Below are 72,089 nucleotides of genomic sequence, written 5' to 3'. Positions count from 1 at the left end.
TGCAAACCAGAAGACTAAATAATCTACACTGCTATAGTCAGAAAAAAGGTCTGTGAATTTGTCAAAAGTTAAAATGTTGTTCTTAATGACATCTAATCCTGGTAACCTCTTTGTAAAATAGGCTTAGGATATAAGTTCCTGTTTAGGTAGGATCAACACCCCGAGTCAGCTTGAAGAAGTGACAGAAGATGAATCTTTGCTCACCATCGCCTTTTAAGAACAAGGGACCACAGTCACTTTTTTTAAAAAATGTGGCAAAATAGACAGAAGGAAAAGACATGGGAAAGAATAGTACAAGACTGAGGCTTCTATATCTGCCTAGAAAATCCTAGCCTTATTAAAAGAACTATCTCGTTTAAAAAAAATTGTTATCTTGGTTAATTGTCTTGGTCTACTGTCTAAATAGTCTTAAAAACTAGTGGGGTCATAGCCTGCCAAGCCTATGCAATGTATCCTTAACCGGTCTGTGTGGGAATTTGCAGCCTAGCATGAGGTGTGACAGTCCCTTTGAGCCACTGAGAGACCCTGGTACTGCTGCTGCTGCTGCGCACCCTAATGAGTAAAGTTCAATGACAGCTTGACAGTCACCTGGAGGAAATCTATATCATCACCCAGACCACTCCCACACTGGTAAAAGTACACTCAACTCCTGCCTGATTCCATCACCTGAAAATGCTTCCTGGTTGAACGCTGCTAATACTAAGATCTTGTGGGACATTCTTTTGGTGATATCCAGTAACCTCTCTATTCCCACAGTGGATATTGTGGTCAAGTATATCACTGGCTTGCCTTACATACATCAGGGTCACAGCCTAGTTTGGCTCTGGTATGGTAATAACCTGCTTCCTCCTGGGTGTGTTTTAAAGATAAAGGAGAGATTTTTTTTAAAAACAATGGAAGTAGAGGGAGGAATGAGAACCAGCCCTAATCTTAGCCTTAAAATCTAGAAAGCTTTTCATCCCACTGGTGCCTTAAGGCTTTCTGAGATAACTTGGTTCCACAAGTCGAAGGAAAAATGGGCAGTTTTAAATTCTAGCCACAAAGGAGCTCAAGGAATTGTAAAGAAGAGGAGTGTAGTAAAGAAAGACTTAAGAAAGGAATTTGGGAAAAATTGGAATCCTCTAGATAAGAAATGATTTAAAAAGTAAGGATTGTCTTAAAATGTCTTAAAGAAGAAAAACATCAGAAAGTTTAAGTATGTAGCAAATTGGAGCTTACGAGTACAGCTGGTATAAAGGTAAGTTAGGTGTGGTATACCGACTCAGGATTGCTGGAAGAAAATGTAAGGGCCTTTGTTACTGTTAATTTTGTTACTCACAATCGGACCTTGTAGACTGGTGTCCTTTGTAAAAAGAGAATCAGCACAGTCCATCTATTAGTTCTGAGATCCCAATACCAAACTGTAAATATAGAAGACTGTGCCAATTAGGAGAGCATGATTGGTCCCCGATGTTCTAGAAGAAGAGAAAATGAAGAGCCAAAGTAACTCCAATTTGAGATTAACCACACCATGTTGTGCTAAGCTGCCCTCAGAGTAACCCCAAGATAGATAAAAAAAATACAGGATGCCACCAACCCTGTCCACCCTTAAGAAAGAAGAACAGTTGCCCAAGTGTTCCAGGAACAGGATAAACCAATAGTTCAGTAAAAGGGCAGAGCAGTTAGGGTGGACTCAAACCAATCATTTAACTGCTTGTGTGGAAATTCCCTAAACTTGTTTGTTCAGTACTATGAAAGCTGTGCTGATTTTGTGCTCTGGGACTCTTAACGTCACTGGTTACCTGATGTGCGGAGGACCAAGCTTGAGCTTGCAAATAAATGTCTCTTTTGCTGTTTGCATTGGTTGTGGTCTCTGGTGGTCTTTCGTGGGTCCCAAGTCCATACAACAGGGCTTGATACAAAATGTCTCTTCCCAGGGAATTAAATGATGGCATTTATAACTAAAAGTATTTAGGGTCATTATTAACATCTAACACCTGCTGAGATTTTTATTTATACTTCTCTTTCTTCCTTTCTTTCTTCCTCCCATTCTTTCTCCCGCCCTTTCTTTCTTTTCTATTTTTTTTCCTTTCTTTCTTTCTTTCTTCCTTCCTTCCTTCCTTTCTTTCTTCTTTTCCTTCCTTCCTTCCTTCCTTCCTTCCTTCCTTCCTTCTTTCCTTCCTTCCTTCCTTCCTTCCTTCCTTCCTTCCTTCCTTCCTTCCTTCCTTCCTTCCTTCCTTCCTTCCTTCCTTCTTTCCTTTCCTTCTCTCCTCCTCCTATTCTATATTTCTTTCTTTCTCTTTTTTTTCTCTTTCTTTCTTTGCTTTTTTTTCTCTTTTAGGAAATGAGTATAAATTTAGATATTTTGTTGGCTGAACAAGTATTCTACCATTAGAACAATATTTTTTTCAATGTAGTTACTTTGCTCATAGATTATCAATTTTGCTGAGGGCTGAACAGAGGCTAAGTTCTTCACTTCTGTCTGCCAAGTAACTAGTATCACAAATGCATTCCAACGTCCCAGGCTTTAAGATGTTATGAGAATCTTATTACTTTCCTTGCACACTGGTTCTGAACAGTGTTCTTCTCAATTTCTACCCCTTTAGTTAGTGATGTGAGCTCCAATACCCTGCCCTGAGTACAGATTGTCTACATGAATGATTGAAAGCAATTTCACTTTAATCTCTTTTTTTCCCAGTCCAGGGGCTGTTATAATTTTATTTCTAGACAATTTTTTTGTATATGTGTACATTAGCTTTAAAATGTTGCTTTTCGCCCTTTTTTTTCCTTTTTTATATTTTTTGGTCATGGGGCTTGAATTCCAGGCCTGGGCAATCTCCCTAAGCTTTTTAGATAAATGCTCGCACTTTAACACTTGAACCACGGTGCCACTTCCGGTTTTCTGGTGAATAATTGAAGGTAAGAGTGTCACTGATTTCCTGCCAGGGCTAGCTTTGAACTACCACCCTCAGATCTCAGTTCCTGAGTTGCTAGGATTACAGGCATAAGCCACTGGCTCCCAGGTAAAATGTTACTTATTTTAAATTCTCTGATTTAGTTGAGGGACTAACATGAGTGTGTAGAAAGGTAAATTTCAAGTCATCTCTCTAAATAATTTCAGAGATTTATTTTCATAATATTTATTCCAGTGATTAATAGCAGAAGCACCCACAGTAACAGAATGATCCTTCATTTTCTCCTTCCCATAGGTATTATTTGAAGAAAATGAGAGAGATCTAAGTTGAAGTCAATATGTACTTGAAATTATGAAAGTTGATTTTGAAGACACATAAATAGCCAGATTACACGATGTGCTTTTCATTTTCTAAAGAAAGGAATATCATACAAGTATATTTATTGACAGGCTTTTTCATCTGAAAAACAAAAAAAAACCAATATTATGAAAAAGCTGAAGGGGATCAGCAGACATTTAAGTGTGATATAGAATTGGAGACTATAAGACATGAATTTATTCAGGTAAAATAATTTTTTTTTGGTCGGTCATGGGGCTTGAACTCTGGGCCTTGGCGCTGTCCCTCAGCTCTTCAGCTCAAGGCGAGCGCTCTACCACTTGAGCTACAGCGCCACTTCCGGTTTTCTAGTGGTTTATTGGAGATAGGAGTCTCACGGTCTTTCCTGCGCGGGCTGGCTTTGAACCGCGATTCTCAGATCTCAGCCTCCTGAGTAGCTTGGATTACAGGCATGAGCCACCAGCGCCCGGCCTCAGGTAAAATAATTTTTTGGGAAAGGTTATCTGTTCACAAAATTTATTCATTATAAATTTTTTATTTTTATTTATGTGCCACTTAATATATAAATACATATATATGTGTATATATATATGTGTGTGTGTATATATATATATACACATATGTATATATATACATATGTGTATGTATATATATATATATATATATATATATATATATAAAAACAGCAGTATCTGTCCAGTGAACTGTATGGTTAGGTAATTTCATCATGTCAAGTTCATCAAAAGGATGGATTTAACAACCCTGCAACACCACTGCACATGCAAACTTAAGTGTTCCCATTGTAAGCCAACCTTGTGTTTTATCAAAGCTTTGTATATACTGTGTTATATTTTCATTTAGGCTTGACACAAAATGTGTTTGCCCCTAGAAATAAATGATGGCATTATAACTACAATAATTTAGTGTAAATCTTTACATTTTAAACATGCTCAGTATGATTTACTTTTAAAAGTTATTGGTTTCCATAGAGTTAAACTGTTTTTGGTTTTAGTGTGAGAAAGTACTAAATTTATTCTTTTTTCAAAATATTGGCAAGTTTATTGTGAAAATATTGTCTAATTGGATAACATTCAAGTTGATGACGCTCTGATAAAAAAGGAGTAATTGTTTCGAATTAGATGCCAAATAGTATTGATTTTTAAAAAAATTACTACATAAAATAAAGAATAATATTTACTGTAAAAATAGAGTGCAATTATATTTCATGCAGCTTATTTTAAAATTTAATTTTATTATCAAATTGCTGTGCAATGGGGTTACAGTAATTGTAAGGTAATGAATACATAACTTTTCAAACTTGTTAGCCCCTCCTTCATTTTTCTCACAGTTTTCCTTCACCTCAGTACTCCTCAGAGTTGTAATGTACATTTCCAACCTATTGTCATGTGAGTATTGCTATTGCATTGGTTTTCCTTTTGTCCTTTGTCTCACCATTTTGTTGTTGAACTTCCCTTCCCTAATTAAGGTAAATGTATACACAATTCACAGGGCACCAAAATCAAATACAGCAGGGAACAACCATAAGGGAAAAAAACCAAAGAAAAAAGAAATCACATAATACGTTACAAACAACAACTACAAACAAAATCTCTGTTCCCTATCTTGAAGTTCATTTTGCTCAGCATCAGCTTATATGGTCATATATACACATAAACCCACTGGAAAATAATAGTTGTGTGGACAGTATATCATGAAAACAGCATGTTAACTGTTTTTGATGGTAAAGGTTGAATTAGGATTAGTGAATATGTGATTCTGATAAAGGAATTTCAAAAGAGTTTGAAAATTATGACAGGTATATTTTGATTGTTCAAACTTTTTAATAATTTAGCTTATTAAGAAAATTGCCTGGGAAAATAGGCTTTCATGCAAAGAAATCTATGGAGACTTAGTTAAGAGAGAGCAATGTGGGTGACGATAGCTCATTTTCACACTAAACAAACTTTAGAAATCTTACTGTAAATCCTGTAGGTTCCTTTGAGAATTGTCCTTACCCAGGAAATATACTCTCACTGTGTGAAATTCAAAGTTCTTAAAAAACTAAGATATCTAAATTTGTGAATTGACCTTTAACTACCAAAATAATTCTTTGAAAAAGATAATTTTGGTCAAAATATTTAGGGCGAAAGTGCCCTCCAATATGAAACAAGGTATTGGGTTCACACTTTTCTGTTTGTAACACTTTCTACAATGTCTTTGAACGTGAAGCACTGAAACACAGAAGAAAATCTGATTGGATACTCCAATGATTACACATTTCTAAGTAGCTCACAAAAAATAATATCCTTATTAACATGAGATAGTAAAGACTTCTCTTATTATATAAGCCAAAAATTTTAGGATCAGAAAAGAATTGAGCAAATTGAAAGGGTAAGAAAACAGTGTTCTTAGAAGACCTAGTTAAGCATATTGGCTTCAGAAGTGGAGGGAGGCCTAAACTTTTTATATATATTGTCTTAATATTTTTGCTACCTAAAGTGATTTTATAGAGCCTATTTGGCTGACTACAATGCAGAACAGATTGAATGAAGACATGAAAATAAATTCTGCGTCCAAATGAGGCAACTTAAAAGAGTTTTAAAGAGAAAATATGAAGATATAGTGGGGCGGAGTGGGGTTGGGGGACCTTATAGTCCTTCAGCTTCACTGGACTTGAAGCCAAGAAGCAGGGATTAATTGGAAATCAAGCAAGAGCTAAGAGGAGAACATAGAATTAGACATAGAAGCATTGTCCTTTGTAACAGACACTGTCATCCAAGGAATGGATGATTTAACTCTTCTTTCCCATACATCTTGCTGAACAAATGCAAGACCAAGAGAAGAATAATCTATTGAAATAAGTTTTCAAAGAATAATTTCACTGAAACTGATATGGTATCTAAGGAGAGTCTTAAGAGAGAAGATAAAAGTGGAGTATTCTTTGATTTCCTCTAAGCATCTTGTTATCAAAATATATCTTTGAGGTTAGAAGTGATTGAACTAAAAAGTGGTGGAGTACTTATTTTTGTGGGCACTTTAGACACAAGAAGACTTTCAAGGTAAAAAAAAAATTATAGCCAAATATTTGTGATCACAGCATCTGGGAACGATTTTTTGTAGGCAAAGTTTTACATTAGAGTTTGTCCTCATTAACATAGATGTGGGGTTGTCGTGGCAACCAAATGAAAGGGTGAAGTTTAATGGACTCTTGGACAAGTAAACAGCATGATAGAATAAAAAGGCAAATAATATTTAGTGAACTACTTTGACCAATTACTTTGCCAGAACAAAGAAAGAAAAATATAATTCAAAATCAGTTCACTTAAAAGTATGAAAAAAGAGTAGTGAAGAGAGATGAGAGAAAACATAGAGGATTGTTTTCTCTCCAGTGGACAGCACCTATTAGGTTCTTGATCTTGTTTCTTCCATTCTATCTTCAGAAGCTATCAAGTGTGGGTCAGGACTGCAGTACCCATTTCAGACAAAGAGAACTCACAGAAGAAAGATAATATTTGCAGCAGATGTAGGTGATTTATAACCTTAGACAATCTATTTAAATCTATTCAAAATTCTCCCCCACCCCCAACTGCCCTCTTTGAAAAGCATTGTTTTCTTTTCCCAAGATTGCCCTTCATTAACTCCTTAAAATTTTGAGAGGTCATATTCATACTCTCTAGGGATTGCTCTTTGGTTGTGAGTTTTATGTGTTTTTGTTTTTTGTTGTGTTTTTTAACTGAAGTTCAAAAGGTCATGCAAGTGATTTTCAATTAAATATGTTCATCTAATTGTCCAATGCTCCTGGATCAGAGTTACTTTTTCTATCATTCTCAACCAACCCCCTTTTCAAGATTTATTTCAGATTTACCACTTCCTTTATCACATGTGTACATTGAGTATTCTAACTATACTTGCCACTTGTTCCATTTTTCATTCATTCTATGTCTTTACTATTATTCTTCTCTGGTTTCAATTTCTTGGTAGTCATTCTGGCAAACTGTTAATACTTTGCAAGTTTTATATACATTACATGGAGTTTCAATCCTGCATATATTTAAACTGATGTCAGCTTATATTTCCATAATTCATTCATCTGCAATAATAATTTGTAAGACTGTAGATGTGAAGGACCTAGACATGCTTTTATTCTCATCCATTTGGAAGATTAATCTTTAGTCAAAAAGAAAGTTTTAAAATGGCTTAGAATGTATTCCTAATTACCAATTTTTATAAATGTCTTTGTACAATGGTTTGTGATTATTTTGTTTGAAATGGGATAATATCTACTACATATAAGTTTTGGAAAATGGAGAAAACTAAGATTTACTACTATCGAGGAATATGATAGAAATAGAAGACAGATTTTATGTTTGTCGCATCTCTGATGAATACCCATATTCAAGACTTAAAGTCATATTTCTTACTATGTTAGACAGATGGGGAAAACGTAAAACAACCTATGATGAGGCAACTATTTGTGACTTTTTCAAATGTACCTTCTTTAAGTGATGAAATTTAATTTATTACCTAACATTTGGGTTTGAAATATAGGAGGCTGATCTATTTAACACATTTCTAAAAGGCATCTACTAACACACAAATGGTGGGCGGAACTATTTCTATACTTTAATGAATAGTTGAGCCTGTTTGGCATTGGTGCTGGGTAAATAAATCAACTCTATTGTAACTTGCTCCCTACACTTGAAAAACTTGCAATGCCACTAAGTATAATCTATTTGTCAAATGTTATTTAGGTGAATGTGATGTTTAAAAGTGTATTTGAAAAAGAATATAATTTCAGGAGATTAAATGTAGGTTATCATTGTTTTGAGAATGACGACATTTTTATACTACGGAACCAAGTTTTATTGAAGTACCAGTGTTTTGAAGTACTAAGGATCTTCTCAATTAATGTTTTTCTGAATTATATTTGACCTCTAAGTCAAGTTTTCCTGGTCTTGGTAGACCAATTATGGCTCTATCCTTCCAGGATCTACTTTTTTCGCCTATATATGCTGGACTGAAATCTTTCATTAATCATTAGGAGAGTGGTATAAAAATAATCTTGTAATATTTTTGATTACATTCACTCATATGGACTGGTCATCTGTAAATTGAAAGTTTGAACTACAGTACATTCTCTCAGATTTTGTGATATCATCTTTTATTTTAAGTTGCATTGCATTTCACAATTGCTTACTGAAAATTCCTTTTTTCTCAAAGAATTCGGGCCCTGAAAAATTATAGGAAATGAGAAATTGAGATGGGTCTTCAATTACTTTCTGTTGGCATGCTGCATGGGCCTAGGTGAGAAGTCTTGCTTCTGTTATTTGATGATGCAGGTAACTTGGACCTGGGATCCTTGGAACTGTGGGTCCTGCAGAAAAAAATATCTTGTAGATACCATATCAGCAAAATTTGGGTATAATCAGTAGGAATACTTCAGAAATATGGAGAAAAACTGTTTAGGACCAGCGAGTTAAAATAATAAATAGAGCAGCAGAATAAAATACTTTATAGATTATAGGAAAACAACATTTTTTTTACCATGTGAATTCAGAAGACCAAGAGCACTTTGAAGATATCACAAGTTTGTATGAAATACATTGCATTGATACTTTTCATATTCTAATATATATTCTATACCTAATTGTTTATATTCCAATCTATTTATTGGAATAAAGAAATAAAATTTTTTGTCAAATTATCAATTATTTCTAGTAAGATTACACTTACATGCTGCCCATGCAGCATGCCAACAGAAAGTAATTGAAGACCCATCTCAATTTCTCATTTCCTATAATTTTTCAGGGCCCGAATTCTTTGAGAAAAAAGGAATTTTCAGTAAGCAATTGTGAAATGCAATGCAACTTAAAATAAAAGATGATATCACAAAATCTGAGAGAATGTACTGTAGTGAAATATAAAATCAGCACATATAAATATAAAATATATAACTATATATAATATAATAAAATGGGCACATGTTTTGCATTGTTCTGTTGTGGTTAGGGTATCAAAGGCAACTCTGTTTTAAAGTATTATTCCATTATCTCTACCTCAGTGTTTGGAGAGTTAGAAATAAAGCATTACCATTTGCAGATTTACAACCTGGACACACGAGGAAACACTCTGATTAAAACATTACCAATTTAAGGCCTAATTATGAGGAGAAACATATGGACTTCTCCTGGAGCTTTGGGAATATTTGGTGATAGAAAGGCAGTAGTTTAAGTACCTGCCTGGTTGGATGGTTGACAGGCCAGAACATTAGGTAATCATGCATATGAACAATTTTTTCACCTTCTTGGCTTTAGCTGCTTTTGAAATGGTAGGTATATTAAATAATTGTATTTTGATAAAATACCTTCTATTCTGAACAGTTCTGTCTGAATTGTTCATCTCTCTATGATCCCTTGTAACTAATAATAGTTTATTTTCAGTAAGACAATCTATGCTGTCAGGGTAAGATAATCTGGTTGATCTGTTGCTACATGGAAGAAGAGTAAATGGTCAGGTAGACATTTGGTCCAGTAAGACCTCATTTGGGAAATTTTATGCTGCAGAATTTTACAAGTAGCTCTTAAACAAGGCTTACTTTGAATCCATTAGCTCCACAAAGCTAACTCAGTTGGATAAATAAGTATTTGAAAAAGCCATCATCTTTGGACCTGGCTATAAATGCTTCAAAGTATGATCAAATTTAAAATGAAAAAAAATATTCATTGACAAAAAAATTGCAAATGTGAGCAATAGACCGAACAATATAAATCTTTTTCCACTATACATAGAATTTTAGGAAAAGAAGATCAATAGCATTGTTAAGGAACAATAAGGTTTCCTTGTTACAAATAGGCAACCAAAGATATATGCCTACATAAAGATTGCATCATTAACTGTTTAAATTTAGAAGATACTACATGCTTCAGCAGCACGTATACCAAAATTACAACAATACAGAGATGATATGAAATACAGGATAATTTGAAAATTTGTGGAGTAGTCCAATTTTTTTCATTCTTTAGATGCAAGAAATGAAAAAAAGTTATTAAAAAGTTGATTACAAAAATACGAGTGTAACAATATATGTAATTCATAGAATTGAAAGTAAGTTTGACATCAGTATATTAAGTTTTCAACTTAGGAAGGCCTTTAAAAAGCATAAACTTTACAAAACTTTTTAAATTAGATAACATTGTCATTTTATCCCAAAGAAATAAAATAGTATAAGGACCTAGGAAAAAAAGGAATCTTAAACTGTTTCTATATGGAATGCAATCTTAAAGGACACATTTATTAATGAACCTACATATTATAAAACGATGTAGAATTCAATGTATTATATCTAGGAGAGAATGAAATACTTTATGGAAATTGTACAAACAACAGAATATAGAATATTTTAAAATATAATTTTCTCAGACAAGCACTAGAAATATCTTTAGTTTCTGTACTACTCAGTTCAACAGATAAGTTAAAATTATTTCTTTTTTTTTTTTTTTAATTTAATTTTATTTTATTTGAGAACATACTGTACAGAGGGGTTACAATTACATGGGCAGGATAATGCATACATTTCTTACCAAGCATTGCAGCCTCCTCCTTTGTTTACCCTTCACCTCCCTTCCCAGCCTCCCCCCTCCCTCCCACCCAATCATACCCCCCCTCCCCCCCCCCGACATTGTAAAGCTGGTTTTGACATGACATTTTGTACTTCTCATTGTTGCAACAGGTCCACCTGAATCCTTAAACGACTTGTTTGTCCCCATCTCCTCCACATGTTATACTGACATCAAATATAGTGAAAGCGGGGGTTACACTGTGGGGGAGGGACATACAAAGCAACAAAGAGATAATATTATAAATGCGTTAGAAACACATGCATGAAAGAAACAAAAACATTAAAATACATATTTGAGGTTTCGTTTTCCTAACATCACATTATTTGACTTTTTCCGCTTGACTCATACCTATACTAGATATTGCAAATAAGGGAAACCATGGGACCTATGTTTCTTTGGGCCTGGCTTACTTCACTTAATATAATTTTTTCCAAGCCTTTCCATTTCCTAACAAATGGGGAAATGTCATTCTTTCTGATGGAGGCATAGAATTCCATTGTGTATATATACCACATCTTCTTGATCCATTCATCTACTGAGGGGCATCTGGGTTGGTTCCATGTCTTAGCTATGGTAAATAATGCTGCAATAAACATAGTTGTGCTGGTAGCTTTAGTGTGGCCTTGTTTGTGATCATTTGGGTAAATGCCCAAAAGTGGGATTGCTGGGTCATTGGGGAGCTCTATGTGGAGTCTTTTGAGGAACCTCCATACTGCTTTCCAAAGTGGTTGAACAAGTTTACATTCCCACCAACAATGAAGTAAGGTTCCTTTCTGTCCACATCCCCTCCAGCATCTGTTGTTGTTAGAGTTCTTGATTTTTGCTGTTCTAACTGGAGTGAGGTGATATCTCAATGTTGTTTTGATTTGCATTTCTTTTATGGCTAGGGATGTTGAACATTTCTTCATGTGTCTATTGGCCATCCTTCTTTCTTCTTCAGAGAAGCTTCTCTTTAAGTCTTTCGCCCACTTACTTATTGGGCAGTTGTTTCTTTGAGGATTTGTTGTTGGGTGGTTTAATTTTTTGAGTTCCAAGTATATTTTAGATATGAGACCCTTGTCCGTTGTATGGCTAGTAAAGATCTTCTCCCAGTCCGTGGGCTTTCTATTGATCTTGCTAGCTATGTCATTTGCCCTGCAGAAGCTCTGCAACCTTATACAATCCCATTTGTCCAGCCTTTCTTTGATTTGTTGTGTTTCCGGGTCTTTATTCAGAAAATTTCGGCCTGTGCCAAGGAGACCCAGGGTTTCTCCTATTCCATCCTGTAATGTTTTCCTCAGGACCAATGGAATAGAATTGAAAACCCAGAAATGAACCTACAGACCTATAGCCATCTAATCTTCGATAAGGGAGCTAAAACAATAGAATGGAAGACAGACAGCCTCTTCAGTAAATGGTGCTGGCAAAACTGGTTAACTACATGTAGAAAACTAAAGCTAGATCCTTATATATCACCCTGCACCAGAATCAACTCCAAATGGATCAAAGACCTTGAACTCAAAGTTAAAATTATTTCTGATTTAAAAAATCACAAACTCTGCAGAAATTATTATAGATGTATACAAAAACTCTTGAATACATTTTGACATCAAAGTCAGGCAATTGACTTGGAAGAATACCATGGAATACATGAATTTTTACAGTAAGATATTGCTGTTACTTTGTATTGTGAAAATATTTTGTACAGACCAACGAATGGACTGGCACTTTTAAATTTGAGAAGCTTAACAGAAACATTATGACTTAGGAAAAATTTGTACAGCTTCCACAACTTCAAAGAGGTAGTGATACATACTTATCCTTTCGGCAATATCAAATACAGTTTCTTCATAGTTGTCCTTTAGACCTGGTTTGAGATAACGGTTCAACAGAAGGAGATCCAGCGTATTTTTGCTATCTCTATTCCCAGCAGCAAGATGCAAGAGGTCAAGAGGCCTTAAATTTGAGCATTGGTATCTGCATCATGATGCAGTAAGAAAGAAGACACTCTCGTATTATTCCACATATAAGCACTGTGCAGGGGTGTCGAGCCATCCACAGTTATTGCATGAATATCTGTCTCTTGAGCCACCAACTCATGGATAATGTCTAAGTGTCCACAGTAGGCTTCCCGATGCAGAGGTGTATACTCATCTTCATCCCTAGTATTCACATGAGTGGCCTTTTTGAAAAGTAGTCTTGGAACTGTAGTAAGCCGATTATTTTCGGCAGCCCAAAGAAGAAATTGTTTGGATACTATTCCATTTTCTTTTTTTGCAACTGATACCATTCCTCACTTATTTATCTTGGCCCTCATCTTCATCAGAATTGCCTACCAGTGGGAATGAGGTGTCCATATATTTCCCCATTAGTTCACGTTGGTTGAACTGAAGTCAATATTGAATGGTTAAACAAATATAGTGTGGGTCCAAGCTTGAGATGATATGTACTTTGCTAATTAGAAGGCAGAGACTTAGAAGACTGATATCAAGGCCAGTTCTGAAAAATAAAAATTTGCGAGAAACTACAAAAACAAAGAAAGCTAGATATAGTGTAATTTTCCTGTTATCTCACGTTTGTGGAAGCCATTGGTAAGTTATCATTCCTCAAGGGAGGTTTAGCCTGAAAAATAATCTAAAGTGATTAGAGCATTAGCAACTTCAAGCACCAGTAGTGTCAAAGGAAAAAAAAAAAACAATAAACCAGAAAAGGAAAGGAAAGGCTAGAAAAGGAAAATATTTGCTCTTCATTCTTGTAGTTTCTTGTCATTGGATACAAACGTTGAGAATAATTTATTTACTGTTTTAGGATTCAGGCCTTTCTAATATGAAAGCATTTATTTCAGGTAATTATTGTATTACGACTATTTATTAACTTATTATTAGGCCTTCATGGAGATTGAACCTATGGCTTTGTATATATTAGTCTAGTCCTACAACTGAGATGTACCCCTGCTCTCTTGTATACTTTTGGAAATAGTTTATGAATTCTTCAATAGTTACCTATTCTACTTTTCATCTTATCTTTTCTCTCCCACTTTTTTCCCTATGTGTTTAAGTTTATGTGCTGAAAGCATTCTTCAATTTTATCTTCTAAACTTAGAATTTTGCTTTTGAGTTTACAGAGAAGTTGGTTATTTTCATGACATCTTTTAAAATTATATACAGATAGATGTATTTCACAAGTATGATTGATTCTTAGAGTTCATTGCAATAAGCAACATTTATATGATCATATGCACATAGGTATTGAGACATTGTGATCCTCTCCTAAGAATAATTTCCCTTGTTCCTGTCATGTGAATGCTTAAAGTGCTTTTAGTTAATCATACCCAACTATAATTGTATGTCTTTTACTAACTATTGGATTAACTTGTAGATTTATAGACATATCTAGTTATTACAAATGAGGACAACCATGCAGCATATATTTAATTAGATCTGGCTTATTTCACTTAATATCATTTTTTCCAGTCTTTCCTTTTGTTCAGGAATGGGATAATGGCATTCTTTCCAATGGAAGCACAGAATTCCAACAATACAACAGAATTGAAGATCCAGAAATGAATCCACTCCTATAGGTAAATAATCTTTGACAAGGAAGCCAGAAACACAGAATGGAAGAAAAACAAATTGTGCTGGTAGAATTGGCAGTATACAGAAAACCGAATTTAGATCCTTATATATATCCGTGTATCAGAATCGATTCCAAATGGATCGAAAACCTCCATGTAATTCCAGATACCTTGAGAATGTTACAGGAAGAGTTAGGAGAAACATGAGGGCTCCTTGGTACAGCTTAAAACTTCCAAAGTAAGTCTGCATAAGTGGGATTACATCAAACCCAATCAATCATTTGTCAGACTCAAAAGCCATGAAGAAAAATGAGACCGTGTAGCACAGATTTATTAGGGAGCAAAACCACAGATGAGAGCCTCAGCCAATATTAAACACTCCTTTCACTAGGTTATTTATGGTGGGATTTACATGAATATAAGGGTTTTCTGGTGGGGATTAGTAAAAGAACAACTAATGTAAAGACAGAGATAGCATGTGAAATCAGTTGTAGCTGGAGAAATGGAGGGATTAAGACAGGAGCGGAGTCAAATTCAAAGGCTTGTCCTGGTGCCAGCTCAGTAAGGCGTAGGTGCACAAAGGAAGGGGTGTAAAACAGGAATGGTTATAAACAAAAGCACTGGTCTGAAGCCTCAAAATAAGGACCCCGGTCTGTGTGGACCAAACAGTTTTGAACATGAGCTTTTATTTAAATTAACACGCACGAGTTTAGATTTTGAAGACTGGAATGGTGCATAGTCACAGGCAATGACTGTTATGTCAGGTAATCCAATGTACTCTTTCACATGTTACCCAATAGCCAGGTTTCAACACAAATGCCTACAATGAGATTGTAGAAATGAGCCTGCGACCTTTCCCTCTCATGAATCAAATTTCTGTCAAATGATTTCTGTCTTCCAGATGTTTACACATTTTTTTATCTTCATTATTGATGTTCATAATACTTTTGTGTTGTTATTTTGTGTGTATATGCCATTTTTATGGCTTAAAATTGAAGTTTAATGGCCTACCTTATATGTTTTGCTCATGGCTGATGACACTCTATTCCTTGAGCCACATAGTCACCTTGTGCTTCTTACTGGATAATTGGAGATAAGTTTTCACATTTTGTTGTTTCGACTGACATTGAACTAAAATATTCAGGTCTTAGCCTCCTGGGTTTCTAGGATTCTACACATGAATGGCCAACACCAATCTTTGCTTTACTGTTATTTTAATTATGTAGTAATGTGGAAGTATAATTGTGTTGTGTGCAATTTTCAAATACAAGTTTGAATCAACTTGATATAATGTAATTGCTATCAATTTTAACAGTTGAGTCAATGAATAGTACACATTCCCAAAGAAATATAAGTGAAAACAAAAGGTATTATTGTCTTCTTATAAAAAGTAATGGAAAGAAATTCATGAATTTCTTTCACTTTACAATTTATGTTTTATATAACTTTAATTAGCAGACTTCTATGACTAAAAGTAAATATATTAATTGTATACCACAAGAAGCAAGGTGATTATAATTAAGAATATATATATTTCAACATAGCCAGAAGATAAGATTTTGAGCATTCTCACTAAAAAGAAATGTTACATGCAGAAATTAATGTATATGATGTAGCTTGATCATTACACAACATATAAATGAATAAGATTACCAATTAATATTTCATAAATAGGTAAAACATAATTATGTAGCTAGGTGCTAGTGGCTCATGCTTGCAACACCAGCTACTAAGGAGTCTGAGAGCTCAGAATCATGGTTCAAAGCAAGCTTAGGCAGGGAAGTCCACGAGACTCTTATCTCCAATGAGCCAAAAGAAAACTGGCAGTGGCTCAAGTGGTAGTGGACTAGTCTTGAGCTGAAGAGCTGAGGGACAGTGTACAGGTCCAGATTTCAAGGCCCATGGACAAAAATTAAAAATAAACATATATATGCAGATATATATATATATGTTTGTAAAATTATATATGTAATATAAAATGCGTACCACAGAGTGTGTAGTGCTATTTCTACTATAAACTGTTATCCTTTCATTAAATTTGAATAACATATTTCTTCAATAAAATATAACTAAAAAATTTAGACCCTGAAAGCAATTAATCCTGGTTAAAACATTGTCATGTACTATAAACCCTAAATCCCAGAGAGCAGCTCCTGAAGAGTTCTGGCACTATGATTTTTTTAATTGATTCTGCTTAAAATCTTCTCTTTTCAAGAGCATTTAACTGCTATTATTTTGGAATTACGGTTAATACTTATTTGCCTGCTATTTTTAAAGAATGCACCACCCAATACTGGTTTTCTTTTTCTAACTTTTTGTGTCTAATCTATTTCTGAAACAGCTATTTGAATTACATGAATTGGTTATTGAAATTGAATCCTTGTGGAGAGGAAAAGAAGAAAAAGGTGTCTCTGTGGGTATGTCATGTTAAAAATGTACCTACACGGTATTTATTTTTAAATCATCTATTTTTATTATATTTAGAGTCTGATAAAATTTAGCCTCTAAACTCACCCAATGATAATGCAGTCTTATTTCATTCCTGCCCAAAGCAAACAACAAATTATGATTTATTTTTTTAAAAAAAATTGTAAGAAATTACTTTTTATTTAAAAAACTATTTTTAAAAAAATTAGCCAAAGCAAATATTTTATTACATATTTAAAGTCATGTTCAGACACTATGGTGGAAGCCAGACAGGAGAAAAAAAATCATGTTTTTATTTTTCCTCGAGGCACTCTGATTTACTTCACCTATTTCTGAAAGGATGAAATTCTTGATTTGAAGCCTTTTGCTTGATATCCACAATGTGTCATTCTTCCTTTATTAATAGGAGAATTTGGAGAAAGGATGAGAATTCACACTTGAAAAAGAGAAGAGGAAAAGAGAAGGAGAAATCTACATATTTTGTTCTTCCTCATCTCAATCACTAGGTATGGATAATGATTGTGGATTTTAGATACAGTGCTCTGGAGTGATTAAACCCATATATAAAATATAACCCCACAAGTGATCTCATGGAGAATGCTTCTTTATATAAAAAATGTAGTATCATCAAACAGGAAAAGTTGTCTATTTGTTTAGTTTTCGTTTAGTATTTGTTAAATTCTGGTGTGCTACAGTCAACTATCATAAAGGCAGACAAGGATGGTAAGGAACTAACATCTTAATATCACATTCTAATATTAGCTTAACTCTTGTTGTGTTATATGTATGTGGCTATATTTGAGTTTTGCCTCAAATTCACATGCTATGTTCTTCCAGAATATAAGTTGAAAGAAGATTCCCTCTGGAAATATGCTATTATTATAGCTAAGAGAAAACAAGTCAGCTGTCAGCTGTTAGACAGGGAGAATTGCATAGAAATCTGTCGCCACTTCTCGTTCATTTTGTAAGCTAAAGTAAGTCACATGACCCATCGACATTGCAGAGTAGAGTTAAATCTCACCTACTGATGTAGGACATAGAATAATATGCCAAAATATGCAACACTTGAGATAAAGAGGGAAAAATGAGAACTATAATACATTCAATCATACTTGCTATCACATGTCTCTGCAAGAAGGAGGCTATTATGTACCTTTGTTTCTAAAACTACTAAGATATTCAAATCGTGTCTTTTATGCTTGGATGTTACAAGAATTAGAGAACATTTTGATACTCAGACAGCATAAAATCTCATGGATAGCTGCAGTAATCATTTCAATACTACATTTTGTTCTGCTAAGAGAAGAAACCATTTTATAGTCAGTACTTTATACTTTCTTGCCTAGTATCTTTTTTATCCAGAAATGGATTTTGTTAATATATGTGACTATCCACCAGAACAAATGCATTCATTTGTCTGCATCTTGTGCAGATAGTATAGTCAATTAGATGTAAATGGGCGTTCATCAGTAACACTTTTTAAAAATGCAAAAAATGTGGGCAGGGAGCCAATATACATATTTTCCCAGCATCTCCTTCCACATCCTCCTTCTTCCTTCCTAGGAAAAACAATCAATAAAAAGGCTTAGATATTTGGCTCTTGACCTTGAAAGTGGAAGCAGAATGTTACGGATGTTGGAGATGACTGTTAAGGTGTTTTACATAATAATGCCACATGTAACAGCCCTATGAGTCCTGCAGGTCTTAACACTGTACTTGCTTAGTGATGTGACAAGAATGCCAGCCTTATTGGACTTAGTATTGATTTCCACTTCCCTTTCTACCACCTAGCCTAAATTATAATACATAGTAAAGGAATGAAAAATTAATGCTATCTTAAGAAAGTCATTAAGTCTCTGGGAATGTGGCTTCATGGTACAGTTATTGCCTACCATGCATGAATGCCTGGAATCAATTCCTCACTACCAAATAAACAGAAAAAGAAACACAGGAAGTAGTGCTGTGCCTCACGTGGTAGAGTGCTAGCCTTGAGCAAAACAAAACAAAACAAAAACTCCTCAGGAACAGTTCCCTGGCCCTCAGTTCAAGTGCCAGGACTAGCAAAAAAGACAGTTAGTAAATGCGAAATAAAGAACCCATACTTGGAAAATATAATTGCTCCTTCCATACTGATACGTGCCAATAGTCCTTAATTCATGTACTTTACCCATATTAGAATACAGTGTTGAAAAAATTGTTTTGTTAATAGGTCATGGCAATTAATGCCAGGAATGTGTTTAGATATCAAGTGAAGATTAATACTGAAAATTCAAGGCTTCCAGGCATTTCAGTGGTCACTGCTAATCACAATGAGACAGGTAGTCTAAGTAAGATTTGTAATCTTTTTGCTCAGTCATAGCACCAAAAATACAGAGGCTAATTATCCGCTGTGACTGAAGAGAAAGAATAACTCCAAATGGAAGGAATAAAGGATAATAATAATAATAATAATAACTAAGGTATACCTGTGACTGTTAGAGGGAAATATTTTTGGTTATTGAAGAACTAGTAATCAAGTAGGCTTATTCCTCATTGCCTTTAGCATTCTAAATCTCCTTGGCTAGTTCTTAATCCCTGTGTGATAAGTTGTATCTCCTTCTGTGCTGTTCTTTCATACCTGATCTTTGCCTTCTAAAAATCTCACTTTTCTCTATTTCTCTGTGAACAATTTGTGATACTAAGTCCACATACTCAGAAAGTAGAAGATGCTAATGTAAGAGTTGCAAAGCACATGAGTCATTAATGTAACAACATGGAAAAGAAGGACATGTTTATTGCTACCTCAATTTTTCTGAATGTCACATCATTTGATTCAAATTTCCATTCTTTGTCTACATAGTACCATGAATTGTACATAAATGCAAAAATGAGCTGGGTGCTGTTGGTTCACGCATGTAATCCTAGCTACTCAAGGAGGTTGAGACCAGAGGATTGCAGTTCAAAGCCAGCCTGGTCCGGAAAGTTCATGAGACTCTTATCTTCTGTTAATCACCAGAAACCTGGTAGTGGTGCTGTACCTAAAGTGGTAGAGTGCTCAGTTGGAGCTGAAGAGTTGAGGGACAGAGCCCAGGATCAGAGTTCAAGCCCCATGGCCAACAAAAAAAAATGCAAATATGACTTTAAGTTTCCCCAAAAGGAACTATGAAGTCAATAGTTTTCTTCCCAAGAAGAAAAAATAATTCCAAAATGATTTGGTGTACCTACTTTTGCTGAGTTATTTGTTGTGGCTTCTTTGCTGGACATATTTTCTTCTTTTAAAAATTGTCAAATATTAGCTTTATAATAAACTTCTTCTAGTATTTCTTGGTTCAAAACAGAAATCTTATGTCACTTGGCTTTTTGACTTTCTCATTTCAAAGCCAACCCAGGCAGGAGAGTCTGTCAAATTCTTAACTGAAATTAAACACCAAGAAAGCCAGAAGTAGAGTTTTGGCTCAAGCAATGGAATACTAGCTTTGGGGGAAGTTGGACAAGGAAGACAATTATTCAGGGACATGGTCTAGCATCTGAGTTCAAACCCCAGAACAAGCACAAACTAAACAAACAAACAAATAAACAAGCAAAAAAACCACACATATTTCTTTGGGACCATCCTTAAAGCATTGGTTTGAGAAGAGACTTCTTTTGCTGATCATACTCAATGGATCCTGACTTTTTGGAATCCTTATTAGGATGGAGAACTCAGGACCAGACTAAAGGAATGGATAACTGACTCCTGCAACAGGAAAATCATCTCAGGAGGGAAATATCCATGCATAAGACACTTTAAAACCTCCATGTCTTTGTTTCTTTACAGCAGAACACGTTTTTTTTTTGTTGTTGTTCTGGTAGTGGGGCCGGAACTCTGGGCCTGGACATTGTCCCTCAGCTCTTTATCTCAAGGCTAGTGCTCTACAACTTGAGCCACAGCGCCACTTCCGGTTTTTTCTTTTTTGCTTATGTGGAGCTGAGGAATCAAACCCAGGGCCTCAGGCATGCAAGGCAAGCGCTCTACCACTGACCCACCATCCCAGAAGAACACTTTTTAAACTAAGTTATTTCCTTTTTTTCTATGCTGGCCTTCAAATGGCACATTGTTTGTTTTTTTTTAAACTCTCAACTACAATTTTATAGACATGATTTATATGAGTAAATAACACACTCGAAAAAGTCAGGGACAGAGTTTCCTTCAAGACTTGGATTCTTTTCTTGCTCAGTAAAAAGGAACAAATAAATTAACTTGAATTTTGTCATTTCTCCATGTTCAATTCCTCTCTTGGGATCAGTTTCCACCTTCAGTAACAATTCCTTCCACTTATTTCCAGTAACAATCTATGGCGCTGCTCGAGTTAAAATGAATGTTTTCTGGCTTCATTGAAATAGCACAAAGACATCTTTGGACATGAGGTGACACGTGTTTCACGGACAAATTAGCAAAGACAAAACATGGAATTTAAATGGCTTATAAAAACATTATCTATGTACATATGGCCATATAAGATGATGTTAAGTGAAATGAACCCCAAGATAGTGACACAACTTACTGTATTTTACTTGCTCTAGTTTTTAATGTATCTAAAATGTACTATGTGATTTTTGGTTTGTCTTCTATGTTCTTCCCCCATGGTATAACCCCTGTTTTCATTGGATTTAATGAAGGTGCCCTGCATCTTGTATATACATTTTTCTAATGTGGGGAGGCGAAGGGAAATAACAAAATGATGAAACAAAGATACAGGATGGCCTATTGTAACAATGAGATGAACTATATACTATGTAGAAAATGAACTTTACAACTTGAGGAGGGGAGGGGAGATTTGGGTAGATGGGGATAGAAGGTATGCCACAGGAAAAACAAAAGAGAATGTAACAATGCTCAATAGGAAATGTACTCATAACTTACTCTAAGCCCTCTAAACTATTTTTACAATAAAAACATGAAAGAAACCGTTATCCAAGAGTACATTAAGTTCAAATTTCATAAGTTCTATGTAACTTAAATTTAACTGGGAAGAAGATTCTCAGAATTTTTTTTTGTGAGTGTTGTGTGTTGTGCATTATTTCCCAAGTGTACATAAGTTAACAATAGAAGAAACAATAGGAATAATAGGAGAAAGATAAGTTCTGTGTTTAAGTACATTGGTTCAATATACTAGAGAAAACTCTGCAAATAAAGCAACTTTGAAACAATAAAGCCAATGCCAATATGTAGATCTATGGGAATGACATAGAGAAAGCATTAATACTAAGTGGAACATGAAGGATGAGGCCACTCTCTTTCATCTTCTAGCTCTAAATCATGGTTGCTAATCACACAAATTTGTAAAACGTAGAATGGAAGAATAGTTCTGGTTCCAAAGAAAGTTAGATATAAGAGCATGTACTTAACTGGAAAAAAAGTCCATGTTGAGAGTGAAGAAATTATACTAGCAATGAACTAGTGGCTAAGATCTCATTTCTTATTTTCTTTCTTTCTTTCTTTCTTTCTTTCTTTCTTTCTTTCTTTCTTTCTTTCTTTCTTTCTTTCTTTCTTTCTTTCTTTCTTTCTTTCTTTCTTTCTTTCTTTCTTTCTTTCCTTCCTTCCTTCCTTCCTTCCTTCCTTCCTTCCTTCTTTCTTTCTTTCTTTCTCTCTTTCTCTCTTTCTTTCTTTCTTTCTTTCTTTCTTTCTTTCTTTCTTTCTTTCTTTCTTTCTTTCTTTCTTTCTTTCTTTCTTTCTTTCTTTCTTTCTTTCCTTCCTTCCTTCCTTCCTTCCTTCCTTCCTTCCTTCCTTCCTTCTTTCTTTCTTTCTTTCTTTTTTCTTTCTTTCTTTCTTTCTTTCTTTTGATGGTCGTAGCAGGGCTTGAACTGTGGGCGTGGGCAATGTCTGTCCGCTCTTCAGCTCAAGCCTATTGCTCTACCACTTGAGCCACAGCGCCACTTCCAGTTTTCTGGTGGTTAATTAGAGATAAGTGACTCAGAACCTTTCTTTCCTACTCACGCTAGATTTGAATTGCAATCCTCAGATCTCATCCTCCTGAGTAGCTAGAATTATAGGTGTGAGCTCAAGTGATATAATACTAGTCATGAGCAAGATTGCTGAATAAGGTTGCTGAGGCTTTTGCATATATACATACAAACATACACATACACACAGAGGCACTTATATATGCAAACAAACCTACACAAATGAAACAACTCTTGGAACGCGTAGAAAAGTTAAAAAAATAAAATATATCCTGAGTAAAACTAGATCAAGTGATAATTTTTAATATTAGAAAGTCCTCAAGTGAAATTTCTTCAAAAAGTTTGAGAATATTACATAGGTAGGAACCAGAGATAGTAAGAAGGTCAAGTAATCATTATTAAAGGGATTGGATCCATGGAAGAATGAATCAGAGACCCCTGCATGTGCATCTGAAAATGTTCATATCCTGTGTTAAATGTTAGCACATCTTTGAAAATAGTACATAAACAGTTTGAGCAGTCAGAGAAGTTCAGAATTGCTAGTCTGTAGATTAAATAAACCAACAAACTATGCCAAGGCAATGTGATACAAGCCTGGAATTCTAGCACTCAGACTAAGACACGAGATTAGAGAGTATAATTTCATAGTGATGCCTTCCCTGGGCCAGATAGTATAATTTTATCTCCACGAAACACCAAACAAAAAGAAAGGGATACACAGTTGGAAGTTTAGGCTAATTTTTGTCATTATGTTTTGAGAAGTCGTTTCCTATTGGAATGCAAGTCACTTATAATCCTCAGTTGTGTTTTTAATGCTCTCTTCATTACAGAACATTCCTAGATGCAAAATGGCTCATGATTCCCAATAAAAACTTTGAAAAAGTAAGCATCCTTCTGTTGGATTCCAAAGAAATGATGAAGGATTACAAAAGTTTAAGCCTGGAGAAATAGCAAAGTTCATCTAATGTAAGACTTTGTAGATCTTGCTAAATTAGAATTTAGATTTAAAATAAATAATTTGTCTTTGTAATTTTGTATTCTATAGGATACTACAAAATTATTTTTAAGTAGAGGGTTTAATTGACAAATTCAAAAATGATTCTGGCATTCTATTTGCTTAAAATATTCTTTCAATCGATGTATAATTAGAAATTATTTAATAGATAATGCATGTATAAAATGATACTGTGAATAATCTAGACAGAGTTGGAAACAAATGCATGAAATTAATTTATAAATTTAGAAAAAGCAATTTTTTGAGGCTTTGGTAAACAAGGTATGAAGAGAGTAATTGTTTGACGTCTTGGTTCGTCTCTCTATTTGTAATACAGGAAGAAATTTCCTTAATTACGTGCCTCTGTATACAATGAGAAAAATGCCAGGGTTGCGGTTTGTTTTTATTTTGTTTTTTGGTTTGTCCTCAGTCTTTAACACTGGAGCTGGCCACTCTTTCTGAGCCGATTTTTGCTCAAGGCTTGCGCCCTACCACTCAACCTCAGTGACACTTTTGTCTGGCTTTTTCTGAGCAGCTTATTAGAGATGAGAATCTAAGGACCCTTCCTCCCTGGGTGGGCTTTGAACCATAATCTTCTGATCTTAGTCTCCTGACTATCTATGATAGATAAAAATATAAATATAAATAATATTTGCAAGTGTTCTGATTTCAAGAATACACTGGGAGGGAAATGTTGCAGCAAAGTTTAGTGTAGTGTTCTTTCCACAATAGGAAGGGCATCACATTAGCAGAAGTGTAGTATTTTTTTGCAATAGTGATAAGCTATTCATGATGTGAATTAAGGGAATTTTAAGGTGCACCTTACAAGTGGGAAATTGTTGGGCTAGGATGACTTTGTGGCATAAAAGCTTGGGATTGATGGTCATAGAAATAATAGCTTATTCTTGAGGAATTAATTATTACACATCGTAGTTTTATCCTCTACCAGAATGTGGCTATATTTTCTGTTGATTCCTCAAACCCCCATTGAAACTGCAGCTATAGCAGAATTAAATAAGATGCAAATAAGTACTGTTTTGAATGTCTCTGTATGTCTGTGTACCAGAGACTTTCAAAATTTGAATGTCAAAATTCTGGTTCAGAATTTGAAAATGAGTAGTTAGTATTTGTAGTAATTTTGAAGAACACATATATTCTGTCCTCTTAACAATTATTCAGTTTTAAAAGTTAGGAGTTTCCAGAGAATTAAACTATTTTCTGTTTTACTATGTGACAATACTAAAATTTTGGGTTTTGTTCAAAATAATGGCAAATATATTATGAAAATATTGTATAGTTGGATAACGTTCAAGTTGAGGACCTTCTGATAAAGAAGGGGGTAATTAATTCAAATTAGATGCCAAATAGTGTTCATTTTTTTAAAAAAGTAATACACATAGAATAATATTTACTATAGCAATACAGTGAAATTATATATTTTTTATTTAAAGTTGGTTGCTTTATTTTGTATTTTTTTTTTAATTCACAAAAAGCTTTACAATATCTATTTTCCCTGTTGGTCATGAAAACTTTATGGTAAGACAATAAAAGTTTTGTCACATCATTTGGGCATTAATCAAAAACAAGAATCTTCAAATAAGAGCATTTTGCTGTTAAACACTGACAAGTTTATCAGAATGCTGCCAATGGCAAGCTATAACAGCTTTAAATGCTTGTGCCTGTACTGAAATATATGTTAGTAAACACTTAATAATTTCAATAAAGTGAATAACTCCTCTGCCTATGGTAGTGTCTCAAATTTTACTTGTAATAAAATCTTGATTAAAGGAACTGAATTCTGGGAACAGAATATTTAAGGAAAAAAACACTGAGAGGATAAAATAAAATCAACATCAATGATGTCTTGATCTTTCTAAAGTGAGCAACACATCACTATTTACACTGAAGAATAGCAGATAACATATGGAACTTTTATTGGGCTTATAGTTTATAAATGATGGAAAAGTTAAGAAGTTAGATTTCAAAGACAGGAAAATTAAGGTGGTCTTAGAAAACTTAAATTGCTTTCATCAAAACTTGTAAAATGATATAACACATATTTTGAAGCACGCATCATAAGCTACATTAAAATTATTTATATTGCTATTTCCACTTTCAATGTAAACTTTAGGAACTTTTAGATGAAGGCAACAATAAAGGGCATAGAATTAGGCCAGAATTGAAGTGAAAACATGGTAGAAATGGAAAAAGAATGGGAGTATAATGCAATTGGGCAGTAATAACAAATATAATTGTTAAAAATTTCCGTATTAACTAATGCTACAAAATTTTATTTTGGTTCAATGCACAGGACTGCTGAAAATGGCCAGGAAATAAATGGAATATTCTAATGGTCCCTGTTAAATTCTTAACTAACTCATGATTTGGTTGGCTCACTCATGAGGGACTGGTACACACACAGATTGCTTGCTAACTTACTAATTCTCCGTTGTTTCTTTCAAGAACATTTTTGAAGGTTAAGACATTTAAAAGTCAGCAGAACAGGGGCTGGGAACGTGGCTCATTGGTAGAGCGATTGCCTTGCATGCCAGAGGCCCTGGGTTTGATTCCTCATCACCACATAAGCAAAAAGAAAAAAGCCAGAAATGGCGCTGTGGCTCAAGTGGTAGAGCACTAGCCTTGACCTGAAGAGCTGAGGGACAGCGTCCACGCCCAGAGTTCAGGCCCCATAACCGAACCCAACCCCCCAAAAAAGTCAGCAGAACAAAACACTCATATTATAGAGACTAATAAAAGAATAGTTTGAAAAATGGTTTAAACCAGTATGGGTCTATGAAAATGTTAAACTCCAATCTCCTATATTTGCTGAGTTTTTCTGCAGAAAGTTATTGCAGTAATTTCATTTTTAAAATACTCATCTTCCACCTGAAATTGCTTTCTTTTATTCTTACTGTATGATATTTAAGATTTGATCAGCTACAGTACTCCAAACATTCATGAGTATTTTAAGAGAAAACACTGTTATTTATTTTGAGAAAAAAATTTGAAGTTATGATTTAGAATTTTGAAAGTTGTATTGTTGCTGAATGAGAACTGTTCTGAAAGCAAATATACACTAAGATACCAGGATACTGTTTATTAGGATGATATCCTCAACTTGCTAAAGGACTAACAAAAGAGTTAGCAAAAAAAAAAAATTCACAACTCAAAATGGTACAGTTTTCACATGGCGATCTCTGTTTCAAGAATGCAAAAGACTATCATTTTAAGTGGAATGATCTCTACCTATAAATTACACTCAAATGACCAAACAAATCAGCATATGTTATGGAAGAAAGTAGAATATAGAAAGTACAAAGAGCTAGTCTCCAGGATTGCTTTACCAAATCTTAGCAAATTAACCATCGTTTGAGGGGGAGAGACGGGGAGTTGCTGGGGGAATATGAATTAAGTGACTTTATGTTTAGAAAAAAATTATAGCTAAAGTATCTTTCAAAGACTATTTTAGACCTTTGACTGAATTGGAAATATGGCCAAATAAAACATTGCTCTTCATCACAAAAGTCCTGTATATTAAAGATTTACACAGTTCCACAGGTGGAGGAGGGGGGGTGGTTATATCTAGAAAGATTTCTTTTAATGTTTATTATACCTAAACACTAATTCTTCTAAAAATGCTCTCCAAACTCTTAAGCAGAATTATCATACTCTGCAATTTAATGCTTCAATTCTTCAACACAATACTCACCTATTTCATGTAAATTCTACCTCAGTGCCAACTGTATTGACTGTTCTAATGAACGATCTTTTTCAATCAGCATTTTCACAACCATCCCGAAAGTTTCGGAGTGTTGCCGATGAACCTTTGATGAAGGAACTGCTGAAGACCTTGAAGGTGACGTGTCTTGTGATGTTTTCAAAGACTGACTAGAGGGCTGGGGAGGTAGCTCAGTGGCAGAGTGCTTACCTTGCATGCATGAGGCCCTGTGTTCGATTCCTCAGCACCATACAAGCAAAAAGAAAAAAAAACTGGAAGTGGTGCTGTGGCTCAAGTGGTAGAGCGCTAGCCTTGAGCTGAAGAGCTGAGGGACAGTGCCCAGGGCCACAGTTCAGGCACCACAACTATGCTGAGACTTGTGGAATGAATATGCTCTGCTCTGTCCTGGAGAGTAACCCCTGCTGCTGAAACTGGAGCCAGATCTGTTGTGTGGAGAGTCCTTTCGACCTCCAGGTGACTCTGAAAAATGGATGCTCCCTTTTATGGGGGGAACTGTCTCTTGAAAAATGGGAAGAGTAGAAACTTTTCCTTCTAAAACCATCTCTTCTGTCCCTCATGGTGGCTGGAGAGTAGACAAGAAAGAGTGAATTATATTTTATGTAGCTTACGTCCCCCTCTTTTTTATTCTTTTCATTTTTTCTCTTTCTTTTTTGCATGCCTTAATTGCTGTTCTGTGCAGCTGTAGATATATAACCTTCATCAATTATTATATGTTATCCCCCATTAGGTACACACATAATCCACAAAATTATTACTCTATTCACAAACTCTTAGGCTTACATTCTTTAATAGCAGCATTATCTCTTTATACCTACATAACTTTCAAGTAACTAATTTTAAGGATTTTTATTTTTTAGGTTTTGACATTTCCTTTCTGTTCCTCCCCTCCTCTCATCCTACCCTTTTCTTCTCTCAATAAGATTTCTTTCCATTTACATAATTTTGAGTTTCACTTTTTAAATTTCAATTGTTCTTTTTCCATTTTTTCTTTTTTTTTTTTTTTAATTTCTCTCTTAACATTCTGTCCAATACTTTTCCTTCCCTGAAATTAGGACTTGATTAAATTCACTCTCCTTTTACCTTTCCACATACATCTAAGCCTATTTCTCCCACATATTTCCCTAAACCTAATAATTTCTGGTTTGCCAAATTCTTCTCTGTTGTTCAAAGTTAATCCATACTTGTTTGAATAGATTGTATTTGTTGAACTACATTTTATCTGCAGCCATTTTGACTGTACAAATACAGGACTCTGGTTGATGCTTGCTTTGGAATACTATTTTAGCACACAATGTTATTTCATACCAAATGGACAGAACAAGACAGAAAACACAAGAAAAATGACAAATCTGGGAATCTCAACTCCCATTCATGATAATCAAGTGACAGAACAGTTAATGAATAATCCAGAGGAGAGTTCCAAAAAAGCTCTACAAACACTACTGCTAAACAAGGTGAATGAAATGATTGAAAACTTGCAAAAGTCTCAGGATGAGCATAATAGGAAGAGAGAAGAGGCAAACCAAAGATCAATACAGGAATCTCGTGAGCATGAGGAACTACTCAAAGAGTGATATAAGAATTGCGTGAGCAGGTTGAGAAGAGTCAATGAGCAATAAAGGAATTGTGTGAGCAGGCTGAGAACAGTCAAAAAGAAAGACAGGAATTGTGTGAACGAGAGGAAGCTAATCAAAGAGTTATACAGGAATTGTGAAAGGGGGATGAGAATACACAAAAATCAATAGAGGTTTTCATGGAACCTATAAACAGACAGCTGAAAGAATTCAGGTAAATCACAAAGGGAATGCTGAATGGAGCCCAACAGAAGGAATGGGAGTTCAAGGAAACCATAACCAATCAACTAAGTGATTTTAGAATAAACACTGAGCACAAAATTAAGGAAGTAACGAAGTTCATACAAGATCATAAACAAAGTTCCAACAAAGAATTTGAAGCCATCAATGCCAACCAATTAGAAGGAAAAGAAAGAAAAAAAAATAGAAAGTCTTGACAGTAGGTTAGACCATGCAGAACATCGAATCTGAAGGAGTGAGGACAGCCAGGTTATTATAGAGAAAGAACATACAACTATCCAAGACAAATCCAAAAAATATGATACATCTATTCACCATTTGGAAGACACCATCTGAAGGCCTAATCTGAGGATAATGGGTGTGGAGGATCAAATAGAGACAGAACTTAATGTTCTAGGAAATTTTGTTCATAGGATCCTAGAAATGAATTTCCCAAACATGCAAAAAGATAGGCCTATTCAGATACAAGAAGCTTTTAGAACCCCAAATAGACCAGACAAGAATAGGATATCCCACCATGACATTATAATTCGCACAGGATCAGTTCAGACAATGGAAAAGTTCCTTAAAGCTGTCAAGGAGTAAAAGTCAACCACTTATAAAGGGAAACCAATTAGAATCACCTCAGATGTCTCAGCAAGACAATTAAAGCAAGAAGAGCCTGCAATGATCTAAAGACAACTATCAATCAAGAACAGTGTAACCAACTAAACTCTCCTTCATAACCGAAGGTGAAATAAAAGCCTTCCATAGCAAAGAAAAACTGAAACAGTATATCTCCACCAAGCCAGCCCTATAAAAGATACTTAAAGATGCCTACACATAGAAAATCAACAAGACCACAATAAAGGCCAAGAAACTGCACCCAAACTGAGAATCCAACAACAATAGGAAGAATCCAGTCACTGAAACTCCCAAAAGGTGGATAACATTGCAGGAACTCTCAAACACCGCTCATTCCTAACTCTGGACTTAACTCTCCAATTAAGTGACATAGACTGTCTAGTTGGATTAAAAAGCAAGATCCTTCTATCTCTGCCTTCAGAAGTCAGAACTGGTCCATAAAAAAACACATTTTGAATGTGAAAGGCTGGAACAAAATCTACCAGGCAAATGGCTCCCATAAACTGGTGGGAATTGCAATCCTAATATCACATGAAATAGACTTCAAATTGAAATTAGTGAGACTAGATAAAAAAATGCTACATACTAATTAAGGGATAGCTCCTTCAGGAGGATATTACAATTCTACATCTCTATTCACCAAACCACGGAGCACCCAAATTTATACAAGAAACACTACATTCCGTCAATTTTCACATAGATCCAAAGACATTAATTAATTCACACTCCTATCCCCACTTCATATATCAAATTGGCAAAAATTCAACAGAGAAACCACAAATCTAAACAACTAGATTTAACAGACATCTACCTAATATTTCACCCAGCAGCATCAAATCCACGTTTTTCTTAGCAGCACACAGAACATTTTCCAAAAGAGACCACATTTTAGGTCCAAAGCAAACCTGTCCAAATTCAGAAATATTGAAGTTATACCTTGCATTACTAAGAACACAAGGGAATAAATTTAGAACTCAACACCAAAAGCCACCAAAGAAAGTTCTGTAACATTTGGATGCTGAACAACACACTGTTGAATCACCAGTGGGTCATAGAAGAGATTAGAAAGAAATTCAAATGGTCATGATATTCAACAAAAATGAACATACAAATTACCAGCTCCTCTGGGACAAAGCAAAGGCAGTACTCAGAGGCAATTTTATAGCTCTGAGTTCCTATATCAACAAATTGGAGAGAGCTAAAATCAAAAATTTAGACAGATCTGAACCTCCTTGAAAAACAGCAGCAAGATAAACCCCAATTCAGTAGTCGGAAAGAAATCATTAAATTAAATCAGAATTAAACGAATTAGAATCTAAAAAAAAAAAAAACATACAAAGGATCAACACAACAAAGAGTTGATTCTTCGATAAGATTAACAAAAAGACAGACCTTTAGCAAAACATAGAAAAAGAATAGAACACAGCTAAATAAATAAATTCAGAGATGAGAATGGAAACTTCAGCAAAGAAACTACCAAGATTCAGAACACTATAAGGGAATACTTCTCAAAACTTTATGCTAATAAGGTTGAGAACTTGGCAAAAATGGACCATTTCCTAGCAAATATTGGCATGCTGAAACTAAACCAAGATCAGTTGAACCATCTTAAAAGGTCCGTATAAAGCATTGAAATAGAAACAGCAATAAGAGACCTCCCATCGAAGAAAAGCCCAGAATCAGAGGGATTTACAGTGGAATTCTACAAGGCCTACAAAGCAGAGCTCACACCAATACTCCTTCAAATCTTCAATGAAATTGAAAGAGAAAGTTCACTACCGAACTCATTCTATGAAGCCATCATAACCCTTATCCCAAAACTAGGCAGAGAATCATCAACGAAAGAGAAGTATAGACCCATTTCTTTCAAGAACATTGAAGCAAAAGTTCTCAACAAAATTTAGGCCAATGGACTTCAACTATTCATCCAAATAATCATTCATCATGATCAAACAGGATTAATTTCAGGGATGCAAATTAATTAATATAATTCATTACATCAACAAGAGCAAGAATAAGAACCACATGGTTATCACAATAGATGCAGAAAAAGCATTTAACAAGAACCAATACCCGTTTACAATGAAGGTTCTGGAAAAATTAGGAATCCAGAGAACCTGCCTCAATACAATAAAGGCTATATATGACAAATCTACAGCCAGCATTATACTTAATGATGAAAAACTAAAGCCATTTCCTCTTAACTCAGAAATCAGACAAGTATGTCCAGTCTCTTTACTTATCTTCAATTTAGTATTAGAATACCTATCTTCGGCAATAAGACAAGATGCAAACCTAAAAGGGATCCAAATGGGGAAAGATGAAGTAAAACTCTCCCTCTTTGCAGATGACATGATCTTGTATTTAAAGAATCCCACGGACTCCACTCTCAATTTAATCATTGATTCAAAACTTTGGCAAAGTACCAGGGTATAAAATTAACCCTCTAAAATCCATGGCTTTTCTGTATGCCAACAATAAGAAAAGCATGGCTGAAATCAGGAAAGCAACTCCATTCGTAATGGCTCTACAAAAAATAAAATACCTAGTAAAGAGCTACAGTAACCCCATTTTAAGATTAACCCCACCAACCTGTAGTTGTGCTTCCCTTAGAATAACCTCAAAAGAGGAACAGTTCTCAAAAAACCACAGGTTGCCACCAATCCTTCCCATCCTTAAGGAATAGAACAGTTGCCTAATTGTTCCATCAGAAAAAGGGTAGTGCCATCAGGGTGGACCTAAACTCCTTGATCTTGTGAACTTGCTTGTGTGGAAACCCTCTGAACTTGCTTGTGTGGAGACCTCCTTACCTTTATTGTTTGATACTATAAAAGTTGTGTTAATTTTGTGCTCAGGGCCTCTTAGCGCCACCGGTTACCTAGTGTGCAGAGGACCAAGCTCGAGCTTGCAATAAACGACTCTTTGCTGTTTGCATTGATCATCGTCTCTGGTGGTCTGTTAGGGGGCATCCAAAATCTGGGCACTTCATCTGGGGGCTCATCCGGGATGCCCTCCCCATAAACTCACCCAGACCCCAAAGCATGGAGTCGTGAAAATCCCGGCCAGTAATTTGAGTCATTACCGTTCTCTATTTTTGGTTGCCTGCAGGTTCTGTACCTGTAATTCTGGGTTTCCCGCGGGATCTGTATTCTGGTTGGCAAAGAGTCTTGTAGGACGCAATATAGGGCTGCCATGGGGTCTGTGAGAGAATTCCCCAGTCCCCATCTGGGTGAATTGCTGTTTAGTGCAACATTTTTGTGGAAATTTTCCATCTGTAGTCTGGCACTTTCATGTGGACATTTTTTGGAGAATATTCCATCTAAGTCTGGCACTTTCTGGTTGGCAATTTACAACCCTCAGTATGTGTCTTTTTCTTTATTTGTGTCTTTCTGTTGAGTGTTTTGTTTGTCGTTCTGATTTGGCACCTTCAATTTATCAACCATATTCAGGAAGAAACTGCCACTGACTACCTGCAAGTGTCCCCAGCAAGATTTTAGCCTCAGGCCTTGGCCCAGGGAGGTCTGAGCATGTGGGAGAATCTGTCAGTCTGAAGGGATGGCCACTAGAGACTTCTTTCCCTTGCTCCAAGATGACTGGGAATTCTCCTCCTCCTTGGAAGGCCCATGTGTCACGTTTGCAGGAATCTAAATGAAAAATCATCCGGAGGTGAGTAGAGGGGATTCAAATCCCATGGTAAATGGATTTGAGTCCCACTTGTGAGTAATGGTGAGATGTCACCCCATTCACTGAGACCTGATTTTGTCTTTGTGGCCACTTGTCTGTCTTGTTTACTTTGGAGTGGTTTCTGTTCTGTTTTCTGAGGTGGGGAAGTTCTTGGTGAAGGTGGCCAGCTCACTCACCAGACTCTGGATTCAGCTTGCTGAGTGAGAATGGTGCAGAGTTCTGATAAGGATGAACTGGGGGCCCATTAGTCCCCAACTCAGCTTTTGGTTGTTGTGTAGTTCTGTTTTAGAATTGGTACCAGTTTTAAGTGGGGATACTTGGTTTTTGTGTTATTTGTGTTTTTGTTATTTATTTGAACATTTCTGGGGGAATAAAAGTTCCAGCCCCTAGCTGGGCTCAGTCACAGACGTGCTATGCCCCCCTTCCTATGAGGCGTGGAAAGTTGGTTCCCTTGACGCCTCAGGCCACATTTTCTCCTTGTGGAGTCTGCCAGTGGGGAGGGTGTGGAAGGCTATGTGCCTGGTTTGGACTTTTAAACTAGTCCTGACAATGTAAAAATTTAAAAAGTGCTCTTGTCTAAAATTGGATAAAAAAATCAGGCCAGTTTAGTTTCATGCAACCCCCTCCCCCAGCCCTCCTCCAACAGAAGGCATTAAAAATATCCATTGGTAAATTGCCTTGCTAAACAAGCATGCTCTGGGAAAATGAAGCTCAACAAAGGTACTTAGTTTAAAAGAAAAATTGTCTTAATTTTTTGTTTAAAAATTAAAAATATACATACAACTGATTTTGATTTTTGTGTGCTTTAAGATCTGTGTGAGTGTTCTGTATGTGTTTGTGAACATGTTCAAAATAAAAATTGTCAGCATTCTGTAACAATTAGGTGAGTTAAAATTTAAAATATAAAATGTTATGAGGTTTGGACATTACCAAAATTTTAAAGTACTTTTATATTGTTTTAAATGGCTTTTTAGAAATTCTTTAACTTAAAAATTAGAAAATCTGGTATTTAAAAACCTAATATTTTAAAATGCATTGGCTGTTGGGATTTAGTTCCCTTGGCAAAAATTTGGGGATAAATACTAAAAATTTAAATATAAAGGTTAGTTTTACACTGTCAAAAAATGTTACCTGTTCTGTCTGTCTAAAACTATATTTTATTTAAGAACCAAGAAAAGGAAAAAGAAAAGAAAAGGGAAAAACTTAGAAGCCAACAGAAGATCTACCTTTAGGGGTGAGGGTGAGCAGGTAGAAGTTCAATTCAGCTGGTCATGCATGGTGGGACAGACCCTCGGGGGAGTCCACAGATGGTGGGACAGGTGCAGGGAAGAGTCCATGCATGATAAAAGATGGAAATTTGGCACAAATTCAGTGAATCTAACCCTAGAGAGCCGGATTGGGTGCGTGCCTATTCCTTAGGAGATGCCGAGTGGCCCATCTTTGTTCTCTCCTTATTCCTTGCACATAGACATTGAAAAACATGATGATAAAAATTACTTATGTAGTGATCTGATTTGTATTGCTAAAACTGCCCCTTGGATGTATTAAAATTAAAATTAATAAGGCCTTAAAAAGAGGGCTAAAAAAGTTTATTTGTATAATGTGACTTGCTTTTAATGATGTTCTACAATTAGGATGCTTTTAAAAGTTATAAAGGTGTTAAGCCTAGCTTCTTGGTACAGTGACAGTAATTGTAATTCTTCCATTAAGGAAAAATTGTTATGTAAGTTTAAAAGTTTTCAATGTGTATCTGTTTTAAAACAATCAGATAAGAGACAATGAATGACACTTTGCCTTAAGATTTTAAAGTATCTTTTCAAAACGCAAATAAATACTGAAGTATAAAATATTGAAAGAGAATAATAAGAAGCTTAAAAATTAGGAATGGATTTTTGGATATAAAGTTTAAAAGTAAAATTGTTCTTAACATTTGCCTCAAATTGCACAAAAATTTAGGATTACCAAAATAATTGCTATTCAAGTTTGTTCTTATAGATTTTTTTTAACAGTTTCCAGCAAGCCCAGAGCAAAGCACAGAGGATTCGTACAAATTTCTCAGATGTAGCTTTGGCTCTTAATAAGTTTTAGGTAAGAGCATGCTTAAAAGCTACTTCTATGTTGACCACCTTATTGCTTTTAATTGGAGTAAAGTGGCCTTTTATGAGACTCATAGATCTGCAAACTGGTTCAAAGCCAGCCCAGACAGAAAGAGGTCCCTCTAAGACTGTCACCTCTACTCATCCAGCAGAGTGCTGAAAGTGTAAGCAGAGTTGCTTTGGGACTCAAAGTGGCAGAATGCTAGACTTCAGCTGGAGAGCTGAGGGAGAGCACTCAGGCCCCGAGTTCCAAGTCCAGCGACCAGCTAAGGGAAATGCCAATGAGGCATTTTTCCCAGTGTGGAGAAGACATTCCTGGGACAAAAGCAATGGTGGAGCATCCAGAGGCAGTAAGCCACTGCTTGGATGCCAGAAATGTCATATTATAGAGTCATTTGTGCGGGGCTCTTCAAAAACTGCTCAGAGCCAGGAGATCATGGGAAGATAGGTTGTAAGCATGTCTAATATTCATGACTGCCTTGTAAGTGCCAGGAACTTGTCAGTCATCAATGATAGTAGTAAAAAGCTAGGGTTGTAAAATGTGGGGGATAGTTTAAATCCCGACCCAAGTATGTGCCAAACGCCCTAATTGGCAGTAATTGAGCTGACACCAGCTACATAATATTCATCTGCTCAGAAAACGTTTTTAAACCTTAGAGTGTGTTTCTATTAGCATCTGTCTGAGGGCCGGCACAGGTAACTTAGGCATTTTTAGGTTCACTAGAGATCACATTCCTAAGCCATCCAAAAGATGCTTTTACAAAATAGAGTGCTAAACAAGCTACACTGCTGTAGCCGGAGACTGCTGTAGCTGAAGAAAAAGTTTGTGCATTTGTCAAAAGTTAAAATATTGTTCTTAATGATATCTAACCCTGTTAACCTCTTTGTAAAATAGGCTAAGGTTATGTGTTCCTGGCTAGGTAGGATCAATGCCCCTAAAGTCAGCTTGAAGAAGTCACAGAATATAGACCTTCGACTATCAATCACTTTTTAAGATCAAGAGTCCAGAATCAGTTTTGGAAAAATGAGGCATAATATATAAAATAATAATTAAAAAAATAGGCATAAAGAATAGTGTTAACAGGTGTCCAAGTGTTGAGACTGCATCTTTTGGAGATGGTTACAAGATTAAACCTTTTGTGTTTGTTTACAAAAATATATGGTTAGTAAAAAAAAAATTGTCATTTTGGTAAACTATCCTGGGCTATTGTCTAAACGGTCTTAAAATCCAACGGGGCCAAAGCCTGCCAAGTCTATGCAATGTATCCTTAACCAGTCTGTGTAGGAATTTGCAGCCCAGCATCAGCTGTGACAGTCCCTTGGAGCCACTGAGAAACCTGCTGCTGTAGCTACACACCCTAATGGGTAAAGTTTGAAGACCAGCTGACAGTCACCTGGAAGAAATCTATATCATCACTCAGACCACCTCCACCATGGAAAAGTAGTCTGAACTCCTTCCAGGTTCAATCACCTGAAACACAACCAGGTTAAAAGCTGCTAAAACTAAGATCTTGTGGGACATTCTTTTGGGTGATATCCAAAAACCCTCTCTATTCCCACAGTGGATATTTGGGGAAAGGATATCACTGGCTTGCTTGCCATAGGCACTTCAGTGCATAGTGACTGGAAATCCACTCTATAGTCACAGCCTAGTTGGCTCTGGTATGGTAATCTGAGTGTGTTATCAATGCAGGTAGTAAAAGGAATAAGACACAGCTCTGCTCTTAGCCTTAAAATCTAGCAAAATTCTCCATCTCAGTGGTGTTTTGAGGCTGTTCTGAGATAACTTGGTTCCACAAGCAACAGGAAAAAATGGGCAGTTTTACACTCTAGCCACAAAGAAGCTCAAGGAATTGTAAAGAAGAGGAGAGTACTAAACAAAGCCTTGGGGGAAAAATTGAGAAAAAAATTGGTATCCTTTTGATAAAAAATAAATAAAAAAGGACATCTTAAAATGTTAAAAAAAAAATATAAGGACCTTTGGTACTGTTATTTTTTTACTCACAATTGGACCTTGTGAAAAAAGAGATCAGTGCAGTCCATCTCTTAGTTCTAAGATCCCAATACCAAACTGTAAATATAAAAGACTGTGCCAATCAGGGGACCATGATTGGTTCCCGATGCTCTAGAAGAGGATGGAATGAAGAGCTACAGAAACTGCATTTTAAGATTAAGCCCAACAACCTGTAGCTGTGCTGCCCTCAGAATAACTTCAAAAGTGGAACAGTTCTCAAAAAACCGCAGATTGCCACCATCCCTGCCCACCCTTAAGGAACAGAGCAGTTGCCTAAGTGTTCCATCAGAAAAAGGGAAGTGCCATCAGGGTGGACTTAAACCCCCTGAAATTGTGAACTTGCTTGTTTGGAAACCCCCTGAACTTGTGAACTCACTTGTGTGAAACCCCCTAAACTTGATTGTTTGATACTATAAAAGCAGTGCTAATTTTGTACTCAGGAACTCTTAGCGTCACCAGTTACCGAGTGTGCAGAGAACCAAGCTCGAGCTTGAAATAAACGACTCTTTGGGGTGTGCATTGATCTTGCTCTCTGTTAGTCTGCAAGGGGGCATCTTAGATCTGGGCACTTCACCTAGGAATTAACTTAACCACAGAAGTGAAGGATCACAATGATGAAAAATTTAAAAACCTGAAAAAGGAAATCAAAACAGAACTTAGGAAGTGGAAAAAACTCCCATGATCCTGGATTAGAAGGATCAACGTTGTGAAAATGGCAATACTTTCCAAAGTATTGCCTATGAATATTCTAGCCTTATTATTCAAGGAAATAGAAGAGTCAATCCAAAAATTCATATGGAACAATTAAAGACACCGAATAGCAAAAATGATCCTTAACAGAAAGAACTGTGTTGGAGGAATATCAATGCCAAATTGCAAACTCTACTACAAAGCCATATTAAACAAAAATGCTTGGTAGTGACACAAGAACAGAACTCAGGACCAATGGAATAGAACGGACAAGCCAGAACTGGACCCACTGCCCTATAGCCATCTAATCTTCGATAAGGAATCTAAAAATTAGGATGGAAGAAAGACAGCCTCTTCAGTTAATGGTGCTGGCAAAATTGGTTAACAACTTGTAGAAAACAAAAGCTACATCCTAATATATCACCCTTCACCAGAATCAACTCCAAATGGATCAAAAACCTCAGAGTCAAAGGAGACACTCTGAAAACATTAGAGGATGGAATAAGAGAAACCTTAGGTCTCCTTGGCACAGGCTGAAATTTCCTTAAAAGAGACCCAGAAACACAACAAATCAAGGAAAGGTTGGACTAATGGCATTGCATGAAATTCCAGAGCTTCTTAATGGCAAAGGACATAGCTATCAAGATCAATAGAAAACCCACGGATTGGGAGAAGATCTTCACTAGCCATACAATGGTCAAGGTTCTAAAATATATCTAAAATATACCTGGAACGCAAAAAATTAAATCCCCCAACAACAAATCCTCAATGGAACAACTGCTCAATAAATAAGTGAGCTAAAGTCTTAAAGAGACACTTCTCTGAAGAAGAAAGAAGGATGGCCAATAGACACATGAAGAAATGCTCACTTTCCCAAGCCATAAAGGAAGTGCAAATCAAAACAACATGGATATAACACCTCACCCCAGTTAGAATTGCTAAAATCAAGAACTCAAATAACAACAGATGTTGGAGGGGATGTGGGCTGAAGGGATCTTTACTGCATTGTTGGTGGGAGTGTAGACTTGTTCAACCACTTTGGAAAGTAGTATGGAGGTTCCTCAAAAGACTCCACATAGAGCTCCCCTATGACTCAGCAATCCCACATTTGGGCATTTATCCAAATGACCACAAACAAGACCATACCAAAGCTAGGAGCACAATTGTGTTTATTGCAGCATTATTTACCATAGCTAAGATATGGAACAAACCCAGATGCCCCTCTGTAGATGAATGATCAAGAAAATGTGGTATATATATATACACAATGAAATTCTATGCCTCCATCAGAAAGAATGACATTGCCCCATTTTTTAGGAAATGGAAAGACTTGGAAAAAATTATATTAAGTGAAGTAATCCAGGCCCGAAGAAACAGAGTTCTCATGGTTCCCCTTATTTGCAATAACTAAATATATGTCTGAGAGAAGCAGAAAAGTTCAGATAAATTAATTTTAGGCTAAATAAACCCCAAGATAAGGATTCAAATGGTTTTTCTTCCTTGCGATTATTTCTAACATATATATAAGATGATTTTTTTGTTGCTTTGTACATCCCTTCCCCACGGTATAACCCCTGTTCTCACTGTATTTGATGTTGGTATACTTTGTGGATGGGAAGGGACAAGGAAAATTTTTTAAATAGGGATACAGTGGGACCCATTGCAACAATGAGATGTACAAGACATTATGTCGAAAAATGAACCTAACAACTTTGACCGAGAGGTGGGGGGGTGAGGGTGGTGGGGGTGGGCATGGAGGTGTGTCGTGGGGGAGGGGGCAATGGGAAGGGATGGGAAGGGGAAAAAATCGAGGAGGCTACAATGCTTGATAAGAAATGTACTCATGGGCTGGGAAGGTTGCTCAATGGTAGAGTGCTTGCCTTGCATGCATGAGGCCCTAGGTTAGATTCCTCAGCACCACATAAGCAAAAAGAAAAAAGTCAGAAGTGGCACTGTGGCTCAAGTGGTAGAGCATTAGCCTTGAGCTGAAGGGTTGAGGGACAGTGCCCAGGTCCATAGTTCAGGCCCCACACCCGGACACCCCCACCCAAAAAAAAAAGAAACGTACTTATTACCTTGTCCATGTAATTGTATACCCTCTCTGCACTATTTCCACAATTTAAAAAAAAGACATAATCTTTAACTTCCAAGTTAAAAAGAGACCAATAGCATACCCCCCACTTAATTTAGATTCTTGAAAAAATATTTACTTGGCTTTTTCCCACTTTAATGCTCCAAAATAAATGAAAATTTTAAGAAAATTAATGTGATTGTCATTACTTCAATCAGAACACTAACTGTGATGTGCCCTCTTTTTCTCACTTTGCTCTTGGAAAATATTCCCTAAATTGATGATGTTGTGGTTGATTTGAGAGTCAGAGTTAGGGGCTTCTACTTGTATGATTATCCCAGAATGGTATAAAGTAGTTTTTTTTTTTTCCTACGTTATCGAACTACATTTCCTGGCTGTACTTTGATCACACCCTCACACCTGAGCACATTATTTGAAATTGCACTTCAGCATTTCCTTGGCACATTCTTCTTTGTTCCTTTGTCTTCTTTTCCACGTTCGTTCTGAGTTCACAGTTGCTCTATTTCCATTTCATCTGTACAAACTGCTAAGAACATTGTTCAGCTACCACTTCTTGTTTGCACATGCCCAGTCTATGTAAGAAGGTACTTTCTCCTTGTTAAGCAATAAGGTCATACTCACTATCTGAAGGGGAAAGTTCAACAGTATAACCCTATGCCCACATTAGCGGGTGTAGAATTTAATGCATTTCGAGACAAAAAGGCATATTATAATTGAAAGGCTCCTGAGGGACATTTTCTTGGAGCTCATTACATTACCCACGAGAACTATAAATATCCACAAAGTTTGGAGCTAATTAGTAAGTATCCAAATTAACACTAGATCCTGAATGTTGTGTTAATACAAGTCACCATTGTATTATTGTTACATTAGAATCCTTCTCTACTTGCCAATGTATATGAGAAAATGAAAGAAAGGCATTACAGCAAAATGCCTTATCTTTTTAGGCATTTATTCCTAGTAGTGAGGGTACTGTGTGAACTCTTCCATTCAATAAAAGCTTGAAGTTTATAAGTGCACTTCCTACATATAAGAACTTGTGGGAAGTGGTGCTGTGGCTCAAGTGGTAGAGTACTCGCCTTGTGCTGCAGAGCACAGGGATAGCGCCCAGGCCCAGAGTTCAAGCCCTACGATCGACAAAAAAAAAAAAAAAAAAAAAAAAAAGAATTTGTGGCAGGTTGATTGGCAGGGTTATTTCAGAATGGAAATATCCCTGAAAAGAACTAGATTGAAATACAGTATTTGGCAGTTATGATGACTCAATGGCTAAAGAAGAATCAATTTGAGGTGTCTTGAGTAACATCAGTAAAGCTGTATTTTCAACCTAATATTGGTATTACTTGTCCTACATTTTTAATGGATAGGCTGATAAGATACCTAAACATATCTAAAGGTATTTCAATGAAATCCCAAACTGATGTGGATACATGGGTAACTCATTGGAACTGTAGGACAAATGAGTCCTGTCTGTGTATTAGTTCGATCTATAATCTCCCAGCTAAACAAAGGCTTCAAAACTATTCACAGAATACATCTAAGTAAAGTTCATGACAGTTATATCTGTATAATTATTCTAAGGATAGGATAAAAGCATTTGTTCCCAACATTTAAAATCAACAGGATCTGTTGAATTCCTGGATCCAGAATTTTATGGCTTCACATTCATATCTCAAAATTTCATCAATATGACATATCTCTATCATTTTACCAAAACTCTGTTCCTATTGAACTTGTCTATGCCCTTTTAATTTTCAAATCCAAATAGCATATTTCCTTCAATACCTCTGTAAGAGTTTTGAACTTTTCTCCCTGCAAATTCTATCCTTTCTTTACTTGTGTAAATCTGTGTTTATTACTTTCTTGTTTCCTTCTTTATCTCTTTCTTACAATCTTGTCCACACTGGTGCTCATAATGCTCACACTTGTGTCAGAACTTTCCTTTTCCTCTTCCCTTTAATAATGTCCCCAATTTTATTATTCTTTTTCATATTCATGGTCATGGATATTTTGATGATGTCTAAACAGACCTATCTTTGCATCAGTTTAATATAAACTCAGAACTCTCAGCGAGTTTTTTCCCCTAAATCCATCATTTCCTCCTGAAATCTTTATCACAAAGAATATCACTAACACAGTTGCCTGGCCATAGATGTAGAACACTTTAGATTTCTTCTTACCCATCTACTCTCTCCCGTTAGATAAGATGAATCATCAAGATTTTCTCAGTTTCTGTCACTAATATGGTTTCTATATACTCCTTTTTATACCCCTGAAACCAGCCTGTTTCATGTAGTCACCTAGTATTAAACAACCTTTAACAAGTAGGTTTTTTCCCCTTAGTTTTTTCATACTGGTCCTCTCCATCACCAAATTACTGCTCCTTATAAGCACACAGAGTGAAGACCTCAGACACAAATTCTAGTATCATTATTTATTCATTACATTGACTGTAGGCCTTATATTTATCACCTGTAAATGGATGTAATCTACCAGAAATATTGAAGAATGTATTTATTGACTTCTAGAGCAAGGAAAAAGAAAAGTGAAGAGTCCTTACATTTTCCACCTTAGCTTACAAATAAGAAAAGATTCAAATTCAGTTTGTTGGTAAAAATCTCAAATTTTTTCATGCAGAAATAAAAATAAATTTTATCTCCTGGCTCTAAGGCCTGTGTTCTTTTAAGGCAACTACAGATATGTAAGTGGTATTATGTAAATTGTTTCATGTGTTTACAGATGTATTGAAGAACTCTTAATATGTCTAAGGCATTGAGGTCCCTGGGTAAGGGTCACAAATTCACCAGGACACAAGGGATGCAGAGTGCAAACAGCAATTGCCACTGAATGCTGTGCTTTATTGTTAGTGGGTATTTAAAGACAAGCAAGCATTATCTTTGCCAAGATTTAGTCAGGAGACATTCACAAAATATTTCAACAGATACATTTTTACTTAACCTATGAGACAATGTCTTGGTATATTATTATCTAAACTATTTTAGAGAAAGCTCAAACCACTTCCCTAATATCAGGAAAATGCTTGACTAGCTGTTCATCTATGTTTAAGCAGGCAGAAGAGCTACTTCCTCAGCTCCCAGGAGTCTGTGACATATGTTTTGAGATAGGGAGATAGAACATGTTGCCTCTCGAGCCCGGCATGCCAAGAGCTGTCCATATACACAAACACAGTCCTCAGATAATCTTGAGATTGGAGCCTGTATCATTCTGCTCTTTTAACATAGACTCTAAGTCTTCATAGAAAACATTGGTTATTGAATAGTATCTATATGGGAATGTTATTTGAAGTAATTACACTTAGTCCATGTAAATTTCTCTTTTGTTTTATTTGTTGTCAAGTGTTCTTCATAAATTTATACATAGATTTTCTCCAGTGGACTGGAGAGAAACTAAAACTGACCACCGATTTCTGTCTAATGAGTGAACATGCTTGAGGCATTTGTTGTTACCTTCTAGGGATATATAACTAAGCCAATGGCTGTCTGGGTAGTGAAAGGCTTTCTCCTAAGTTCCCAAGGCTAGAACAAACAAGATCAGTTGATAACAGAAAGCACTCAGCATATTATGTTTTATCTATGTGGAATAATCAGCATTTGTAAATAAATGATTTTATTTATAAAAAAAAACAATACCACCATGAAAAGTAAGTATACATTAGACAGACTGCAAGAATAACATTAGGGTTTTTACTGTCTCACCAGTTTATGTGATTGTGTTTCTTGATATTGAAACTCTCCTCTTGTTATTGTATGTAATCCAATGCTGTTTATAACTATGTATTCAATGTGGGAAATCTAGCTACAGAGATGTCTAATAATTTTTCATTTTCAATCACAACATTGTCATTATCAGGCTACATTGTGGTCATTATTTTTATTATTATTAGCATCATAAGTGCTAATTATTGAAAGTCTGATATGTGTCTTTGATTTTGCAATTATTTGTATTTTGAGTAATAATTTTAATGTTATCACTGTGCATGCAACCATGTTAAATTTTTGAATAAAGAAACAAAAAAATAAGCCATACCAGGTAGCTTGACTATGTGCTTATAACAAATTATTGAACAGATTTTTTGAAGCATTGCAAATTCCTAACCAGTATGAATTAACTTCCTCTCTCACTGTGATTACACACAAATATTTAAGAGTTTGAACAGAATTTTTCAAAGAATGTACTTATAAACATTACTACAATATCTTGTGTATATCTAAAACTCCATTGAAAGTAAAAAATTCTACTTTCTATTGAATTATTAGTTATTTTACTACAGGAAACTTTTGAAAAAATAGAATGTACATCTTTGAAATGAAAAAGGTAAAAAATAGTAGCATAAAGTTTTCAGAGGATGTCTGTCTTCAGAAATATATATACATATATATATATATGTATATATATTTCTATGTTATGTGTAGAAAGACACACATTTTTAGAGAGAATTTGTCATCAGAAATATATATATATATGTCTAAATTTATGTGTAGAACAATGTACATTATCATGAAGCAAAAATCTTAAAACATTATAAAAATTAAAAAAAATCAAACCAAGTGCCAGCAACTCATGCCTATAATTCTATCTACTCTGGAGGCTGAGATCTTAGAATTGTTTTCAAAACTAGCCCAAACAGAAAAATACTTGCTAGATTCTTATCTCCAATTAACCACTCAAAAACAGGAATTAGCTCTGTTCTTCAAGATGTAGACTGCTGGCCTTGAACATAAAAATGCCTAGGGACAATGCCCAGGCCTTGTAAACAATAACAACAAAAAGTATCACATTAATTTCACCAAAGCATCTTTTAACTGCTGTGAATATTTCTTAGAAAAATGAATGCATGCTCCTGGAAAATGTTAAGTAAAAAGTATCGAATATTTACATCTATGTTAAAATATGATTATTTAGATTGTTTAAGGTATTTAGTTAATGATTAGGAATTAAGAATAATGATTTGTAGGTAATACATTGGGACGAGCCTTTTATTCTATTTTATGATAATAGTAAGATGACATTTGTAATGATTATATAAAATTATTCTTGCTTGTTATTTGTATTATAATAAGTGATCAACAGTTTTAAATGATTTCCTAAGGAAAGGATCATTTGATTAATGGTATCAATACTTTTGTAATTTCAAAACAATTAAGAAAATTATTCCAAGGCTGGTTCGCTCTAAGACTATATTTGTTTTCTTGTTCTATTTTTCATATGTTCGTAGAAATTAAAATTCCAAAAATTCAATGGAAGTTAGCATTCAGTAACATCTTCATAAACACTAATACTGAAGTCCCGTAAGTGGAATTGTTTTATTTCCTGTGTTATTTTCACAAAAAAATCATGATGATTGTGATTTTTTTTTCTTTTCACAGCTATTGGCTCTTATCTTGAGAATACTTTTTTCCTAGAAAAGTAGAGAAAAGCAATTGGATTGAGCAAGTAAGATATGGTTTTCATAAAACGCAGATGCATAGATTTGTCTTCTCTCATTTGCTAAAAGTTTCTTCCAGAAAAGATTATATATTACTTATAAAAGATACATAATTCTTACGTATTCCAGTTATCACATGCACTTTTTGAGTGACTTATCTTTGTATACACTCAAAATAAACAGAAATCACATCTTTGTTTTAAAAACTATTTTACAAATAGTTTTTAACCAACACCAAAAACATCTTTGTAGGTAATCTGCGTTTTGTGTGAAGTATTTTTAACAATAGATTTTTTACTGACATGTAATTCACATGCAATATATTATCTCCTTTCATTGTATACATTTTAGTACTTTGGAAGTGAATTGTACAATCAGAGGTTTTCCAAGTGTAATTTTCACAAGCTTGCATTTCTTCAAATAGAAATTCTGTAAACTTTAGAACAGACATTAAAATAGATATAAAATTCACTTACAGGAATTTGTCCATCATACATTCTCTACAGTGTGTCTTTTCAAAATTTGTTTTGGGGGATTATATCCAGGGTCTCCCATATACTGTTCCAGTGCACTGTCAATGAACTACATTCCCTGTCCAAACAAGTTTTTTACTTCTCTTTAATACATACATAGAAGTGTAATGGCTGGATCATATACAATTCACTTTGACCTTTTGAAGACTTGAAAACTTGCTTGCTAAAATGATTTCAGTATTATACAAATCGATCTGCTATGTGGAGTAAATCAATTTCTCCACAAATGCATTAGTATATTTTGTTTCGTCTTTTTATATAATTGTCACATTAGTGACTTTTCTTTTTTATTTTTTCTTACATACTAAGGAGGAGCTTACTTCATTTGCTCCTCCTATTGACTATTAATTTGCATATGTTCTTTAAAGAAATATCTTATTCAGAATAATTTGTATACAATTAGAAGATATAAAAATACTTAAGACTCAGGATCATTATAGCCTTACATTGTAACATAAGCAAGTATGTGTCCTCTATCTATTGGATATGTTTTCACTTCTGTTATACTGTCCTTTGAATTATGAAAGGTTATCAGTTGATATTATCTAGTTTATTCTTGCTTTTCTTTAGCCACTAATGAGCCCCATGAGCATCTAGGACTACAAGCATGACCTATTGGTGCATGCTTCTCTTTCAATATTTTAAGTGTTTTCTCTTTCTTTTGAATTTAAATATTCTCCTTTCTGTAATTCTGCACATTCTCAGATGGTTGTTCTCTAACAGTCAAGATGATAAGCATCTATTTGATTGGTAATTTTCCTTTTTATCATGTTTGACATATATTTCATTGTTTCTATTGATTTTTGAGTTATCCGTCCTAATTATTGCATATGATGATTAGAATATTTAATATATAGACTTCAGCTTTGCCTCTAAGGAGATGGCAGAAATCATGTCCAAAGAACGTTTTATAAGATTCTTATAGAGACAGCATTTTGAACTTTATACATATAAACAACAAAAATTATTTAGTTAGTCTTTGTTCCTATGAAGAAATTTTCAAAATAGGATTTAAATTATATGCTAATATATTTTTAAATGCCAACTGAACAAAAAAAATAAAATATGACAATCAGCAAAGTTTTCCCGAGATGATTGTCCCATTTATCTTCACCACCCCACACACACACTTTTCCCTGTTTTGAAGCCTAGAAAGGAAAAGGAAAATTGGTGTTGATTATTAAACATTGTGAAATTCTCAAACTGTCCTTTTAGAAGGTCTAAAGGATTGGGATGTAGAATTGTGATTGACACCAAGGCTAGCATGTGCAAGGCCCTGCGTTGAATCTTCAGCACTGAGAAAAGAGGATGAAGAATAAGAATAAGAGGGGCGGGGAAGGTGGCTCACTGGTAAAGCGCTTGCCTTGCTTGCCTGAGGCCCTGGGTTCGATTCCTCAGCACCACATAAGTAAAAAGAAAAAAGCTGGAAGTGGCGCTGTGGCTTAAGTGGTAGACTGGACCCAAGTAGAAGAACAAGAAGAAGAAGAGGAGCAAGGAGGAAGAGAACGAGGGTAGGAGGAGAGAAGGAGGAGGGGTAGGAGAAGGAGAAGGGGGAGGAGAAGGAGGAAGAGCTAGAGAATCACATTTATCCACATTTTATTTAGTGAATAATTATGGCAAAATAAGAGGTTCAAGTTTCTTTTTGATCTTATTGTAGTTCCTGCTTAGCCTCTGGATATACATTCCAAGTAGATACCTGAAATCAATGAAGTACTTTATAGAGTTAACCTTCAGTATCCAGAATTTCCACATTAGGTGTTCAACCAACCAGAAATTTTAAATATTCAGGAAAAATTGTTCCCCAAATATTCAATATAGCAACTATTTACATACTGTTACATATATGTTGGTAATATATATATATATATATATATATATATATATATATAAAATATTGACATAATTTAAAGTGTAACTTACATTGTATGACATATTATCCTATTTCATATATGGGAATGGAGCCTATGCAGATTTTAGTATACTCAATCAGTTCTGAAAGCAGCCCTATAAATTCCAAGATGACCATTGTATGCTTTTACCCAGACAAATATAGTTACAATAAATCTTAAGTTATAAATTAGGAACAGTAAGACAATTATAACAGAAACTAATAAAATAGAAGAATTGCAACAATACACTGTAAAAAAGTAATGTGAAATGGGTGTGAAAGTAATGTGAAATGGGTGTGGAAGTGCATACCTGTAATCCCAGGAAACAATATTGAGGAAGGAAAATAATGAGAGAGATCTACAGTGAGACATTACATCCACAAAACTCAAAAAAAGGTATTGTGTTAATGTGAGAATTTTTTCCATTTAGTCTTTTCAGAGCACAGTTGAGCACAGGTAACTAACTACAGAAGGGGAAATTACAGTGAAGGGGACTACTTTAAGTGTTTTGTGAAGAGAAAAATGTATCCTATTTAAAGGTTCTCTTCTGAGAAGAAAAGCCATCACCATTCTTTTGCCTTTTTCTGAAACTAAGATATTTCTCGCCTCCCACTTAAGCACCTTCACACCTGGGTTGTGGAAAGGACAAGCCCTTCCAAACTAGCTTAGCTGTGCCATCAAGGCTTTCCATGGAACAAGTAAAAACATGTTTTATTTCTGAACAATCAAGCTTCCTGTAGCCTGTTCAATCCTCCTTTTTTTGCTCCCAGATGTCCAGAAGACCCTAGTATAAAGACATATTTTGTATTTTCAGGTGAGTGAGATAAATGACTTCCTTAGAAGAAAATGTGAATGTGAAGATTGAAATTGAGAAGGGAAATCAAACTCTTCCATCTTTTTTACTAAGTACAGAAAAAAATGATATGTGCTTACATGCTGAGAGTAAACAACTTTTGCAGCTGTGCTAATGAATTTAATCTTTATGCTGAAGTGAAATGTGTCTGACATGTGTCCTGAACCCTAATTCCTTATTTTCTGAGAGCACCACCCCTTCAGGAATTCGGATTTGTGCTGTGAATATTTCCTTCCTATAAAATGTAGTTGCTTGGATATTTTGAATTTATGAAGCTGGATGAATTTGATATTATTCTCAGTTAAATTTTAAGCATGTAAATATGAATTGAACCTGATTAAATGAAGTTCTTTCTGCCCATTTTCTCCGGTACAGATTTCTCTGATGTAGGAAATCTATATTTTAAGTCGTTCTGGATGCCTAACTAGGTCTGTATATGTGGATGAGTCAATATGAATTGCAGAATTAGCCACATTGATTTTGGAGGAAAGACTCACCGCTGGGAACTGGGCAATAATACAGAAGACAGTTGAGGCTGAAGCCATGAGCCCTCCTACCTGTGTTCAGCTCCCAATCTCTTCCCATGTGGTGGTTTCTTTTTCTATTCAAAAGGTTTCTGGAGCTTCATCTTATTCTGGCCTCCTAGTAGACAAACATGAGTGGAGTGAAAGTAAGCAAGGGAGATGTGTCAGCTGGATTTTTGGGGGGATCAGTGTGGGGCCTGAACTCTGGGCCTGGGCACTGCCCTCAGCTCTTCAGCTCAAAGATAGCGCTCTACCACTTGGGCCACAGTGTCACTTCTGACTTTTTCTGTTTATGTGGTGCTGAGAAATCGAACCTAGGACCTCATGCATGCAACGCAAGCACTTTACCACTGAGCCAACTTCCCAGCCTGGGCAGAGGGATTTTATCTGAGGATCCATCACACTTGGAAGCTTCTGGCTGAAAACCTCAAAAAGACAAAGTGAAGAAACACCTAAGAGAAAAAGTAATATAGGAACACTAAAAACAGTTTCTTGGATAAGGAGACTCATGAATTGGTGTCACCTGAGGAGAAGCTGGTAGAAGAGAAAATATTCAGGAAGAATGAGAAGGGGGTGGGAGGGGAGTGAAGAGAAAGAGGCCTAGATTACCTAGAAATGGGACTTCAATGTGAGCTTAATTTTACTGTGGGAAACCAACACCAATGACTCAATAGCTTACAACTTTGATTACTCTCTCTCATGCTGCCAAGCCTCTTCCAGGTCCACTGACACTCAGCATGGTGTCCATTCTGGGATTCACTGATTGCTAGAGGTTCCCAGGGGAAGAAAAGAGTGAAACCCACAGGACTAAAACTCAGAAAAGACACGTGTCATCATTTCTTACATGTCATTTGTCAACGTAAGTTATACAACCAAGCCTGGTAGCAATGGGGATGGGAATATATATTGTGAACATTATAATACTATCTATTATTATTGTCATATAATAATCTAACTTCTATTATTTTTACCAAACTGAAAGAGAGGGAATTTCTCCCTTTTTAGGAGTATGTGACAGGACATTCTGTAGAATGGTCTTCAATTGAGGGCTGTCTGAATCTTTTCGCCTAAGATTGTGGCTATGAGGTTTCAGGGAGGAGAATTACAGTGCAAAAGTATGCACTGGTATGGTGCATACTGGTATAGTGGCTCACAATTATATTCCATGCCTGAGATCTGAGGATAGTGATTCGAAGCCAGCCTGGGCAGGAAAATCCATGAGACTCATCTCCAATTAACCAAAAATAGCCAGAATTGGAGCTGTGTCTCAAATGTTAGAGCAATAGCTTTGAGGCGTGGGGTGAGGGGAAGCTCTGAGACAGAAGCTTGGCTCTGAGTTCAAATCCAGGATTGGAGGATGGCGGGGAAATGTGCTCTGAGTGCATGAAATCAAGGATGTATGTCAACATCACTATTGATGGTAACTTTGGGGTAGAGTTGATCAGTTTTATTCTGGAAATGATTTGTTCCACTCTTCTCTGTCTTGTATTCTTTAAAAGAAACAGTTATGCACTATCTGGCCCTAAGAGATGTGGATTGCGCTGATGCACTGGTTACATTTTTTTCTACTTAAAAAATTATACTTATATATACACAATGGAATTCTATGCCTCCATCAGAAAGAATGACATTGCCCCATTTGTTAGGAAATGGAAAAACTTGGAAAAAATTATATTAAGTGAAGTAAGCCAGGCCCAAAGAAACATAGGCCCCATGGTTTCCCTTATTTGCAATATCTAGTATATGTATGAGTCAAGCGGAAAAGGTCAGATAATGTGATGTTAGGAAAATGAACCCTTAGATATGTATTTTAATGTTTTTTCTTTCATGCATGTGTTTCTAATGCATTTATAAGATTGTCTCTTTGTTGCTTTGTATGTCCCTCCCTCACAGTATAACCCCTGCTTTCTCTATATTTGATGTCAGTATAACTTGTGGAGGAGATGGGGGAAAACCAGTTGTTTAGGGATACAGGTGGACCTGTTGCAACAATGAGAAGTACAAGTTGTCATGTCCAAAACGAGCTTTACAATGTCGGTGCGGGGTGGGGGGGAAGGGGGGAAGGAGAAGGAGTGGGATTGGGGGGGAGAGGGGAGGCTGGGAAGGGATGTGAAGTGTAAACAAAGGAGGAGGCTGCAATGCTTGGTAAGAAATGTATGCGTTATTCTGCCCATGTAATTGTAACCCCTCTGTACAGTATGTTCACAAATAAAATAAAATTAAATTAAAAAAATATACCTAAGTAGTGAACAAAAGAGTACTAATTTTTTAATTTTTATTTTTTTATTGTGAGGAGCTTTAATTTAATATATCAGTTGGTGAGTACATCTTAAAGGATGTCACCAATTTGATCATTCTTCTTTATCTTTCCCAACCCCACCCCTTGAATTTACCTGGTTACATTTTCACACACATACATTATGCTTGGATTCGCCCAATGCACCAGTTTTGCAAAATTTCTTCATTGTACAGGCAAGGAAGATGAAGTTGAGGATTACAAGCCCAAGATAGCATAGCTATTAATTGGAATCAATATTATTTTACTTACAAAATCTTCATCTTCACCTCAGGAAATCTAGAAGCATATATCTTTGTGTGTGTGCTGTTTCTTTGGCCTGCATGTTGTCCCTGAGCTGCTTTGTTCAAGGTTAGAAATCTACCCCTTGAGCCACAGTACCACTTTCAGCTTTTTGGTGGTTAATTGGAGATAAGAATCTCATGGACTTTCTATCCTGGGCTCGCTTTGAACCACAATCTTCAGAACTCAGTCTCCTGAGTAGCTAGCATTGCTGGTGTGAGCCACTGGCAGCTAGAAAAACATCTATTAGTTGTCCCATTTAAACATGGAAGCAGTAGGGTGATTGATACTGGTGATACGCAGATAATGATTCCTCTACTTGTTCCTCTCTGGTGTTATGACTAGTGTGATAATGCTCTTTCAGGTTTATATCACTGTGCAATCATTGTTCCATTTTGTTCAGTAACAGTTTTTCAGGGCAGGAGAACTGTGAGGGAAGAATATGGGATGAAAATTTTGTCTTACTTTTTGTGGCCTGGAAATAGCTTCTCAGAATGTTTGAAAGAGGAAATAAGATTCCATATCGTCCGAATAAAGGAAAAGACACACACCTGCCCTAGAAGAAGTGCCACAGAAGGACAAATGGGAAAACTCATCCAGGCTCAGAGCAAAGCAACAGGATGGGTTGTTCAGGAGCATGAAAATTTGTGAAGATTTTTTTTACCATGGAGAGATCACTCAATGTTGTAATTTACAATATATTCCAGGACTCATATCTGTTTAAGTCTGTTTCCTCTGAAGCATGTTTGATAATGACAGAAAGGAGAATGTAACAATGGCACGTGGTTATGTTTTCTGAACCAGATTTCAACTCTCTCCCCAAATAAGTTAGGGTTGTAATAAATGACTTGGATTTCCTGAGAGAAATTCATGTTTAATTCCTTGTTTCTATTAAGGTTATCAAATGAATAACTTTAAATTTGTAAGATGTTATTATAACAAATATGAAATAATGTTTTTTATGTTATTAAGAGCCACCCAGTTTCCTTTCAGATAGAAAAGATTTGGCCGAATTCCAACTAACGTCTTTACATCTCAGCTCCTCAGGATTGCAGGCATCAGTCACCTCTCCTGGCTGAGACAAACATTTTTGGTAAGGAAAATCACTATGATATAGATCATGAGGCATGGAGAATGTAGACTAAAAAGGAATATTTTGAAAACATTAACAAAACTGAAGTTATCACAAACTTGCCGGCTTCAGTGAGGATAACAATGAGAAAGAAGTTCCAGAGGCAGAGAATTGCAGACTAAAGATAAGTGAGTGAATATCTCTTTGTTACCAGAGCTACTGAAGATTTCTTTTTTAGAAAAATTAGGCTTCATATAGTGGTGCATGCCTATAATTCTAACTACTTATGACTTAGACTCTGGAAGGTATAGGAGGCTTGCTCTTGGTATGGTGAAAATATCAACACCTAAAACAAATGTGACACATGTTGATAAGAGATGCAGAAGTAGGAGGAGCACAGTTTGAGGCAGAAATGGGTCTTTGTGTGTATGTGGATGGTAATTAAGTCATGGAAGCTAGCCTTCATGACTGGGATTTAAGTAAACAAAACCAAATAGATTTCACTTCTGATCTTTAGTGCAGTGTATCACTCAGAAAAAAGAAATCCTGACTCTGCTGGCATTGCAATCTTGGACCTCCAGGCTTCAGAGTGCAGAAGTAAATTTGTTGTTTATAACCAATTCAGTGTCTGGTAATTTGCCATCATAGGTCAAAAGGACTAACAGTAAGGTAGTTGACAAGGACTGTTGTGGTTTCTCTTTTTTTCCTTTTTTCTTTTCTCTTTTTGTTGGTTGTGGGGCCTGAACTTTGGGCCTGGGCGCTGTCCCTCAGCTCTTCAACTGTAGACTAGCGCTCTACCACTTGACCTTCAGCCCAACTTCTGGCTTTTTCTGCCTATGTGGTGCTGCGGAATCGAACCCAGGGCTTCATGCATGCAAGGCAAGCACTCTACCACTGAGCCACCGTCCCAGCCCCAGTTTCTCTATTTTAATTTTCCATCTTTCTGGAGTCCTTCTGATATTGAAAAATGCCAAGGCTCCATAGAGAAAAGTTTTAAAATTGCCCTGCTGTCCATCTCTGACTTCATAAATTTTGGTGGGTAAGGAATTACATCAAGTACCCGAGAGACCTAAGACAGCACACTTCATCGCCTTCTGCTTTGCTCATCAGCACCTGGTGCAAATATGCATTATATAAACAAGTCAACTATAAGTTATAATAAATTTAAAAATGCATAGCCAGAAAACACTTTAGGAATACTCTTGCACTGTAGTCTCATTGGCTCCCATGTCCAAAACAGGAAATGGAGGTTTAAATAGAAGTAGGGAATTTACTCAATGTTGCAAATCTGGTATATGGGTACATTTAAACTCGGACTACTCTATATCCATACTTAGGCTAACATACCATGTATATTTATTTTCTGCAAAAATAAAAGCTCATAGACCATTTTTCAAGTTCTAGACTCATATGCGCTCTCATGATATCTCTGTCCTGGGTGTTTACTGGTGCCCCCAAGTCATATGAGCTGAAGTTGATACATCTTTATCCACGCAAATAAAAATGGCTGGGATTTGGGCAACTGAAACTTGAGCTAGAGTGCCACTTCCGTGAACTGTTAAAATCTCCTATGCAGTAATAATGTGTAATCAACAATATGCAATCATGGGCTAGAGAATAAAACGTCTATGATGGTACTAGGTCCACCTCACAAATCCTCCTTGGTCTCTTTCTTCCTTCCTTTTTAGTGCTGGGGATTGAACCCAGGGCCATATACATATTAAGAAAGTGCCATAACACCAAGCTATATGGCCATTTCATTCTCTCCAATTTCACTTTCCAATTTACTGCTACCTAGTTCCTGATACTTTACATTCCTTGGTCATAATATTTGGAGATTACTGAACTTCGTAAGCTTTTCATCATTTTACAGAATATTTGTTTTCTCCCTTCATATGTATCATGACATTGTGCAAGAAAGATTTTCTTGAATTCCCCAGCCAGAGTTCATGGCTCATCATCAGGTTCTATTTTACCATGTATGTCATTATATTACTATATTTATAATAAGAACTCACTTAAATAATTGTTTTTCTTCAGACTATTGGTAGACCCATGTTCAATCCTAGCTTTATATAAACAGGAGTAAAATTTTTCTTGTCTTATTTTCCTCTTTTTGACTTGGTACAAATTGTCTTGATTTTGTAAAACTGTTCTTTATCCATGAATATTTTTTCAGGACATTTCTGTGTATTGTATATAATACAATTAAGAGATTTCAAGCCAAAGAAGACAACTCAGAATTCTAGAGGTTAATGTCTGTAATCTGTGTTCCTGTGCACTTGGCAATGCATTTGGCATCTCAATGTTACAACAATAGAAATCTATATTGAAAGATGCTTTCTTTTTGGTTTCCCATTTTGAGCCATATGAAGCATTTAAGGTATATAGCAAATTAACCATGAGAGTATGAGCTGGAAATCTTTTAAAAAATATTTTTTATTGTAAAAATTTTGTATAGAGTGGTTACAGGGTTATAGTTACAGTAAGGTAATGAGTACATTTCCTGTCGAGCATTGTTACCCCCACCTTTGTTTTCCCACTACATTTCCTTCCCTCTGTACTTTCCAAACTCCTCCTTCCCCCTACCCCAAAGTTGTGAAGTTCATTTTCAACATAGTGTATTGCACATCTCATTGTTACATTTGGTCAACCTGTATACTTGTTTCAGCATTTTGTTATTTCCCTTCCCCTCTCCACATTAGAAAAATGTATATAAAGATGCAGGGAATGGGAATCAAATACAGTGACAACAGAGGATATATGTGCTGGTAATCTTTAGCCTTCAAATTCTAAAAGAAAATTAAGCAATAAATGATAAAAGTTGTTCATAAGGGTACTCTTAGGCTTCCAATTGATGCTCTGATTCTTCCATCAAAATAAAATCTTGTTAGAATCAAGTTCTGATCCAAGCTGTAATGGAAATACCCATGGAAATGATGACATTATGTTGGTATTAGTGAAATATGCCTTCCTATTAATGAAATACAATGGAAAAGGTTTGTACAAAAACTGGATGATAGCAAGAGGGAATTTAGACAAAGGCATTGTAGTGGGTAAGGTGTGTAAAAGTTACAAAACTGGAACTGCATGCTGGGGAAAAGAATAACTTCACAGGGAGGAGTAACTTACTGTTTCAGATGAGCCAAGTTAAGATGGATCATTTTCTTAGAAGAATGTTTGTATTTGGTTCTTTCTAACAACTAGCAGATGCTAATCTATTTATTAAAAATAGATACTAGAATGAAAAAGCTAAAAGTACTTTGATGATCCATTTAAATATATTGGAGACAACAAAGATTTTCAGTAATAAAAACAGTTCAATTAATTATGGAATTTATTAGCACTGGAGTCTCATGTACTCATTATAAGTAATGTTCTTAGAACAGTATGAAATTTCTAAGGATGTTATTGGATAGGAAATACATGCATGATATAATGCGATGAAAAGTCAAATTATAAAGTAGGCTCACACCTGCAATCCTACTGAAAAGGGTGAGATTTGAGGACCATGGTTCAAAGCCAGCCCCCATTTAACCACCAAAATGCCAGAAATGAGCTGTGGCTAGAGTTGAGGAAAAAGAAAAGCTGAGAACAATGTGCAGGCCCTGGATTCAAACTCCAGGTTTGGCAATAAACAAATAGTAATCAAAGTAATATATGACCCTAAATTGTAGGAAAATATGTATAGACATATATGAATGCAGAGGGGTCTAACTGTGGTGTTCCAGTGTTTACCTCGTGAAGCTCCAAGATGAGAACAGTACAAATATTTACAATATGTTGGAAATGATCTGTACAACTTGGGGGGGATTGAGAAAGTGAGGGAAAGAGGAAGAAAAATGAGGGAGGGAATAACAAGTTAGATAAGAAATGTTATCACTACCGTACTTATGTAACTGGAACCCCTCTGTACATCACCTTGACAATAACACTAAAATAAAAAATAGAAACAAAACCTTTAATTTTGTTATTATATTTGAAAGTATATTTTAAGAGTTATATTCATGTTTTAAATTTCTAGTGCATTGCCCCACTCTACTGGATTATACTGGAATGTGGGGGGAATTACTTACACCTTAGTCCACGAGTAAGGACCCCAACAAGAATTCTACAAAGAAGCGTCAAAATGGACCAAAGGGTCCTACCCATAATACTTTGCTCCTACAGCAAATCACACAACCTCCAAAATCCACATTATTTAATCATTTAAAGGCAAATGATGAACCAGCATCTCCATTTGTAGATATACATACTTGTGACAAGGATGGAAAAGGCACCAAGAACCACAGTGAATGATGCACAATTTTAAGGAAGATTCCATAGATAAAGGAATGTGTCCCACACATTTCCAACTGTAAATCTGGGAAAGTCTGTCATCTTTGTCATACTAATAAAAACCACAAAAAAGCTAACTGTGAGATTCAAAAAGATTGCATGAGAACAGGTGTTCATTGTGACAGCACAGCAGCTTCAGTGCAAATTACTATCTCTTTCTTTGCTTGTCTTATTCCGAACTCATTCTTGAATTCTGAAGGTGAAGTTCTGGAGAGCCAGTTCTCTTTGCTCCAGTAATTAATTGGAGATATAATTTCTTCACATAGTTCTTGTATTCTCACTGTTTATTAAGCTTACTGAGTACTAATGGGATTATAAAACACAAGGAGGTCTTAACTTTTCCACTATTTTTTTAAATGTCTGCTGTAAGAAAAACAAAGCTAACGAAAGCAAAAACTCAGAAGCCATATAAAGATATTTGTGGTGTATTGGTACCAGGAGAAATTGAAACGTCACATATAAATACCAAATGACATTTAGAAAGCACAAATACTAATTCTTCTGTGAGCTAATATGATAATTATACATGTATATTTTCCAACAAAATTACCATTGAGAATACCACAGCCAATTTCAATCACAGAAGCAAAGCTGCAAAGAATTGCTAAAATTTCCACCTATTCTTTCCTACAGTTGAGAGTGTTGATTCTGCTGACATTGACTATTTGATCCTCTTCCTCTTCACAAATAAGTGTGCCTATGTAGAACAATTTATTTCTATATCTTAACTTCATGGGTGTCTAGCCTTTCTGGTCTGATCTTCAGTCTTAGTACCATCTATGTAGCATATGTAGTTTATAAACATGAACCATCCCTTAACAAGCAGAAACATGCTCTAAAACAGTTGAAACAGAAACATCTGTGATAATGGAAATATTCTATATATGCATTGTCTAACACACCACCCACTGGCTATATGCGGCTAATGAATCTCAAATGTGAATAGTGTCTGAGTCATTAATCTTTCCAATTTCAGTTAAATGAAATTTTAAATAATAAGATTCATCTACTCACTCTTAACTGAACAGCTCAGTTTCCAAATAAGGAAGCTGAAGTTCTCACAAAGATGTTAATAAGTATGAAGTCTTGACTTTAAACATACCAAATTCTTACTCTGGCACACACTTAAATTCCTAGCGGTACTGGAGGATTGAACCCAAAACCCTATACTTGTGAAACAGCATCTCTACTAGTGCCATACCTGGAGATTGTAATTGGATTGCTTATTTTGAGGTAGTATCACTATGCCTGGGACTGATTGGACTGTGGTCTTCCTAACACAGGAAGAAAACATTGCACCCAGCAAATGGTTAGAGTTTCTGAAACTTCTTTTTATTGTCTGGGCTTGCCTGGCACTGGAATTCTCTAATCTTTGTTTCCCAAGTAGATAAGATTAAAGGTTTGAGCCACTTTATCATGTAAAGGTATATGATTTCAAAATATCATGATATTGCCTGTATTTGTGCTTAACATATAGATCTAACCTTAATTTTCACCCTCTTTTGTTTAGTACTCTGAGTTGAAAACATTGGCTTTCTTGATATACATGGCTTTGTTTTAGATGGAATCCCATAAAAATTTTAAAAAAAAATCTCCCAAAATTTTATGTCAAAAATCATGGAAAAGAAGGCTTCAGGTTGGAAAACAACAACAACACCGATCCTTAATTTATAAATGTAACATATTTATACTGTTAGTCAATGCTTTCTTAAGTATGAAAAGAGAAGAAAGGCAGAAATGTGAAACATTTGTATATATATCACAGTAGCTTTATTAGTCTGTAGTTGAACACAACTTTGATTTATATATTGGCTGTTGTTGTGAATAAAGTGAATAACAATGAACTACAGATATATTTAAGAGTTATGGAGAGAGAAATAATCACATTATTGGTGGGTAAGATGATACATTAACTTAGCAGTTCTTTTTTTTTGTCGGTTGTGGGGCTTGAACTCAGGGCCTGGGCGTTGTCCCTCGGCGCTTCAGCTCAAGGCTTGCGATCTAGCCCTTGAACTACAGCACCACTTCCAGTTTTCTGGTGTTTATTGGAGATAAGAATTTCACAGACTTTTCTGCCTGGGCTGGCTTTGAACCTGATCCTCAGATATCAGCCTCTTTAGAAAACTGCATACTACTTTCTACAACGAGAATACTAACCTGTATTTTGACCAAGAGTGTAGAAAATTTCCTTTTCTCCACACTCTCATCATTATTATCTTTTATAATAACGGGCAAGTTTTACTATCTGCAGCATGCCCCAGACTGGCCTTAGACTTAAATCCAACCTCCTAAGTGCTTGGAATTACAAGCCTTTACCACAACACCTGGTTCCTTTGATTTTTTTGATAAGAGTTATAATAGTAATGAAGTAGTATCATAGTAATTTTGAATTACATTTCCCTAATGACTTCTGGTCTCAAAGCATTAAGCCAGCATAGAAGTTGTATTAAGTACAACTTTGTTAACCCACTGTCGATCTTCAGGGATTTAAGGAAAACATGTCTATTCAGAACTTTTGTCTATTTTAAATCAAGTTTTTTGTTAATCTCATCTTTATTCTTCTATGCAAAATCAATAAATAATCCAAGGTAGTAGAAAGGAAAAAAATTAAGCAACTCAACATTTTTCAATTATCAATAACATGATATTGCTTAAATCACTTTCTCTTTATGCTTGAGAATATATAATTCCATTTAGTTAGACCTTTTACAAGGCTGTATGTGTTTTATTTATTTTACCTTGATTATTCTTTCCAAAGTGTACGTATCTAATTTCCCTTGGCTTCTTTCAATCTCAAGTAGTTCAGATTTGGACTGAAGAATAAATTGAAGGAAACAAAAAAAATACAGTTCCTCTCATCTGATGATGTCTCTACAAGAATGAGGAAAGAGTTCATCCTTCTAAGGACCTATGATAGGATATCAAAAAGAGAATTCATTCCTCTAGGTCTTCCTTATGATGTAAAACACAATATATTGCTCAGATACTTTTGTTTTATCAGTTTTTCACATTTACATATGGACTTCACCTCAGTTTACAACCTTCATTCATTATTCTGTCTCTGATATTTTTACAATACCAAGAAATAGGATAACCAGTTTGATTTACAGCATGAGAAGTTATCCACCTGGCTTCCTCGGAAGCAGAGCATGGTCAATACATAACATTACTTCTGGTTGCTCACTACATGTAATATTTTTTGTAATGTTTATCGCATTCTATTTAATATTTTAAAAAACGTGCTGACTAAACTCAAAGCTCATTCATAGAAGTTTAGGTTAAACATTTCACAAGATTTATTTCCCTTAATTCTTAAGATAACATTTGCTATAATCCTAATGTTATTACCATTTTAGTGTTGAGAAAAATTGCAACTAAGGGCACTAAGTGCATGGCCCAAAGACACACAGTGAGAAAGGAAATGAGTCAACGTTTCCTTTTGAAAAAGTACTAAAATTTACTATCTTTTAAGAATCCCAAAATGAAAAAAAAATTCATATACAATCAACAAAAATGCTTTAAAAGTAGGAGATAATAAAACAGGCCCCCATGAAGTAAATTTTCTTCTATTTTTAAAATTATTCTGAAAGCCTTGTGGTGGTTGGTCACACCTGTAATCGTGTCTACTGGGAATATCTACTCAGGAGCTGGATATCTGTTGATAATTTGGAAGCCATCAGGGCAAAATAAATTCATCAGATTATTTTTCAAAAATTTTAATTAACTAGCATAGGGCCAGGAATAGAGATGTAGCTCATAGAGTAGCTCACCAATCTAGAGAGGAAAGGCCTAGCAAGACCTTGAAGCCTTGATTTCATATTCTGAGCACGCCAAGTGGCTGTGTGCCCACGCACACACACACATACATTTATTCAAAATACTTTCATATCAATGTTTTGCAATACTTTCTTTGTTCACAATATTATATTAATAAAATAAAGGAAATAAACTCTTCCATCTCAGAACATTTTTATACATTTTTATTGTAAAAATACTGTATAGCGGTGTCACATTTACATGAGCTATGTAATGAGTACATTTCTGAAGAAGCATTGTTACCTCCTCCTTTATTTTCCCCCTACCTCCCTTTCCTCCTACCTCCACATGTATACTCCCCTCCCCCCTTATAGTGTCTTGTGCATCTCATTGTTACAATGGGTCAAGCATTTTGGTTTTTTCCTTCCCTTTCCCAAATTAGAGGAGCATATATACAAGATGTAGCAGCATCAAATACAGTGAAAACAGGTGTTATAGTTTGGGGGAGGAACCTTTAAAGAAACACAAAAAATCACATTGCACATTATGTTAGAAACAATATCAAGAAAGAAATAACCACTTTTGTCCCTATCTTGGGGTTCGTTTCCGTTAACATTATCTTATCTGGTCAAATGAACATAGCTTTTGAACATTTCTGTTTATCCCAGACATATATTAGTTATTGAAAATTAGGGAAACAATGGGATGTATGTTTCTTTGGACAGGACATACTAATATTTTATCTGCTACATTGTTGTATTAGTTTATTCAAACAAACACAAATATACACATACAAACACACAGAGATACATAGGTGTAGTATGAAGAACCAGTCAGTCTGCAAGACAATATTTTAATAGGAATTCCATAACATATTTAATCTGCTGAGATCTGATTAGAATCTGTAGAAATACCTAGTTGTACAGTCTGTTCATATCTCTTCAATCTAATATTAGAATGCCTATCTACAGAAATAAGACAAGATGCAAACATAAAGGGGATCCAAATAGGGAAGGAAGAAATAAAACTCTCCCTCTTTGCAGATGACATGATCTTGTATTTAAAGAATCCCATAGACTCCACTCCCAAATTACTCAAGCTGATTCAAAACTTTGGCAAAGTAGCAGGGTATAAAATTAACCCCCCAAAATCAATGGCTTTTCTGTATGCCAACAATGAGAAAAGTGTGACTGAAATTAGGAAAGCAACTCCATTTGTAACAACCCCACAAAAAATAAAATACCTAGGAATTAACTTAACCAAAGAAGTGAAGGACCTCTATGATGAAAACTTTAAAAACTTGAAAAAGGAAATCAAAACAGAACTTAGAAAATGGCAAAAACTCCCATGATCCTGGATTGGAAAGATTAACATCGTGAAAATTACAATACTTCCCAAGGCTATTTATAAATTCAATGCGATACCTATCAAAATTCCAATCTCATTCTTCAAGGAAATAGAAGATGCAATCCAAAAATTCATATGGAACAATAAAAGACCCCGAATAGCAAAAAGGCTCCTCAACGGAAAGAACACTGCTGGAGGAATATCAATACCAAATTTCAAACTCTACTATAAAGCCATAGTAATCAAAGCATCTTGGTACTGGCACAAGACTAGACCTCAGGACCAATGGAATAGAATTGAAAACCCAGAAATGAACGTACAGACCTGTAGCTATCTAATCTTCGATAAGGGAGCTAAAAAACTGGAATGGAAGAAAGACAGCCTCTTCAGTAAATAGTGCTGGCAAAATTGGTTAATTACATGTAGAAACCTAAAGCTAGATCCTTATATATCACACTGCACCAGAATCAACTCCAAATGGATCAAAGACGTCAGAGTCAAAGCAGACACTCTGAAAACATTACAGGATGGAATAGGAGAAACCCTAGGTCTCCTTGGCGCAGGCCGAAATTTTCTGAAGAAACTCGGAAACACAACAAATCAAAGAAAGGTTGGACAAATGGAATTGCATGAAGTTGCAGAGCTTCTACATGAAAAAGACATAGCTAGTAAGATCAATAAAAAGCCCACGGATTGGGAGAAGTTCTTCACAAGCCATACAACAGACAACGGTCTCATATCTAAAATATACTTGGAACTCAAAACATTAAATCCCCCAACAACAAATCCTCAAAGAAACAACTGCCCAATAAATAAGAGGGCTAAAGACTTAAAGAGAAACATCTCTGAAGAAGAAAGAAGGATGGCCAATAGACACATGAAGAAATGCTCAACATCCCTAACCATAAAAGTAATGCAAATCAAAACAACATTAAGATACCACCTCACTCCAGTTACAATGGCAAAAATCAAGAACTCTAATAACAACAGATGCTGGAGGGGATGTGCACAGAAGTGAACCTTACTGCATCGTTGGTGGGAGTGTAAACTTGTTCAACCACTTTGGAAAGCAGTATGGAGGTTCCTCAAAAGACTTCCCCTAGAGCTCCCCTATGACCCAGCAATCCCACTTTGGGGCATTTACCCAAATGTTTACAAACAAGACCAAACTAAAGCTACCAGAACAACTATGTTTATTGCAGCATTATTTACTATAAATAAGATATGGAACCAATCCAGATGCCCCTCAGTAGATGAATGGATCAAGAAAATGTGGTATATATACACAATGGAATTCTATGCCTCCATCAGAAAGAATGACATTCCCCCATTTGTTAGGAAATGGAAAGACTTGGAAAAAATTATATTAAGTGAAGTAAGCCAAGCCCAAAGAAACACAGGTCCCATGCTTTCCCTTATGAACAATATCTAGTATATGTATGAGTCAAGCAGAAAAGGTCAGATAAGGTGATGTTAGGAAAATGAACCCTTAGATATGTATTTAAATTTTTTTTTCTTTCATGCTTTTGTTTCTAATGCATTTATAAGATTTTTTTGTTGCATTGTATGTCCCTCCTCCACTGTATAACCCCTGCTTTCATTGTATTTGATGTCAGTATAATTTGTGGAGGGGAAGGGAAAAAGCAATTCGTTTAAATAAGGATACAGGTGGACCCGTTGCAAGTTGAGAAGTACAAGTTGTAATGTCGAAAACGAAATTTACCACTTTGGTGGGGGGATGGGGGAGGATTAGGTTTGAGGGGAGGCTTGGAAGGGATGAGAAGGGGAAACAAAGGAGGAGGCTACAATGCTTGATTAGAAATGTACTCATTATCTTGCCCATGTAATTATACCCCTCTGTACAGTTTTTTCACAATAAAAAATAAAAATTGAAAAAAATCTATTCTAAATTATTGCTATTTTACTGCTCCTTTCCTGCAACCAGTTTGATATAGTTTAATAATTGTCAGGCTAAATTTCTCTGTATTCTACTGGAGATTTACTAATTCATGCATGCAGGTATATGCATATATATATATATATATATATGTATATGTAGCTATATATTTACATATATATGTTCCAATGTTGATCCTCAGACTGGAATCTTTGCTTTGTTTTGGTGTTCCGTAGTTGAGCCTGGTCTGCTCAGTCTGTCAGACTGTAAACTTTGCTTTGTTTTGGTGTTCAGTAGTTGACCCTGGTCTGCTCATTCTGTGACAATATCTGTGCTTATTCTCATCATTCCTCTATTTACCACACCATCAGCCTTCTAAAATCAGCTTCATTTCCTGGAGAATGTTACCAATCAGTCCAGCCAATATCCACCAAGAGGGCTTTAATAAAGCAAGCTTTAAGGAAGGAAGATAACATGAAGTGACAACTACAGAATTTCTAAGGAGATCTAGAAGTTTATCAAAATTATGTCTGACATCTTTCACATTTCTGTCTTCCTTCTCATAGTTAAGAAAACTTTGACCAACACTATAAATATATAGCATTTATAACTTAAGGATCAATGCTTTTTTTCCAACCTGAAGCCTTCTTTTCCAAACTCGTTTTACAAGTTCTAATAAAACCTTTACCTCTTTTGCTAGTTTTTAAAAGTATAACCATAACTTGCATCCCAAATCAAATGATTTCCTATTAGAGATTATCTTCTATCCATTAAGTAATATGTTATGTGTTGGATACTGTCCTACTGAAGTCATATTAAAGATAGAAAACCCATTGTCTTAGAATGTGACTGCATTTGGAAACAGAATCACAAATGGAGCATTTAAGTTGAAGTATCTTCCAAGAGAAGCAGAATGCCTTGAACATGCCAAGGAAAGTGGACTCAGAAGAAGTCAACTCTGATCTTGGAGTTCTATTTCCACCAACTCAGAGGAAATATATTTACAGTATTAACGCTACCCAATCTGTGGTAGTTTATTATTACATTTACTAACAAACAAGTGGAATCTATAAGACATGAAAGTCATTGACTCTTTCTGTCCATGACTCATCTCTGTAATCCTAATGATTAGGATGAGACTTGGGGGATAATGGTTTTCAGGCTGGTAGGAAAGTTCATGAGGTTCTATCTCCAATTAACTACGAAAATTTCTGGGCTGGAGACATAGTTCATATGGTAGATTGACTACTGTTAGCATACAAACTGAGAGCATGAGGTATGTTCAAGCCCCACACTGGGAAAAAAAATCCTTAGAAGAATAGTATGAGAAACAAAGTTATGAATAGGAAAGCAGAAACAAAAGAAATAAGCTTATTGATATAGACAAAGCTTCCCAATGTGAAATATGGCACAAATTGTAATATTTAGGGTTTTCCTTCCTTTGCAGTAGAAGTAAATGGTATTTCTACTTGAAGAAACTGAAGTATAAAACTGTATGCAGTAAATAATGACATTACTTTTATGTTTCCATAATTTAACTTGTTTTCCTACAAAGATATCGAATAGTGTAGCTATGGAAAATCAATACATATTGCCTTTTCATATAGGATTACATAGCCTTGCAATTGTCTAAAATTGATCTACACTAAAATCATTGTCATTGATATCCTTCTGAATATTCCAATGTTTATAGTTTCAGCTAACCTTCCACAATACTCACACCCCAAATATAATTTTTAATTCATGCAATCTTAGCAACATAAGCATATGGCCCAAAATGTTCATTACCTTTATCTATTGTCATTAATGTAGTATAACTAATACAATTAAGTACATACCCTGAGAGAAAGTAGATTCTTCCTTGTAAATACATACTTGCAGGCACACACACATACACACACATATTTAGCACTCTAACTCAGGTTAGGTTCCTGACACTGGGTATCAGACAATGATCAAATATTCAAACTTTCCTGCCCAGACATAAAATACATTCATAATTCCACACATACAAAGACACCAGATAATTCAAAATAATGAGAATATTTAACAGAATGACCCAGCTCCTGAACCATCTACTCCCTGATTTCATTCATTTATGATGATGGTTTTTCATATCATATTTAAAAATCATTTTGAGTCTCCCTAATTAGCAGACAAAAATATGCTATCATAGAAAATGTAGGAAAATTACTTGTCCCTCGGTAATCTTTAATATACCTCATCAAAGGCTTCTATTTCCTTCTTTCAGGCTGTTTCTGGCATTTTGCCCTAATGTCTAATATTAAGTTAGAAAGGACATGCCATATTCCTTAATTCATTTTCCCTAAAGGTTATGATATGGAGTTGACTCTGATTTTTTGCTTATTCTAAAGTAAAATTTCTCAACAACTTGAATTATTGTTAATGTTAGTCAGAAGCCATTTGAAATATCAAAAAGGACTGGAACTGCACCTTGGCAATGATTTGTGAATGGCAGTAATGGTTGTGGGGAGCTAAAGGACTTGAATTATCGAGAGTGCCTTAAAAGTGGCACTGTTATTTAAAGACTGATCACTTATTATGCTTTTAAAGTGTTGTCTTCTTATTTAATCTAGGAAGATAAAAGTATGCTTTTCATCACATTCTTGCCTGCAATCCACTAGAATTATTTCTCTTTTACAGTTTATGCCTGGTGCTACTGCAGTGAAACCTACCAACAACTGTACAGCTGCGTTAGCTGCTTTAGATTTTGAAATTTTCTTCGAGTAGCCCTAGTGATTTGAGCCCAGATTCGTGGGATACTAACATAATACACAATTGCAAAACACCACAATATAAAAAGACCATTTCAAAATGAAGTTCAACTTCTTTCTTTGTTGTGTTATTTTTTCTTATTGATTGTCTTTTAAGGAGCTGGGGGTTATTCATTTCTCATTATTTTTGATGTAACTTAAATAAATTTACCAGATTTTTCAAATAAAATAAACAGATATAAAATGACATATTTAGTTACAAAATATGGCTAAAGTTTTGAGTGATTTTTTTTTAATTCAAGTCCTGTTCTCAGTTATCCTCAAATAACTTTGCGATGAGCCAAGCATATTTGTAAATTGACACATATCAAGCACACAGAACTCTGGAATTTTTGGTTTTTGATTTCTATATCAACTTCACCTAGAAAAGAAAATTATCACTTGCTTCATGTCTTAAGTAATCTACTTAAACCAAGTTTTATTAAATTTATCAATAGATCTCATAATCTATGGAATTGATGCATTGAATAAGTGTTTGATTTCTTAGTTGCATTGAATTAAGATTACATTTATTTTACTTTTTTGCATATGAAATAATGACATTCTTGAGGATAAAACATGCCTGTTTTTCATTTTGATTGCCAAAATGGAACTATTACGAACTTTGAAAATTTAACTTTAATTCTGAACATTCAAATTTCACTAGGACTTGAAATGTGTTACTTACAACTTTAATGTTTAAGTAAAAGGTATTACTTAAATAGAAAGCAAAATTACAAGTTATCATACCTTATTCCCTGAATTGACTTTATGATAAAAATTAAATTTGTATAACATGATATAAGTACTGAAACAAACTATGAGATATGTAAGCAGAAGACTCCTTTTCTGATTTGTTATTGTTGTTTTTATTTATAGTTTGTGATGATTCTGTCTTCTTTATTGAACATTGATGAAAGTGAACTATTTAGAATACAGGTGGAGGGACAGCAAGGAGGGACTGTGAACAAGTGAGGGAACTGAAGACATTTCTAAAAGGAAATGTACTCATTACCTGACTCATGCAAATGTACTCCATCTATAAATAACCTTAATAAAGACAACAGAGTGAATTTATTTTAAAAAAGCAAACGAAACATTGTTTCTTAGAATCATAGAAGTTTGTTTTTTTCACTGGTTTGAGCTGGTTGGATCCATCTCTGAAAAAAGCTACATTGGCATTCATTGTTAGAATTTGTGAGCTAATAGTAGATAAAATTCAATTATGATTCTCTGTATGTTTTTTGAGTCTCTGATTCATTTATTTTTTTAATCTAATTTGTATTATTTCTGTCTACTGGTTTTTGGTTTGGCTTGTTCCTGTTTTTCAATGACCTAGTGGAGCATCATTAGTGTTAATGCAAGATTGTTATAATTTGTTGACGTACGTACTCAAAGATATAAATTTTCCTCTGACTATTGCCTGTGCTGTTGTGTCCCAAAGGAGGAAGTATTTTGTGTGTTCACTTACATTGAATTATATAAACGTTGGAACTTCCCTCCGTATCTCTTCAGTGATTCCCTGGTAATTTATCAATTTTCACAGATTTTCCCTGTGAGCTAAGATATGATCTATTTTCGAGAATGTTCCATAGGCTGATGAGAGAAATATACACATATATACATATATATGTATATATATATATATAGTGACGCTGCTAGGTGAAATATTCTGTAGATATCTGTCAGGTATAGCTTGTCAGTGCAGTTATTTAGTTATTTAGCTCTGAAGTTTCTTTGCTAAGTTTTGACCTGGATGGCCGGTCCAGAGGTAAGAATGATGTGCTCAAAGAACCAACAATGTGTTTGGATGTATGCATGTTTTTAGGTCAAGTAGTATTTGTTTGATTAATTTGGGAGCTCTAGGAATAAGGGTATTGATATTTAGAATTGTTATAACCCCCGATGTAGAGTTTTCTTTACCAATATTTAATGTCCTTCTTTGTCTCTTTTTACTTTCATGCTACTTTTAATTTAAAGCCTGTTGTATCTAATATTAGTATAGCTACTCTGGCCTGTTCATGAGGTCCATTTTTAATTTGTAAAGGTGATGTACAGAAGGGTTACAATTACATAACTCAGATAATGAGCACACTTCTTTTTGAACAGTGTCACCTCTTCCCTCATGTTCTCCCAGTTTTTCCCTTCCAACTTCCCTCCCCGACAAGTTGTATTGTTCAGTTTCAATGTAGTGTCTATTGAGTAGTACTGCTGCATTTGTTCATCCTTTGTCCCAGCATTTCTGGGTTCCCACTTGCCCTTTCCAAAATTACATATAAGACAAAAGGTGCAGAAAAAACATCAAAAGACAACAGAGGGGAAAAAGAAAAATAAATAAACCTCTCATTTCCATTTCTTGGAGATTATTTGGGTGAACATTATTTTATATGACAATATTCATACAGCTATTGAGCCTTTGTGAGCCTCTCCAAGGGGCATCCTCCTTTGATCTCACTGTATTAATGGTTAGAATCTATATAATTTATCATGTCCAAGTGTAATGTATTATCTTTTACCATCCAAGTGTGTTTACTTGTAGAATTATAGGCACATTCTAACACAACAAATGAGGGAAATTAAGAAACCATTGAGTCTGTGTTTCTTCAGTTAATATGTTTGTTCCTTATGAATGGTGTAATATCATTCTTTCTGGATCAATAGAATTGGATCAAACTGAAGAGGTTTCTTCATGGCAAAAGCAAAACGTTAGAAACATATATAGAAAGAGAACAGAATGGAAGAACATTTTTACTAGCTAAGCATCAGACAAGGATTTTATAACTAATGCATATTTAGAGATCAAAAATTAAACCCAACAAAAATAAACCCTCAAATAAACAAGAACCCAATTAATATATGGGATAAACACTTAAAGAGAAACTTCTCAGAAGAAGAAAGAATGACAAATAGGCATATCTCTCTCCATAAAAGAATTGTTTCTAACATATTTATAAGATGATTTCTTTGTTGCTTTGTATGTCCCCCACCATGGTATAACCCCTGCTTTCATTGTGTTTGGTGTTGGTATAATTTGTGGAAGAGAAGGGCAAAAACAAACCTTTTAAATAGGGTGGACCCATTGGAACAATGAGATGTACAAGTCCTTATGTCGAAAAATGAAATTTACAACTTTGGTGGGGGGGGGGCGGGGTTAGGGATAGGGTGGGGGGAAATGAGAAGGGGTGGGAAGGGGATACAAAGGAGGTGGCAACAATGCTTGATAAGAAATGTACTCATTAACTTGCCCATGTAAGTGTAACCCCTCTGTATGGTATTTTCACTATAAAATAAATTAAAAAAAGAAATGCAAATCCAAACAACACAGATTCATCTCACGCATGTTACAATGTCTTTCGAAAAAATGAAAAATCAGACACTGATAGGGATGTGGCCCAAAGGAAACTCTATTAAACTGTTGGTGGGAATGTAATCTTGTTCAAACACTTTGGAAAACACTATGGAAGTTGCTCACAAAACTGAATAGAGAGCTACCTATGGATCCAGCAATTTCATAACAGGCGTTTATCGAATAGAATAGAAATAAGGCCACACTGAAGCTACCAGCACAATCTGTTCATTGTTGCATTATTTTCTTGCCAACATATGGAATCAGCCCAGATGCCTCTCATTGAAAAAAGGGACCAAGAATTATATATATATATATATATATATATATATATATATATATATGTATGTATGTATATACATATACATATATATTTTTTTGTTGATCCCTATTTAAAATTATATATGCATGTATATATATGTATGTGTGTATATATACATACATATATACATACATAATGGAATTCTGTTCATCCATCAGAAAGGATAACATTGCACCATTCTTAAGGAAAATGAAAGGCTTAGAAATAATGATGTTAATGGCAATTAACTGGACCCAGAGAAACTTAGGTTACATGATTTTCCTCATTTGTGGTAAATGGAAGTTGTCTATAAATGTAAAAGTAAGCACACTGTATGATATGAAAGGAGGTATGTGTCAGAGACCATGAAGAGTGAAATTACTATAATTCTCTTAAAAGATTAAGTCAAAGACCAACAATTAAATACCAGGAAATGTGTATTGCAAGAAAGGACCTTGGGGGACAATGTGAGAGGGGTAGAAAATTGAAGGGGAAAAGGATAAAATACAGGCAATAACCCATTGTATACTTCCCGTAATTGAAATATACAAGGCAAGGGGTAGCGTGAAATGGGGGTGAAGATGTTGAGGTGGTAACACAATTCCAGGTTCATTGTACATGTAAACTGCTTTGTTAAATGACAAGTAATTCCATAACATAATATTGAGATACATAAGGATTGGGGTTAATTGGGAGTGGTGGTTGAGACTGTTGAAAGGCATGACAATGATCAAGATGCAGTGTATCCATACATTGTTTCAGTGAATGGTAACTCCTTTGTTCAACTACTTAAAGATAATAAAAATAATCAAAAATTAATTATGATAGTTGAATAGAGAGTTGAACCTCAACTCAATTCCCATTTTAAAATATTTTTAACCTAGTATAGGTTTGAGTCAAGCGGAAAAAGTCAGAGAATGTGATGTTAGGAAAACGAACC

At 35.3% G+C, this 72,089-nt stretch overlaps 1 pseudogene; it reads right to left on the bottom strand.

The window, feature by feature from the left end:
* Positions 1-27,374: 27,374 nt before the first annotated feature.
* LOC122097216 lies at positions 27,375-33,001 on the bottom strand (annotated as a pseudogene).
* Between the last annotated feature and the right edge of the window lie 39,088 nt (positions 33,002-72,089).

Source organism: Dipodomys spectabilis, unplaced genomic scaffold (assembly GCF_019054845.1).
Source record: "Dipodomys spectabilis isolate Male_0828 unplaced genomic scaffold, ASM1905484v1 ptg000418l, whole genome shotgun sequence".
NCBI classification, from domain to species: Eukaryota; Metazoa; Chordata; class Mammalia; order Rodentia; family Heteromyidae; genus Dipodomys; species Dipodomys spectabilis.
This window is presented reverse-complemented; position numbering and strand designations above follow the sequence as displayed.